General features: G+C 47.6%; 2 protein-coding genes across 3 annotated transcripts; one reads left to right on the forward strand and one right to left on the reverse strand.

Annotated features, from left to right (window-relative positions):
* The first annotated feature begins 38,349 nt into the window (after positions 1-38,349).
* On the forward strand, positions 38,350-49,469 carry Nelfcd (negative elongation factor complex member C/D). 2 transcript variants are annotated; one of them, NM_001271254.1, is made up of 15 exons: positions 38,350-38,470; positions 42,155-42,273; positions 42,478-42,587; positions 43,763-43,872; positions 44,506-44,613; positions 44,973-45,125; positions 45,294-45,424; positions 45,955-46,120; positions 46,580-46,714; positions 47,087-47,226; positions 47,875-47,989; positions 48,289-48,384; positions 48,464-48,604; positions 48,839-48,968; positions 49,057-49,469. In NM_001271254.1, exons 1-15 carry the CDS (start codon positions 38,384-38,386, stop codon positions 49,089-49,091), a joined length of 1,776 nt encoding a protein of 591 aa, NP_001258183.1. In that variant the 5' UTR covers positions 38,350-38,383; the 3' UTR covers positions 49,092-49,469. The 2 variants fall into 2 exon arrangements, 1 of the variants encoding a protein (NP_001258183.1); XR_015683407.1 differs by having other exon boundaries at positions 38,366-38,470; positions 47,675-47,989; positions 49,057-49,467.
* Ctsz (cathepsin Z) lies at positions 49,458-60,227 on the reverse strand. The gene is made up of 6 exons (NM_183330.2): positions 60,001-60,227; positions 59,444-59,607; positions 54,885-55,064; positions 50,995-51,145; positions 50,512-50,677; positions 49,458-49,924 (listed from the first exon to the last, which is right to left on the reverse strand). Exons 1-6 carry the CDS (start codon positions 60,147-60,149, stop codon positions 49,814-49,816), a joined length of 921 nt encoding a protein of 306 aa, NP_899159.1. The 5' UTR covers positions 60,150-60,227; the 3' UTR covers positions 49,458-49,813.
* Positions 60,228-64,029: the final 3,802 nt, after the last annotated feature.

A 64,029-nucleotide genomic window follows, 5' to 3' on the forward strand; every position in this document is an offset into this window, starting at 1 on the left:
GCACTCAAATGAGGTTAAAGCACCACAGTCTTAGAAAGGAAACAGACTCTCCCTCTCCCGGCAGCTATTGAATGCTGACAGCTATGAGTGGATGCTATACCCACCCCCTCCCCTCCCCTCCATGCTGGTATTTTGTCTGGCTTGAACTTGTGTGGGGCTCGTGCTGTCACGACTGTTGTGTGTTCCGATGTGCATCTGGACGATTTTTCTTGTGTTCACATCTTCCATGGTATCCTCAAGTCTTTAGAGGAAGGAATTTGATGTAGACCTCCTCCCATTCAGGAGCGAGAGGTCTCTTAATCTCTGCACTCCAAATAATTGTGGGTCTCTCTTATACCCACCTACTGCAAAAAAGAAACTTCTCTGATATTAGTTGAGAGCTGTACTTACCTATGGGTTTAACCCTACATTATCAGAAGTCAGTTTAATATCATGTTCCTTTAGCAGAGTAACAGCAGTTCATTCTCCATGAGAGCCATGACCCAGCCACAGGTTCTGGTCTCCAGTTACAGTGTCAGATACGGGTTTTATCTCAGGGAGCATGTCTTAAGTACAATCAGAAAGTGGTCGCGCCATGATGTTCATGTCTCTGTTGTACCAGTGGGCATGTCCTGCTGGGCCAGTCACTACTGTAGCTCACAGACAACCAAGCTGGGCAAGACTGATTACTTTTCTCCCCAGGCAATGTGGCCTAGCACCTTCCAACACTATGAGAGCTGCCAGTCTGGATGAGGCTTCCAGGTCAGTACCAGTCTCCATGTTCTGTGACTCGTGCACATGGTATCTTCAGCAATATCCTTACCTTCAAGTTCTGGGAGTAACCAAGAGCATTGGCAATAACCTATTTGGGGGTCTGTGAGGCCTCACTTGCCAACAATTTCGAAAGAGTAATTCATTTTGGGCATTGGACTTTTAACTTGATATTTTGTGCTGCCTACTAGGAGCATTGTTACCCCATTATAAGGTAATTCCATTTAAACTTGTGTGTGTGTGTGTGTGTGTGTGTGTGAATGCTTGTGCACATGTGTGTATGTGTGCTTGTGCATGTATATGCACGTGCACATATATGTTCGTGCAGGTGTGTATATGTGTGTGCTTGTGCGTGTGTGTGTGTTTGTGCATGTGTGTATATCTGCTTGTGCATGCATATATGTGCTTCTGCATGTGTATGTATATGCTTGTGCATGTATGTGTATTCTTTTGCATGTGTAAGCTTGTGCATGTGTGTGCATGTGTGTGTATGCTTGTGCATGTGTGTGTATTCTTGTATGTGTGTATGCTTGTGCATGTGTGTGCGTGTATGCATGTTTGCCTGTGTGCATGTGTGTGTATGCATGTGTGTTCTGGGAGGACACTTTCTAGACATCTCTTTCTTTTATGCTGGTTACCTTTCCTTGTATCCCTTCCTCTATTCTGCCCTTCTACCCTCTACTCTGTTAACCCTTCCTGGTCCATTATTCCCCTTTACGTTCCCCTTGAGAGCGTCCCCCACCCCCTTGCTAATTCCCTGACACACCTGCAGATTCAAAGCTACCATCCAAACAGATGAGAGAAACCAGGCAATGTCACCTCTGTAGTCTGCGCTGCCATTCTCAGAAAGGCTACTTCTGTCTCCGCTCACTTACCTCTGGGTTTCCTAATTTCCTAACAGCCGAATAATATTCCATTGTGTATATGTGTGAGGTCTTCCTTATCCACGGGGCACAATTCCCTTTAAACTAGATATGTGCGAACACACACGTTTCCTTGTGGGTTTTCAGACATCGATGTTATGTGTTCTTCCCTTCTCTCCCTCTAGGCTGCCCTTCCCAGTTAGAATCCTTCTCTGGAGACCAGTTCTACGTCCCCTCGCTTCTGTGGCTACCTCAGGTTGTCGGAGCTAGGAACTCACAAGTAAGAGAGAAAGTGCGTTTGGTTCGTCACACCTCGCTCGGTGCATTCTTCCACTCCTTTCATTCACTTGCGTGTTTCATGATTTCCCTTTTCTCCACATAGAGAATAGAATAGAATAGAACTGAGTAGAACTCCATCATCCAGCTACCAGGAAGTGAACATCTGGGCTGCTTCTGCTCCTTAGTCATTGTGACTGACGCAGCAATGAACGAATGATCACCAACAAACACACGTGAGCAAACACCTCTGTAGTGGGATGTGGAGTCCTTCTGGGTAGATGCCCAGGAGTTCTACAGATGGATCTTACAGTGGATCTTCTGCACCGTGATTCCCACAGCGGCTGCCCCAGTTTGCAGTCCCATCAGTTTGTGAGAGCTCTCCCCTCCCTGCATCTCACCGGCGTCAGTTGTCTGCCATTCTCCGGATCCGAGCATGTCTGGTTGGGAAGAGATGAGATCTCAAAGTGCCTTCGGTTCGCTTTTCGCAGATCGCTCAGGATCCTGAACACTTTTAAAGATATCTCTCAGCCACTTATGCAAGATGATGTCTCCCTAGGTAGCCCTGGCTGTCCTGAAACTCGATATGCAGAGCTAGGGTGGCCTTGAACTCATGAGGACCCTCCTGACTCTTCCTCCCCAGTGCCTCCATACTTGGCTCTTGGCTATTTTTATTTCTTCTTTTGAGAACTCTCTAGTTGGATCTATAGGACATTTTTTGAAATGGGCCATTTGTTTGAGCTCTTTATATATTCTGGCTATCAGTCTTTTATCAGGCTGGGATCCTCCCCCACTCTGTAGGCTTCCTCTTCAATTGTGTGTTTCCTTTCCTGAGCAGGAACTGTCTCGTTTTATGAGGTCCCATTTGTCAATTGTTGGTCTTCCTTCCTGGGCATACGCCATCCTAGTCCCAACGCCTTTCCTGCATCTGGATCTTACGGGTAACACACTTTCTTCTGCAGTTTCAGTGTTTAGGGTTTCACAGAACATCTTTGATCCATTTGGATCCTTCTGTGTGTGGACACCTAGCTTCCCGTGGTGATGCCCAGCTTCCTGTGGTGATGCCCAGCTTCCTGTGGTGATGCCCAACTTTCTGTGGATGATGCCCAGCTTTCTGTGGCAACACCCAGCTTTGCGTGGACACCCAGATTTCTGTGGACAGACACCCAGCTTTCCTAGCAGCGCTGTTGAAGGTGCTATGCAGTATTCTCTCCAGTGTGAATTTTTGACATCTTTGTCAAATATCAAATGGCTGCAGTTAAGTACTCTCATGTTTGGATGTTGGGGTCTTCTATTCCCCATCCACCATTGGTTTACCTGTCTGTTGTTGTGTCAGTAACATGGTATTTTTTTTTTATTACTGTAGCTCTGTCATGTGTCTTGAAATAGATTTTTTTTTTTTTTGCTTAGGTTTCGAGCTGGGTCTTTTATGCTTTGTGTACACTTGAGGGCTTTTAAAGACTCCTGTGAAGAATGCTATGAAGATCTGATTGAGATTGCACTGAATCCATACATTCTCTTTGACAGGATGGTCACTGTCACACTTGTACCCACCGGTGACCTGGGACTTCTTCCCGCCTTCTAGTGCCTCCTCATTAAAGTGTTTCCTGAAGAGGTCTTTAACCTCCTTGGTTAGGTTTATCTCTTCTTTTCTGGTTTGGCTGTTGTTCGAGGGTCTTAAAGGAAACATTTCCTGATCTCTTCCTTAATGTCCCTGTCACTGGTGTGTAGCGAGGCTGTATCCTGATACTATCCTGGACCTGTTACTTGTAGCCCTACTCTCTCTGTGGGACTTTTGTAATGAAGGCATGCTGGATTATATCAATAGCCTTTTCTACATCTGCCGAGATGATATGACTTTGTTTTTATGTTGTTTTATAGGATTATTACATTTATCAACTTAAGTAGGTTGAACCATCCCTGCATCTCTAGGAGAAAGCCAGCTTAATCATGGTGGATTTTATACACACACACACACACACACACACACACACACACACACACACACCAGAACACACACACACGCGCGCGCACACACACACACACACCAGAACACACCACACACACACACACCAGAACACACCACACACACCAGAACACACACACACACACACACCAGAACACACCACATACACACCAGAACACACACACACATGCACACACACACCAGAACACACACACACACACCAGAACACACCACACACACACACCAGAACACACACACACACACGCACACATACACACCAGAACACACCACACACACACACACCAGAACACACCACACACACACACACCAGAACACACACACACCAGAACACACACACACACCAGAACACACCATACACACACACCAGAACACACACACACACACACATACACACCAGAACACACCACACACACACACACACCAGAACACACACACACCAGAACACACACACACCAGAACACACACACACACACGCACACATACACACCAGAACACACCACACACACACACACACACCAGAACACACCACACACACACACACCAGAACACACCACACACACACACACCAGAACACACACACACCAGAACACACACACACACACACACACACACACACACGCAAAGTTTGCAAGTACTTTATTGCGAATTTTTCCATTTATCTTCATTGGTCTATAGTTCTTTTGTTGTTGTTGTGTCTTTACCTAACTTTGATAGTAGAGTAATACTAAACTTGTAGAAGGAGTTTGGGGGCGTTCCTTCTGTTTCTTATATTTTTCTCTTAATATAACTTGAGATTATTGATCGTAATTCTTTGAAAGTCTGATAGAATTCTGCTATGATAGATCTAGGTCTTTGTTCTTCTGATTTTGGAGGATTTTTAGGACAATTTAAACCTCCTCATTTGCTACGGATCTGTTTAAGTTGTTGATGTCATCTTGGTTTAGCATTGGCGGTTCAGCTGTATTAAAAAATTGATTCATTTATTTTAGATTTTGAAGTGTGTGGTTTTTTTTTTTTTTTTTTTTTTTTTTTCAGAGCTGGGGACCGAACCCAGGGCCTTGCGCTTCCTAGGCAAGCGCTCTACCACTGAGCTAAATCCCCAACCCCTTGAAGTGTGTTTTAAAGTATCCCCTTACACTATTCTGAATTTCTTTGGTGTTTGCTGTGATGTCTCCTGTTCATCATTAATTTTTATTAATCTGGGTCTCCTTTCTTTTGATTAAATCTGGTAAGGGTCTGTCGATCTCACATGACTTTTTAAAGAGCCACCTCAGAGAGTCACTGGTTCTATGTATCGTTTGTCCATTCTTCTCTCTGAAATAGATCACACAGTGGGATCACCACTACAGAAAAATTAAAACGGACACGTATTCTCTCTGACCACAAAGCACAAGTAATCTTGAAATCAGTAGCAAAAGAATTTTTAAAAATTACACAAATCCATGAATATTTAAAAGGCACCCTATTGGTTGATTAATGTGCCGGAAGAAAAAATAAAGGAAAGAAAACACTTTCTGTAAAAAAAAAAAAAATGGAAATACAAGATACAAAATTCCTGGGATATGTTGAACACAATCTTAAGCAGGAATTTTTGGGGCTGGAGAGATGGCTCAGTGGTTAAGAGCACTGGCTGCTCTTCCAGAGGTCCTGAGTTCAAATCCAAGCAACCATGTGGTGGCTCAGAACCATCTGTAATGAGATCTGGCGCCCTCTTCCAGTGTGTCTGAAGACAGCTACAATGTACTTATATAGAATAAATGCGTAAATCTTTTTTTAAAAAGACAGAAAATTTTGAAGGCTATGTTTTAAAAACACCAGAAAGAGCACAAACAAACCACTCAACAATCTAACTCGAGTGTTTGCTAAAAACAAAAACAACCCACACTCAAATCTGGTACAGCAGAAGAAATGATAAAAAAATGGAAGCAGGAATAAAGGAAGCCTAAATACAATTTACCTATTTGTGTTGTGGAATCACACGAAAAGTCTTATTTTCGGTGTGGACTAAAAAAAATAAAAGTGTATGCTCGTGTTGTAGACCCCGACGACAGGTGTTTTGTACAGGAGCATTGCAGGCCCACATAGCAAGTCTGTCTATCTGTATTGTAGATTTGTGGAACAGGTATATGCACTCTACAGTCTCAACCAACATATCTCTCTGCTAATGACAGTCGCACATGTCCGTGTGCTCCGTAGACTCAACCAACACGTCTGTCAGTGTTGCAGACCCATACGACACACCTTCATTGATGACCCGTACAGCATGTCTGTTTATGCTATAGATCCCATAACGTATCTGCTGGTGCTGCAGGCTCATAAACGCTGTCTATTGGTGCTGAAGAGCCACACAGTGTGTCTTTGTGTCACAGTGTCATACACTGTGTCTTATTGGTACTGTAGACTCACGTAATACAACTGTGCTGCTTACTACGCACGGCAGGTCTGTATTTTACTTTATTTTCTGGTTTCAAACTTTATTATAAAACACTTGTAAATAATGATAATAATAATAATGATGATAATGATAATACAACAACAACAACAACAACAACAACAACAATAATAATAGGAGTCTTCCCCCTTCCCAAAAGATATTAATTGTAATTAGCTTCTTGGGTAGGGGTGGGACTTCCTGTGTACTTCCCTTCTTTTCTGGGGTTTTGTCTGGTTTGAACTTATGCAGAACTTGTGCCCGCTGCCCCAACCTCTGTGAGTTCACACGTGCCTTAGTCCTGTTGTGTCTGGAGGACACTGATTCCTTGGAGTCATCCACCTCCTCTGGCTTTTCTGTTCTGGTTCCTCTTCTATGTCGTCCCTAAAGTGAAGGGAGGGATTTGATAAGTTCTTTTACTCGCTGCACGTTGCTCAGCAGTGGGTCTGTGGGTTAGCCCTGATCTCTGGCTGTAGTCATACGTCACTAGCAGTCACATTATTGCTTTGTCCATTTAGCAAAATAATAAGAGTCGGTTTCCTCAAGGGCCCGTGACCCATCTAGTCTCAGGTCCCTGGCCACTTTAGCAATGTCAGGTATGGGTTCCGCCTCGTAGAGTGGGCCTCAGTGGTCAGTTATCCCCAAAATATTTGTACTACCACTGTACCAGTATATGTTGCAGGAAAATCCGTTTTCTCCAATGAAATGACTCTGAGCATTTTTATCTACCCTACAGGGAAAGCCTCATGCCCAGGACTAGCTGGCAACACAAAATGTACTCCATGTTTTAAATAAGTTGTTTTGTTTTGGTCTGGCTAGTGTTTTTTTATTTTATTGGGATTTTGTTGTCTTGTTTGTTTGATTGATCTTTCTTTGTGTGCGTGTGTGTGTGTGTGTGTGTGTGTGTGTGTGTGTGTCAGAGAGAGAGAGAGAGAGAGAGAGAGAGAGAGAGAGAGAGAGAGAGGTTATGAAGTTGGCATGTAGGACCCTAGAGAGGATCTGGGAGGAGTTGGGGAAGGGCAGAGACTTTAATCAAAATATGCTTCTTGAAAACAAAAAGAATCAGTTTTAAGAAAATTGAAGGGAACCTTTTTATTTGCTTGTATTTTTTTTATTTAATTGTTTGTAATAGAGTCAGCAAAGCAGACTCCAACATGGCTGTGTGCATTGTAGACTCAGGTTTAGAGTCGTGTACCATGCATGCATGTCATACATGTTTACTTATGTTGCAGACTCTTACAGCACATCTCATTTTGAAGACTCATGTAACACATTTATTTGTATTGTAGGCATACACAACATGTCTGTTTGTATTTAGATACATATAATTTTTCAATTTGTATAATAGACCCATGTGACATATCTCTGTGCTGCAGACTCTGCAATTTATCTGCTAGTATTTTCAATACAAGCACACATGTTGTGTGTGTTTCCAATATAAACACACATGTTGTGTGTGTCTACAATACAAACACAAGTGTTGTGTGAGTCTACAATACAAACACAAGTGTTGTGTGAGTCTACAATACAAATGCATGTGTTGTGTGCATCTACAATACAATACTAACACAAGTCTGTTTGTACTGTGAACTCACATGTCATGTGTTCATATTACAGATACATACAACATGCTCTCCATGTGGATTCACATAATATGCCTCTGTTGCAAATTTCTAGAACATGATTATGTTGTAGAGCAACACAACATGTCTTATTTTTGCTAGCAACTCATAAAATATATCAGTTTTTATTGGATATTCGTAAAACATGTATTTGTAATATAGACACATAGAACATGTCTGTATGTGTCACAGTCCTAAAATTTGTCTGTTAGCATTGCAGATTCATACAACATTGAAAACTATGCAACAGATGTTATTTGTGGTACAGGCTCATTCAACACATCTGTGTGCATTTCCAACCCATATCTCATTTGTAGACTTGAACAACGAGTGTGTCTGTATTGGAGACTCATACAACATGAGTGTATTATAGACTCACACAACACGTGTGTCTGTATTGGAGACTCATACAATGTGTCTGTATCATACAGTCACATAGTGCAGCTTGCTTCTATTGTAGACACATACAACATGTCTCAATTGTACTGCAGACCCATACAACATGTCATTTGTAGTGCAGATTCAGACAGCGTGTGTACTTGTGTTTAGATTCACACAGCATGTTCTATTCATATCACAGAAACACAGGGGTTTGTATTACAGATGCATACATCTTATATGCATTCTAGACTAATACAACATGTTTATATGGAAGACCTAGAACATGTGTGCTTATATTGCCCACGCATACAACATTGGAGAGACATATAGCATGCTTATTTATGTTGTGCATATACATACAACATAGCTTCTCCTGTTGGAAAATCATGCAACATATTTTTATACTGCAGACACAAACAGCATATTTTTTAACAGGGTTTCTCTGTGTGTAGCCCTGGCTGGCTTGGAACTCATTCTGTAGGTCAGACTGGCCTCAAACTCACAGCGATCCTCCTGCCTCTGCCTCCTGAGTGCGGAGATTAAAGGTGTGTGTTACCACCGCCTAGGTGCAACCTGTCTTTTTATATGTAAAATCATGTAACACGTCATTTGGAATGTAGCTTTTCTGGTTGCCACGTGGGCTCATAAAACATGTATGTTTGTGTTATAGACTCAGGAAACATAGCTGTGTTGCCAATGCACACAGGTCAATGAGTACTGTATACTCATACAACATGTCTGTTTGTATTGAGGACTTAAACATCTACTGGTTTTGTATGCCATACAACATGTCTTAGTCGTCATGTTCCTTTCACTGTAAGTTGTGCGTACCACAACATAGGTTAACTTTGTAGCAACAATATTCTGCTCTCTCGGTGTCTCATTTTTAACCTACTTACCAACTGAGCAAACATTTGAGTTGTTTCTGATCCTTAGCTATCACACACGATGCTGTGATGAAGTTCACCGTCCGTGTGTTTGGCAGAAGAGAAATTTCTGGGTCATGGTAATGTGTAGAACATTTTGATTTTTTATAATTTTATTTTACTTTCTAATGTGTGTAGGTGTTTGCCTGCATGTGTGTTTGTGTACCACCTCCTGTGTGTGTGTGTTTGTGGAGCCTGAGGAGGGATTCTGAAACTGGAATTTGAGATTGCTATGAGCTGCCTGCCATGTGTGAGCTGGGAATTGAACCTGGTTCTTCTGAAAGAGCAGTCAGTGTTTCTAACTGCTGAGCCATCTCTCCAGTCCCTTGTTTAACTGTTTGCAGGACTGACAAGTGGCTGAATGGTTAGTTACTCCCTCCTGAGAAGCAGGAGGGTTCCAGCTCTTCTGCATTCTCTAAACATTTGCTGTCTCTTTTTGGTAGCCATTTGTGTGGATGAAGTGCTGTCTCATTGAAGTCTCCATTTGTATTTCCATGGTGACTGAGGATGTTAAACTTTTCATGTTTTCAAGTGCTGTTTGCTATGGGGTTCTCTCTCTCTCTCTCTCTCTCTCTCTCTCTCTCTCTCTCTCTCTCTGATATTGAAGAATATCTGTTCATCTCTTTGTCTTTCTGTAGAGATGAGGACCAAACAGAACCTTGCACATGCTAGGAAAGTACTTTGCCCACCACTAAGCAGCACACCTAGTCCCTGAGCTACTAGATTTTTCTTTTGTTTTGCTTTGCTTTTTAAACATAGCCCAGGCCAGCATCAAACTCCCCATGTAGCGGATCCTGAACTCCCAATTTTCCTGCCTCTGTCTCCCGAGTCCTGGGATTACAAGGATACACCATGCCTGGTTTATGTTGTGTGTTGCTTGGGGTTTTTTTTTTTTTTGTCAAGTTAACATACACCAGAGTCATCTGGGAAAGGGACCCCCAGTTCATCAGACTGGCCTGCAGGCAGGTCTGTAGAACACTTTCTTGATTAGTAATTGATGTGGGAGCATCCAGTCCTCTGCTGTGGGAGGCAGTGCTCACAGGCAGGTACCCGCAGGCCTGTGGTCTGCTGTCCTATACAAAAGCAGACTGAGGGGCTGATCCACCAGGAGCAAGGCAGCAAGCAGGGTTCCTCCACGACTTCTGCTTCAGTTCTGCCTCAGGTTCCTACCTTGAACTCCTCTCCTGGCTTCCCGAAATCATGGAGTGTAAAGTTGAAGGAAACAAACCCTTTCCTCCCCAAGGTGGTTTGGGTCAGCATTTTATCACAGCAGCAGAGGCACTAAGTAGGAGCTGGGGACTCAACCCAGGACTTTGCACAGGCTAAGCAAGCTACCGACCAATGAGCTATAGTCCCAGACTCTGGTTTTGTTTACTTTTGCTTTATTAGTGTATATTAGTTTTAAAAAATATATAGGTGTCATGATGACGTTTACATAAATGCATACCGTGTATTTTCATTATCTTCTCCCCTGTACCCCTTTCTGTCCTGCTCCCCTCTCCTGCTGGTACCTACCCCTATCATTCCTAAGACCCCCCTATTTGACTCTATGTCTCTCTTTAACACTTGTCTCCATGCAGAAGAAAACACATAGTATTTGTCTTTCTGACCTCGGCTTATCTGACTTAACACGCAATCTTTAGCTCCACCCGTTTCCCTGTAAATTTTGTTCTTTATGGCTAAATAACATCCTACTGTGCTCCCTGGTTGGCTGGCTGGTTAGCTGGTTGGCTGGCTGGTTAGCTGGTTGGTTGGTTGGTTGGTTAGCTGGTTGGTTAGTTGGTTAGCTGATTGGCTGACTGGTTAGCTGATTGGCTGGCTGGTTAGCTGGTTGGTTGGCTGGTTAGCTGGTTGGCTGGCTGGTTGCTGGTTGGCTGGCTGGTTAGTTGGTTGGCTGGATGGTTAGCTGGTTGGCTGACTGGTTAGCTGGTTAGCTCATTGGTTGGTTGGTTGGTTTTCTCAGTGGGGGAGGTTTTTATTTATGTTGTGAGCGTGTCTGAGTGTGTGTGTCTGTACACCATGTGCATGCGGGAGCCTGCAGAGGTCAAACAGTGTGGAGTTGCAGAGGTTGGACAGAATCTAGATCTTCTTCCAGAGCAGTAGGGGTTAACCACGAGGCCATCTAGCCAGGCCCAGGTTGTGACTTTTCTTGAAGCTAGCCATTTTGACCACGGTGAGAAGGGTCTCAGTGCAGTTTGATTTGTGTCTCCTTCATGGCTAAGGTTGTTGCATTTCTTTCTTGGCTAAGGTTATTGAAGACTTTTCAGGTCTTCGTTGGTCTTACGTATTTGGAGAACTGTCTGCTCCATTCAGTTTCCCCCTCTATTTGTTCTTTGGTGCTATTTTCTTGACCTTGAATATATTCTGAGCTACAGTCCCCGGTTGTACTGCGTGGTAGAGGCCTTCCCTGTGTGGCCGTCTCTTCCTCTGTGGAAGCGTTTAGTTTGAGTAGACCCCACTGGTCTGTCCTTGCTGTGATTCCCTGTGCTAGAAAAGTTTCCTATAGAAAGTTGTTTCCTATACCCATACCTTGGGGTGCCCTCCCTGGTCTCTTTTACTTGAGTCAAGTTTCAGGTATTGTATTCAGTTCTTTGATCAATTTTTATTTAGGTTTTGTGCAGGGTGAGAGATAGGAATCTAGTCTCGCTCCTTTCTGGATATCCAGTTTCCACAGCACCATATGTTGAAGAGTCTAGCTCTTCTCCAACACATTCCGCTTGGCGCCCTCGCCGAGAATCAGCTGGCTGCAGCTGTGTGGGCTTATTTCTTTTCACTCTGTTATTCCATCTAGCAATGTGTCTGTCTTCACGACAGTACCAAGCTGGTCTCGTTACTAAGGCTCTGTACTGTGATTTGATTGGGATATTATGATACTACTATGACACTCTTGATGTGTTATGATATTCCCAGGTTTGTTGCTGAGTTTGGGGTCTCTAGTCCTTCAATATGAATATTAGTGGTTTTCCCCCTTCTGTGAATAATGTTGGTGGGATTTTATTGGGGATTACATTGAACATGAAGATCACTTTTGATGACATAGTCACTTTAACAATATTAATTCCCAGGGCTGGAGAGATGGCTCAGTGGTTAAGAGCACTGACTGCTCTTCCAGAGGTCCTGAGTTCAATTCCCAGCAACCACATGGTGGCTTGCAACCGTCTGCAGTGGGATCCAATTACCTCTTCTGGTGTGTCTGAAGACAGCTACAGTGAACTCATACATAAAATAAATAAATAATTCTAAGAAAATTTTTAAAAAATATTAATTCCCACGAGTGTGGAGGGTTTCCCAGCTTCTAGAATTTTCTTCAGTGTCTCTTGTTAGTGTTTTATGGTTCTGTCTGTGGAGGTCTTCACGCCATCCTTGGTTGGGTTGAGTCCTATTTCTTGGAGCTGTTTTGGATGGGATTTCCTTCTCAGCATCCCCACAGTCAGCTCAGAAAAGCTGCTGGTGTGTGTGGGCTTGTACCTCGCTACTTTACGGAAAGTGCGAGGTATCATACCTACGCGTTTCCTGCCCTCTTTCATGTGCTTTAAGTGTAAAATGATAATGTCTGGAACAGGAACCCTTGGACTACTTCCTATGTTTGTCTCTCTTACGTGTCTCTCTCTCAGCCTACAGCTTTGGCAAAGGACTCAAACTGAACGGAGAACACATGAAAGACTGGGCAGCCCTGCCCATATCTGGTATAACATTAGACATGGCCCTTATCATATTGAATTATTGTTTTTTTTAATAGTTTCTTCAGGAGTTTATGTCATATGAAAGGTTGAATTCTGTGACCGTCTTCTCCCATATACGCTGTGATGATCATGAGGTGTGTGTGTGTGTGTGTGTGTGTGTGTGTGTGTGTGTGCGTGCGCGCACGCGTGCATGTTTGATTTGGTTTAGGCAACGTGCTCTTGATTTGTGTATGATGAGCTACACTTTGGAACAACAAACAACACAGCCTTTGCTTATGATATACACGACCTTTCTCCGGTGCTGCTGATTGAGAAATCCTGCATCTGCGTTCACAGCGGAAACTGATTTCTTAGTTTTCTTTGACTGTCCTTATCCAGTGTGGGTGACATATTGTAACGAGCTTCATAGAACGAGTTCTGTTGCACACACATCCCTTTCTCCTTCCTAACCAGTCGAGCGGTTTATAGTTAACGTTCTGGTAGAATTCTGTGGCTAATTTGTTCACGTGGCTTTATTTTCCAAGAGACTCCTCCCTACTGCTTTAACCTCATTGCTTATTATGCAGCTGTCTAGGTGAACACGTCCTCTTCATCCAACTGTAGGAATTTATATATTTCTTCTGTGTCGTCCCACTCGTTGGATTGTATAGGTTCTGAAGTATTCCCAGACCATCCTCTTCTTTAAGTCTCCATTAGCCTCACCGACATCTTTGTTATTTTGGTTCATCTAAAGCTTTGACATGCATCGATAAGCTATTTATCTCCGTTTTGTAAGAAAATATTTTACTTATTTTTATTTCATGGGTGTTTTGTCTGCATGCATGTATGTGCTCCATCGGTGTATCTAGTGCCTGCAGAGGCCAGAAGAGGATGCCAGATCCTCTGGAACTAGAGTTACAATTGGCTGTGAACCACTAGGTGGGTGCCGGAAGTCAGAGTTAGGCCCTCTGGGAGAGCAGCCAGTGATTTTAGCCACTGAGCCATCTCTCCAGCCCCAGCTCTCTCAACTTTTTTAAACTTATTTTTACTTTTTTACATATATTGTTGTTTTGATTGAATGCGTGTATTGCTGTTTTGATTGCATGTATGTGTGTATTGTTGTTTTGATTGCATGTATGTGTGTATTGTTTTGATTGCATGTATGTGTGTATTGTTTTGATTGCATGTATGTGTGTATTGTTTTGATTGCATGTATTTGTGTATTGTTTTGGTTGCATATATGTGTGTATTGTTTTGATTGCATGTATGTGTGTATTGTTTTGATTGCATGTATGTGTGTATTGTTTTGATTGCATGTATATGTGTATTGTTGTTTTGATTGCATGTATGTGTGTATTATTTTGATTGCATGTATGTGTGTATTGTTTTGATTGCATGTATATCTGTGCACTACATGCATCAGTGCCCACAGAGACCAGAAGAGGGTCCCAGATGCCCTGGAACCATGAGCTGCCATGCATGGGTTGGTAATTGTACTCAGGTGCTTTGGAAGCGCAGTCAGTGCTCTTAACCACTAAACCACACCCCCGGTTGATTCTGGTACTGCTTGCTCTCTTGGTTTTCCTTTATTGACTCTCATGGTTTGGTTTGCTAGATTGCTGAATGAAACATGATTAATTCTTTCATAATTCTCTTTCCTTTGCCTTTTATTTTCATAAAATTTATTTTGCCTTGAGCTCTTGCATTTTTGACAATCTGTTCACTTTCATTCTGTGTGGGGGTCCCTTTCATTCCCTTCTAGAAGGCTGGCTGTTTTCCATCACTTTCTCTTTGTCTTGGAAGATCTTCGTTCTCCATCCGTTGTCAAGGGTAACTGATGAATGTGGCCATTTTACCCGTCAGTTATTTAATCTCATGTCTTGAAACCCGTCTTTCCACACATTCTTTCGATTTTAGGGATTTTGGTGAGAGATCTGACATAATTCTGATGAATTTACTTTTGTAAATAATTTGACATTTTTCTCTTGTAGCTCTCAATAGTTTTTTTTTTAATTCTGTAGTATGAGAATTTGTAACTATTATGGGATATAGAGAAGTTTCCAACCTGCTTGGTCATGTGTGGAATTCTAAACACCTCTTAGACTTGGATGCCCCTCCCTCCTTTCCTTCCTTCTTTCCTTCCTTCCTTCCTTCCTTCCTTCCTTTCTTCCTTCCTTTCTTTTTCTCGATGATTTGGGCTTTTTTTTTTCTGCCAAAATCTACTGAATAGGTTTTCTCTGTCTTTAGTTTGTATCTTAGCTCTGTCTACCCATCATATTCGTGCCCACTCTTTGGCTCTCTCTCTTCCCATCTTGCTATGTATCGGGCTGACTTGGAGCATACCATGTAACCCTGGGTGGCATCCAATTAATGGTCCTTCTGCATCGACGTCTGATCACTGGGTTTCTATGATGCCGGGCAGGTTTGGTCTTTTGAGCATGCCTTAGGATTCTAGAAAGTTGTGGCCATGCTTGGATATTTTTGTCTTTGTTGTTTCCTGAATTTCAACCTTGTGTTCCGCTACCGGTGATGTCCTTCCATCTGCTTGCTCTACCCTATGACTGGTGCTATAGCCACCGGTTCCTTCCAACGTTGGCCTTATTTCTAGAATCTTCACAGCTTTGATGAATTTCTCATCCACGTTGCTGCCTTTCTCGTTCGGGTCTTGAACCGACTGCCTTATTCCATCTGCTTGCTTGAATCCGGTTTGAAGCCACTTTGTTTTAAAAGCTAAACTTACAAATTCTCTGCTGGATAGATATTTCAACCGTTTCAGTGTCTTGGGTTCCGTTGCTGAGGAGTCACGAGGTGCGCAGGAGTCAAGTGACCTTGCCTCGTCCTGTTCCGCGTGTTTATATGCTGGAATCCGTGCCCCAGTTTGTTTTGCTTCTCTGTTGGTTTAGCCCTCAGCTTCCCACCGGCGCATGGCTAGCACTTCCCACCCAGCGAGCCTGGGTCTGTGAATCTGAGTGCAAGTCACAATGCGTTTTTCTGGTTCCAAAATCATTCTGTGCGTGCTTGCAAACTTAGTCAGGGAAGGAGGCAGGGGCCTTTAAGGTCTGGAGGTCTGAAAATGCAGGGAGTTCGGGTCTTTCTGGCTAAGAACTTTGACAGTAAGAGCGGTGAAGGTGATTCTCCCATGAGCAGCAGGGAGCAGGCTCCAGCACGTGGGACTCATGTCTGTGTCTGCAGCTCTCCTCTGTAAAGCTTGACTTTCGTAGGTGCCTGTCCTTGCGCCTGCGGCCCTTCCCTTGCTTTTCCTTCCCTCTTCTCCCCGGAGGAATTCCCTTCTCTCTGTATTGTGCTTACCATGCTAGGCGAGGGTCCCTGATTCTTTTAACAATCTAACATTCGCCCCGTTCCCATCTTCCTCCCTGTGTCTGCCCGCCTCTCCCTTTCTGTGCCACCCAGGGCAGCCACGGAATTCTCTTTTTATTTCAGATACATGAAGATTTGAAAGGGCAGGGTGTCTCATCCACCGTCGTACCTTGGGGCTGTTTTTAAATTGAGTCATTTGTCTTTTTTTTTTTTTTTTTGGTTCTTCCCCCCCCCACCCCCCAGCTGGGGACCGAACCCAGGGCCTTGCGCTTCCTAGGCAAGCGCTGTACCACTGAGCTAAATCCCCAATCATTTGTCTTTTTACTGTTGAATTCTCGGAGTTCTTGCCCACCCTGCACAGCAGACATCGCCGTGCTCCCCAGGACTGTGATTAGTGGAGAGTCAGTGCCTCTTTTTGGTCTGAATTTCCACTCTCTGCGTTCTGTTCTCTGAAGCGCTGACGGTTTTTTTTTTGTTGTTGTTGTTGTTGTTGTTGTTGTTGTTGTTGTTGTTGTTTTTCCTTTTAATTAGGAAGTACAGTTTAATAACGTCTCTGTAGTCGATTTACTTTGTGTGTCTTGTCTAAGATGCTGATGGCTAATCTAATTCCACACTAATTTTTATCTACATTTTCTCTGGAAAATATTACTATTTTCACCCTTTCATAAGGGTCTCCAATCATTTTTCAGTTGATTATTATATATTGTTTAAGAAGAGGAATCAATTTATTTATTTTTTTTTCTGTTTGTAATAGGATCTTATATAGCCCCGTCTGTCCCCAAACTCTCTACATAGCCACGGATGCCTGAACTCCTGGCCTTCCTGAGGTATGAAGCCTGCACAACACGGCTGGTTCATGTGTGCTGGGGATTAAACCCAGAGACGCACACATGCTCCAGAAGCTGAGCCACCTCACCAGCCCCAAAATATTCGGGTCCTGCTGGTGTTTGTCAGTGAAGTCTTAGAACCTCTTTTTAGAGTCAGTTATTCATGAGAATCCATTCCAGTCTTGTAATCAGAAAATCTCCCAGTCTTGGCTTGAGGGCTGGGCTCTTCTGTTGAGTCATGTTCTCGAAAATTCAGAAGGCCATTGATAGCTCAGGCCTTCACTTCCTTCACATACAGAACAGAGCATCAAGGTGAGTCAGCTCAGAGTGTTGAGCTTCCTCAGGCCACTCCTGCAGAAGGTCGCACCTCAGGCATGTGCACCACCCTGGAGATTTGCTTTCAAAGCCCATGAAACTGCTTGCTCTAGTCTCTTCCTTCAAGCTTCTTGGTGAGTGACTTTGTTAGCACCCAGTACTGTTGGCCAGCTCAGATGGACGTTGTCACAGCCTCTCAGGGTTTCAACACACATGCCAGAGGAAAAAGTTTTCTATGAGAGGCTCCGGGTTCCCAGTCTGTCTGGAGGTGGGATGGTGACTGTGTCTGGGAGCCAGGTTCGAAAAGTTTCCTCTGCAGTTCTGCATCTCTCTGCTCCCTGTCACGTATGACTTCACCACGTCAAGGTTACTGCCGAGCTCAGGAAGGAGGAAGGGGGATCCAGCAGGCTACGGTGCTGCCATCTCATTGGTTTTAGTCAGTCCAGCCATTTCTTTTTGAGTGGACAGTCTCCAGATTGCTGCAAACTGCAGCTAATTTTCAGATTTCTAAAGATGCAGATTCCCTTTTAGCAGGGAACTTTGAAATCTTTTAATAGTCCTCCTACCTTTCCCAAACATCACTGCTTTAAAGTTTGTTTAAAAAAATTTTCATGAGATGAGATTTCATGTACCCCAGGCTAGCCTTGAACTCACTGTCTCAAAAAGGATGACCTTGAAACCCCCAATGCATTTGTCTCCACCTCCCAAGTTCTGGGATCATAGACTCATGCCACAATGTCTAGTTTTATACAACCTTAGGGTTCCAAACCAGGGTTTCACGAACAACAGACAAACACTACCAAGTAAACATTGCCTCGCCCAAACTCATTTCTTTTTTTTTTTTTTTTTCTTTTCTTTTTTTCAAAGCTGCGGACCGAACCCAGGGCTTTGCGTTTGCTAGGCAAGCGCTCTACCACTGAGCTAAATCCCCAACCCCCCAAACTCATTTCTCTCTCTCTCTCTCTCTGTGTGTGTGTGTGTGTGTGTGTGTGTGTGTGTGTGTGTGTGTGTGTAGTTGGTTCTCTCCTTCACCTTTATGTGGTTTGGGGACTAACCTTTGGTCATCAAACTTGTGCAGGAAAATGCCCTTACCCCTGGAACTATCTCACCGCTTCCCCCAAACTACTTTTTCCCCCTAAATTTAATGTGTGGTGCAGTTTGACATATGAGGTTTGAGGTGTGGGTGAGGTTTGACGTTCATCTTTGAAAGTGAGCCTTCCTGGTGACAGCCGCTGACAGTACTGGCCTCGGTTGTGGGGAGGACTTTAATTGAGCTTACTTGTCACGGAGGGGTACGGCGTGTCCACAGGGGTCCACTGCAGTCTTCTACTGAGGCCTGCCTTTAGCATGCCATCCCCTTACACATTAGTCCTTTGACATTGCAGATTGGGCTGATACCTCTGCTGCAAGATAACTAGGTTTCGTAGCATGGAAATCTCTTTCCTTGTCTATCGAGTTCTGAAAAACACTACTTACTGGTGATATTTTCCTAGGTACGGGCTCCACAGATGATCTTTACTGGGGATTTGCGTAGTGATGGAGAGCTTCCCCAACACATGTCCAATTATATTCATCATATATATGTATATATGTGTATATGTGTATATGTGTATATATGCATATGTGTATATGTATATATGTGTATATGTATATACATGTATATGTGTATGTGTATATGTATATATGTATATGTATTATGTATATACATGTATATGTGTATGTGTATATGTATATATGTATATGTATTATGTATATACATGTATATGTGTATGTGTGTATGTGTATATGTGTATATGTATATATGTGTGTATATATGCATATGTATATATGTATATGTGTATTTATGTATAAATGTATATGTGTATATATGTGTATAAATGTATATGTATATGTGTATGTATATATGCATATGTATATATGTGTATATATGTATATGTGTATATGTGTATGTATATATGTATATGTGTATATGTATATATTATATGTGTATATGTATATGTGTACATATATATATGATATTGGTTTGTTTTATTTTATGTATATGAATGTTTTGCCTGCACACATGTATGTGCACTATGTGAGTGTGTGCAGTGCTGGAAACTGAGGTCAGGCCTTCATAGAGGTCAGAAGAGGGTGTTGGATCCCCTAGAACTGGAGTTATGGGCGGCTAAGAGGCACACGTGAAGATGCTTCCAGTCAAACTTCAGTTCTCTGCAAAGCGAGCGCTTGTAACTGCTGAGCCTTTCCTCCAGGCCTTACTTAAATTTTTTAAAAATGTACTTAAACTTTGTTTATTTCTGTGTGTATGGATGGATGTGTGTGCATGTGCGTGTGTGCATGGGGCTGGCGTCAGGGGTCTTTCCTCAACTTGTCTACCTTTATGTTTTGAGTCAGAGTCTCTCACTGAACCTCACCAATTTGGTAGTATAGCTTGCTAAAGCGCTCTGGGTTCCCTCCTGCCTCTGCCCGCCCCCACCCCACAACAGGGGCTGCAGGTACATGCTGCCTGCTGGGCCCAGCTTTCTCTGTGGGTGCTGCGGATCTGAACACAGCCCCTCACACTTGCACCGCAGGCAATTTACCGACTGAGCAATCTGCCAAGCCTTGTGTTTAAACTTTCACTGATGTGGGACGAGTTCAAAAAGCTGAAAAAATGACTTGTCAGTCAAACAATATCAGTAAAGTCAAGGCGTCTTTGCCACAATATAGGTTCTGCTGATGAGCATGAATTTGCCTTTCTAATTTGCCTGGGGTTATTAAAAACGTTTTAAGTGTACAGTAAAATCTAATTTCCCAACATTTATCATAATAGCTAGCGAAAGAGGGAGCCTTCTTCTTTAGAGAAACTGAAATTCTCTCTCTGAGCTCAAAACATCTCAATAAAACTTCAGAACTTCAACAAGCCCTCGGAATCTGCACAATAAGACGGGTTGAGACGCTCTGCCTGATTTGGATAGAACACCGTGGTACTGAGTTAAGCCCACAAGAGCAAACCCGGGGCTAATAGTGCTGGCTCAGCACATTCGAATTGTTCAGATACTTTCCCAAAAATAACTACTGATAAATGACACAGGTTCCCTTAGGCTTAAGGTCCTTACATTTCTGAAGACGGCATGTGCTCTCTCACTAAGCCACCAGCTGTCACACATCCTTGGAGAGTCCACTTCCGACTAATTAATCTTTTTCTCCGTCCTCCTCCTCCTCGCCTCCTCTTCATTCTGAGTCAGGGTCTTCACTAAGTTGATCGTGTTTGCATGAAACTATCGACTCAGTGGACTCAAGAGCAGTTCTCTTTCTTTAGTTTTTCTGATGGCAGCATGCCAGGTCTTCAAGTGTATGCGTGGTGCTGGGAAATGAAACCCAGCAAATTCTTCACCAATGGAGCCCCAACCCCGGCCCCTCTTCAGCTTCTTTAAAAATACCCTCACCTGTTGTTGTCCCATGCAAACTATTCATGGAAGCAAATTCTTCAGCCTGTACTCTCCACTGTCAGCACGGACCTCCAAGAGAACAGCTGAACATCAAAGTAGGCCTCATCTTTAAAGGACTAGTCACCATTCTTGCGGCGTGCTGATACTTTCAAACAAGTTTTTTTTTTTTTTTCTGGATGCATTTATTTGGCTGCTGCAATCAGATATTTTTCCATGAACTCAAATATACCAACAGCCTTCTTTCTTGAGTGGCAAATAGATGCTCGCAAACTCATTCTCATAGGGGGGCTTTGTCGTTTGTGTGTGTGTCCGTATGATGTGCGTTGCCATGTGATGTGTGTGTGTGTGTGTGTGTGTGTGTGTGCAGGTTTGTGTGTGTGGTGTGCACATGTATATGTAGAGCACATGGCGTGCACATGTGTGTGGTATACACATGTGTGCCTGTTGTGTGTGTGCATGTGTGGTATGCATGTTTGTGTGCATGTGTGGTATATATGCTATGCATGCATATATGCATGTGACATGTGTGCATGTGCATGCATATGATATGCATATTGTGTGGTGTGTGCATGTGTATGTGTGTATATGCGTGGAGGGCGTGGGTGTGCATGTGGAAACCAGAGGTGGACATCAGGATCTTTCCTTCTGTCTCTTCTCTGCCTTCTTTCTTGAGATGTCTCACACACTGAATCTCGAGCTTGCTGTTCTGTGAGTCAGGCTGGCCTAAGAGTCCCCCCAGATCTGCCCGTCTTGCTTTACCCCAGTGCTGATGTTACAGGCATGTGCTGCCACACCCAGGTCTTCCTGGGTTCTGGGGATTTGAACCCAAGTCTTCATGCTTGAGCTGTTAGCTCTTTACTCATTGAGCTATCTCCCCAGTCCTCCTTTTGGTTTCTGTGAAGAAATCTCACCACGATGTGGTCTGCAGTGCTAATGTCTCCAATCTCCAATTGTTTAGCTATGCCTTCATTGCAGAAGAAGCACCACGAACCTCCATGGGACTCCATGTTGACACAAGCCACACCGGCCATGCTCTATGAGCACAACAAAGTCTACTTTGGTCTTTTCTTGCTGTGGCATGAAGGATACCTGCCAACTTTTGAAAACGCTGTTGGGTCCTTGTAACTGCAATAGTCACACTGGCTATTCCTACAAGCATAAGAGAAAATCAGCCAAAATACCAGCCCATGGACAGAGCATTATAAAGTCCCATCCCTATCAGATGAGCCACTGGCGATTTATTGCTGCTGGGGCAGTCGATTTTCTTCAGGAACGTGGGCCTGAGATGCTGCCTGTGCTCCACACCATCACACACAGCACCACGGTGATGGGAGGTGGCTCCACACCACGGGAACCCAGTGAGAAATTCAGTTCATGAGGGATGTGAAGGCTGGAGGAGAGAGCTGGGATAAGGGAAGAATTAAAAGTGGGAGTGACAGAGGAGATTGGATCCAAACACATTACATTCACATGTGTATATTTAAAAAAGAAGACATTTAATAGAAAACCCCTCTCTGACAGAAAGCAAGTAGACTTCAGATGACTGAAAACTGAACCCTCCCAGACTTAATCTCCCAAGTGAGTCTGTGTGGACTATGGCGGATCCATCCACCTTCTAGATTTCGCATTTAAGAGAAAGCTTACAGCATTTGTCTTTCTGACTCCAGCTTATTCCACTGGCATGGTGACCTTGAGTTCCACTCTTTTCCCTGCCACTGACACTGTCAGTTCTTCAGAGCCATGGCTGAAGGAGAAAGAGCTTGATGAGATGGCGCAGCTGAGGGCTAGAGACATGCTTTGGCGTGAGATCAAGAAAAGAATCCAAAGATGTCAGAAAGCAAGAAAGCCAAACCGGAGCTGCCCTGTGTCTCCCACTCATTCCACCACTCTACCTCAGTGCGTCTCCCAGCCAGCCTGGGGTTGTCTGTCCTTCTGCCTTGAGGACTAGATCGGCAGGAAGATGGTATGTTGTGAAGTGGGCTCTGACAGGGACACTGCAGACCACATCCCTGACCTCAGTGGAGATGTGCACAGTGGATAACTTGGCCAGGGAGGCCCTTGTCATGTGCCAGAAGCAAAGTAGACTTACTTATCGAGATTGGCAGCAAGGCACGCAAGCTTATTTGGTTTCACAAAATAGTACGATGCCCAGAGAGCTTTCACTATGGTTAATTAATTAAAGAGTTCCCAGGAATTAAAGCCATGGGTGGCCCATCTAGTCTCTGACCATAAAATAAAGTCCAGATCAACGGAAACGAGGCTTGGATTGAGAAAATCAAAACACAAGGAAGCCAGGACCTATTGTTTAATCTCCTGTGATGGCTTCCTTCAGTGTCTCTTCAGTGTCAGTGCGTGTCAGGAAGTCTTGAAATCCACCTGAAGATAAAGGGAAACACCAACATGTACGTGTGTGTGTCTGTCTGTCTGTCTATCTGTCTTTCTCTGTGTATTTCTGCATGCTCAGGAGCATGCATGTATGTGTATTTGCATGTGTGTGTGTGTGTGTGTGTGTGTGTGTGCTTGTCTGTCTGTGTGCTCAGAAGTGTGTATGTGCATGTGTGTGTATGTGTGTGCATCTGCATGTGCATGTATACATGTGTGCATGTGTGTGTGAGTTTATATGTGTCTGCATGTGGGTGTGCACGTGCATGTGTGTGTGCATGTATGTGTCTGTGTGTACCTGTCTGTGTGTTCAGGAGTGTGTATGTACATGTGTGTATGAGTGCACGCATGCATGTGCATGCATACATGTGTGCATGTGCGTGTAGTGCATGTGTGTGTGCATGTATGTGTCTGTATGTGTGTGTGTAGGTCAGAGGACAAACTTGAATTTCGGTCTTTACCTTCCATCTTGTTTGAGGCAGTGTCTCTCTTGCTTTTGGCTGCTAGCCTGCAAGCATCCAGGCATTCTCCTATATCCAGCTTGCATCTCAATGTAGGGGTGCTAGCACTGCATAGTTCTAGAGATCTGAGCTCAGGCCCTCATGCTCGTGTGATGAGCACTTTAACCACTGAGCCATCGGCCCAGCCCAGGCTGTAGTCCTTCTTCCTCATACTTCTCTAAAGAGAAACATGCTCTGGGAGATGGGCATGTTCTGGCCTTCGGTCTACCAACTCCTAGGCCCAAGTCACCACAGCTGTCAGAATCTGAGGAGTCCTAACGTCACCGCATTTCACCACTCAGAGTCCCCTGCAGCTCTGATATGAGTGGGCCATGGTTGCCACAGGCAAGCCCATTTCCAGGCTTCTTGTTCTCAGATGTAAACAGACAGCCTTTGTGTTGGGGACAGTCCCTTCACAGCTCTACTAAGATATGGAGTAGGTAGGACTATTGTAGTCACTGTTAAGAAGCCTGGAATTCCCCTGATCCCCTTTCCCACCAAATATAATACAGAAGAAATATGGCATCTGTGAGGATTGTGACCATCAGAGAGTTGGAAGGGTTAGCTTGGTGGCTGTGAGGACATCCCAGTGATTCTGCAGGCCAGCCCACAACACAGCACTGCTCCCTGGTCAGCCCACAACACAGCACTGCTCCCTGGTCAGCCCACAATGCAACACTATTCCCTGGTCAGTCTACAACACAGCACTGCTCCCTGGTCAGCTCACAACACAGCACTGTTCCCTGGTCAGCCCACAACACAGCAATGCTCCCTGGTCAGCCCACAACACAGCACTGTTCCCTGGTCAGCCCACAACACAGCAATGCTCCCTGGTCAGCCCACAACACAGCACTGCTCCCTGGTCAGTCTACAACACAGCACTGCTCCCTGGTCAGCCCACAACACAGCACTGCTCCCTGGTCAGCCCACAATGCAACACTGTTCCCTGGTCAGTCTACAACACAGCACTGCTCCCTGGTCAGTCTACAACACAGCACTGCTCCCTGGTCAGCCCACAATGCAACACTGTTCCCTGGTCAGTCTACAACACAGCACTGCTCCCTGGTCAGCTCACAACACAGCACTGCTCCCTGGTCAGCCCACAACACAGCACTGCTCCCTGGTCAGCCCACAACACAGCACTGCTCCCTGGTCAGTCTACAACACAGCACTGCTCCCTGGTCAGCCCACAATGCAACACTGTTCCCTGGTCAGTCTACAACACAGCACTGCTCCCTGGTCAGTCTACAACACAGCACTGCTTCCTGGTCAGCCCACAACACAGCACTGCTCCCTGTCAGCCTGCAACACCCCATTACACTCATGGCTCACCCCTTAATCTCCGACTCTACCCACACTTCAGCCATTACACAGGATGACAGGGGTTCAGCCATCGGCTGAGTACAGACTTTTCTCTAATCATGGATTCCATCCAGACTACTCTGCTCAACTTCCTGGAGAGAATTAGCAGTGTGCCTGGAAACTGGGAAGTGTGTATATCTGGGTGTGCAAGTGTGCACATGTGTGTGTATGTTGTGTGTGCATTTGTGTGACGACCAAAAGTCAACCTCAAGTGTCATCCTTCTGGAGCTACCTGCATTGCCTTTTTAAGGTCTCTCAGTGGTCTGGAATCAGGAATCCCTAGAGCTCCCCCTGTCTCCTCTTCCCCAGAGCTGAATGTATGCCATTGGACTGGACTTCTTATGAGGCTGCTCCAGCTTGAATGGCAAGTGTTTTCTGGCTGAGGCCTCTTCACATCTCTGGAGTGCTTCTTCAATTGGCATCTTCAATAGAGAGAGGATGCCCAAAGATGTGCTTCCGTTTTTGTTCCAGAGCTTGGCTGCAGATTCGGGAGGCAGAGTGTTCTAACATGACCAGGGTAGTAGGAGTTGCACTCTGCAGCTTGGGGTGGGATTACAGCTGGACGCAACTCCGTACTGTTTCCACTTGGGAAAGGAAGGTTGGAGCATTAGGGATACGTGTGGGCAAACCTTGGAAGTCCAGGGCTACCAGCCCAGAGAGTCTGGTGTCTTTGCAGCCTGCTCCTTCATTACCGTTAGAGAACTCTGACAGAGGAGAAGGTTGGCTGGAGCACCTCTTGTTCTCACCAGAGGGTGGGACTGACTGATAAGTTCCATCGACAGCAACATTTTAAATGGAAAGGCATAGGCAAAGGTGGGTTTCGTTTGTTCATTTTTATCAAATGCTCTGTACAACAGGAGTGGGGAGGGGGTTGCACACCTGTCATCCTAGGACTCCAGGATGAAATCAGGGAACCAGGAGGCCAAGGTCATCCTAGGCTGAATGGTGAGATTGAATTAGCCTGGGATTTACAAGGCCCGGGTCTCACAAACAAAGCAAAAACCACAAAAAGAGCAAAATCTGCCCTAATTTTTCAAACTCGTGGAAACAAAGCAAACAACAAAAAATGTAACAGCGGCACAGTCATATGCAATGCACAGTAGACGGGAGTTGAGAGATCAGAATGTCTTTGCAATGATATATTTTGTAAAGTATAAGTATCTACTTGGGAATTAACACATTTCTACCTAACCCACAAGTTGAAGAAAAGTCACATGGGAATTACAATTATTTTCAAATAATTAAAACGAATGTATAAGCTGTCTGTAGCTAAAGGGTTCTGTAGGCATAAACTTTTTGCAGCCTACTTTTAATAAGGGTTCAACTTTTCCTCCAGCCCACCACCCAACAGAGGTCATGGAAGAGAAAAGTTATTAGGATGTGGGGGAAGGGGACCTGTTCAGCAATAGTTCTTTGGGGGTGAACTTGATCTTCTTAGGCAGCAGTTCAGTCCCACAGCAAATACCAAATATGACTCAGTGGCTGCATACCAGGCCTCTAGGCAGACAGACACCAGACATGAACCTGCAACCTCGTAAGCAGTTCTTGGGTGAGTTTCTCTCGATGGCGGCATCATCAAAGTTGATCTCAACCGCGCTCTGTAAGGCAAACCAATACGTGAGTGTCTCTACCGAAGAATAACAAGACAGAGCAAACCAAACCAATGCTCAGTGCTCGTCTCCCACTGTCTGAGGGGTCCTATATATAGTCTATCATCAAACGCCCTTTCACCTGTGTCTGCTTCAGGAGAACAGTCTTTCACACGTTTGCTTTAGCAAGACATCCTTTCATCTGTGTGCCCCAGTGAAACATCACTTGACATAACTGACTTTCCAAAGAATCAGAAGTTTCCACTTCAGGGTTCCGTTCAAAGCTCAGGGCTGAAGAGACAGCTTAGTGGCTAAAGGCACTTGCTTGCCACCTTTATCCTGATGACCTGGGCTCGTTCCCTAGGACCCATTTCTTAAAGCTGTCTTTTGACCTCCACATGGATGTACTTGTGTTGTGACGTGTATCCTGCCCCTTCTGCTCCCTCCTCTCATAAGAAGTATAAAATTTTTACTTCTGAAAAGTTGAGAGTATTAAATTATGTTAGAAAGATATTCAGACAATGGCCCTAGCTCTAAACTTTTGAAGCTATGGAGACAGATGGCTCAGTGGTTAAGAGCATTGATTGCTCTTCCAGAGGTCCTGAGTTCAATTCCCAGCAACCACATGTTGGTTCACAACCACCTGTATTGAGATCTGATGGCATCTTCTGGTGTGTCTGAAGACAGCTACCCATACTCATAAAAATAAATAAATCTTAAACTCAAAGTTGTCAGAGAGAAGAAAATAACGAAGAGTAGAATTCAAGGAAATTGACAACAGAAAAAAAAAAACCACATGAAATCAATCAAACATACAACTTGTTCCTTGGAAAGACTGATAAAGTCTCTTGGCATGTTTATTGAGACCAACGAAAACAGGGCTGTAAGGAACATCAGTAATGAAGATTTTTGCACCTGAGATCCGGGATGTCAAAGGGCCATGGAATATTTGCAGCAATATCTGACCAATTAGACAAGGTAGGAGAGTTTATGGAAACCTATGAACTCCCCTAGATGTGCTAAGTAGTCCTATTCATGTATGTTGAAGGAACTCAATGTGTTAGTTTTTAAAGTCCCAGTAACAACAAAAACTCCCCTTGGGCTTTCTGACTACTATGGTGATTCTACTAAACACAGAGGGAACAGAGAACGCAAAATTTAAATGGGGGAATGGCTAAGTGGTTGAAGCCTGTGGCTCAAGCCTGATAACCCATGTTTGATCCATGCATGCAATGGTGGATGGAAAGAACTAATTTGAGGGTTCTCTTCTGACCTCTACATATGTCCTGTGGCTTGTGTATGCCTACACACACACACACACACACACACACACACACACACACACACACACGTGCACTTTAAATAAATAAATTTAATTTAAAAAACAATTTTTGAATTAAATTAGAAAAAGCACACAACTTACTGGAAGTTGGATTCAGAAAAAGCAATGCTTAGTGGAAGAAAATGGTCATATTAACTATGTATTAGGACATCACAAATTCTTCTTATAAGAATATTAGATAGAAAATCAATGCTCTTACAAATTCTTCCAGAAAAACCAAAGAGAACAAAGCGCCACGCGACTTATTTTATGAGGCCATTACACAAATGTCAGACCAAATGTAAACAGTAGGAGAAAGAATCTTTCAGATCATTATCCTTCATGAACACAAACACAAAACAGCTCGATGAAATAAATTAAATTAAATTAAAAAGTCATCAACCATTAAAAAGGATAAAATCTGGGGTAGGTGAGATGGGAGAGTAGGTGGAGGGGCTTGCTGCTAAGGCTGAGTGAATTCCCTATGTTTTTTCTCTAACTTCTACATATATATGCTGGTACACACACACACACACACACACACACACACACACACACACACACACTCTTAAATAAATGCAGACAATTTTAAAGTATTAAAATACCATATCAGGTGAGGGCAGTTATGTTAGGAATGCAAAACTGGTTTAATATTCAAGAATTCACCAGTGCAATCCAATTAACCAGAATTGGGGAAGGGAAAGGTGAGTATCTCAACAGAAAAAAGAAAGAAAGACAATTTAACAAAAGTAAACATAAATGCATTATAAATATTTCTTTGAAAGCTCTTTGCAAGTTAGGAATAGAAGGGGAACTCCGCAGGCCTTCAGGTTGGTTCCATCTCCAGCATGGGAAAAATAATGTGAAGACGGTGTCTTTATCCACTCTGCCGCTCAGCTTTGCTGCCTGTGTTAAGCAGGGTACTGGACACCACTTGAGAGAGAGGGCAAGAAATCCCGAAACACTATCACGACAAATGTTTGCATTTACAATGGTAAACAACACATTTGCCATCTAGATTGGTGATCAGTAAAATTCTTGAATGATAGATAACACGGCTGTTTACCTAAAAAGAACACCACGAGGCTTCCATTTATAAACTACTAGAACTGGTACACGCGTTTAGCAAGGTCACGTTATGCAAAGTAAGTTCCACTAGGTGGATTTCTGCTCAGTAACGTTGAGTAACCAGAGAATGAAAAATCTCAAGTCCCATTTCCAATGACTCTAGAAATAAGGAAATATACAGTCAAAAATCTAGAACTGAAAACCACCACACTCTGATGCACCCAGTACAATGAGACGTAAGTACTGGTGTTGTTCTTTTCTTCAAAGAGATCTAACTTCGCCTCTTTAAAAAGACAGGTTCCCGTTATATATCGCTGGTAGTCTGGAACTCACTCTGTAGACCAGGCTGTCCTCAGACTCACAGAGATCCACCTGCCTGTTTTCCAGTGGTGGGGTTAAAGGAGTAAACTGCCCTACACCTGGCACATGTCCCTTTTGGGATTACTTTCTTGGTATTTTAGCTAAGACAATTTTCCCTAACTCCTGTTCACAAAGATTCTGTCTGTGATCGTGGGAGAGGTTGTATTTGTGGGTTAGAATGTTCAAAACTGTTAAGATGTACATTCTCTCAAAGCTGATCTATAAATCTTACATAATCAACATCCTAGAAAAGATCAGGCAGAATCAAATAATCTGATTCTCAAACTGATGTGTCAACGCTGTGGATTTAGAAATGCCCAAATCGTTCTGAAGCAGAACACTTAGGGGACTCAACTCCTCGATCTCAAAAGTTACTTTCAAGCTCTAATGACCAGTCCTGTGAGGTACTGATGTAAGGATGGATGGATTGATGCGTGGAGGGTGGATTAGTGCATGGTGGGATGGATGGGTGGGTAGATGGATGGGCAGGTGGGTAGTTGATTGGTTGGTTGTTGGTAGGGTGGATGGATGAGCGGGTGGATGAGTGGATGTGTGGATGGATGGGTGGGTGGGTGGGTAGCTGAATGGGCAGATGGGTGGGTGGGTGGATGGATGGACAGGTGGGTGGGTGGGTGGCTGAATGGGCAGGTGGGTGGGTGGGTGGATGGATGGACAGGTGGGTGGGTGGGTGGCTGAATGGGCAGGTGGGTGGGTGGGTGGATGGATGGGCAGGTGGATGGGTGGGTGGGTGGCTGAATAGGTGCCTCAGTGAATAGATGGATGGAGGGTAGAGGGAGAAGATTACACAGATATTGCCGATTCATTTTTGACGCAGATGCAACGCAAATCCAATTGAGACATGATTACCTCTGTACAAATGATGCCAGGATAGTTAGACGTCTTATGAAGAACCATGAGACCTGAGCCACATCTTACGCCATATGAAAAACTAACTCAGATTGATCACAGAATCACAAGACCCAAAAGCCCCAGGAGCCGTAGGAGAAACTGTGTCTTTATAAGCTTTGAGACAGACATGACACAGAGCACTCGGCCTGTAAAGAAGGTCAGAGTTCATCATCTTGTCAGACTTCTTGAGTGTTGCAGTTAAACAAAGAGAAGAGGGTACCATGGGCTTCTAGAAAATGTTTGCAAAGCAGGTGTATGGTTACAAAAACAAACAAGCAAACAAAACGCCCTGCTTAGGGATATATTGTTTTTAAAACTCTTCCATAATAAGAAAAAAAATTCTCCCAAATACAATGAACACATTGTATCGAGTGCTGATGTCACAGGCCTGTACCGTCTCACTCAATGTATGACCTGGATGGACCCAACTTCATCCATCTTGCCTCACGCAATTTGATTTCAACAGAGGCTGGTGAATTCATATACATTAACAACCACTATGTCTCCCTCATGTGGGACCTGTTTATCGCTGGGATCTGTTGTTAAATCTTCATGTCCACCTTGTCAGGCGCTCGCACGGAGTCTCTCTTCACCATGACTGTATGTCTCTCTGTTGATGCCCTGTGTCTTTGAGTTTCCCAGGTTTGCATACTGTCAGATCTTCGCATTTGGGGTTGTCTGCTATGCTCACTTTTAGTAAGATTCCTGGTATGGTTGCACGTACACTACCGTGTATGTCTTCTACCGTGTATGTCTTTGTTTCCATTCCATGTGTCCCACTCATGCTAAATGTTTTCACGAACGAGTTTAATTAATTGGTGAGTTTTAGTTGTCACTTTAGCTTTCCCGTTCGTGACTCCTCTAGGAATTCCAACCCACACCTTGACTCAGTGTGCGCTCCTTCAGAACAATGCTAGCTTAGTCTCAGTGAGATAAAGGAAATTTCCCTTCACATAGTTCATTTCGTCCTGCACTTGATGCCAGAACTACATCTGCTGCTGTGTCCGTCCGACATTATAGTAGCCGTTTCTGGTATTCAACTTCTTGTTGTGACTCGAAGCTAGTGCCTGAAGAATTGCCTTGTCTCCCTGTAAGGCAGTACTAGATGTCTCCTCTCTGTCTTTGTTCATCTCAGACCTGTCTATCCGGCCTTCCGATTTGATATCCGCTGGGGCTGTGACTGGAAGAGGCACACCTTCACCCAGAGTGAGATCGGATGCCTCCACTGCTGTTAACCTCCACTGCTTCTGATGAGCACTGCTCTCTGATCATCCTTTCCCCTGTGCTCTAACGAGCAGGAGTCGACGCAGGCAGCAAGGCCTCCGAGCCACACGGTCCTGGGTTTAATTTGGGGGAGAAGGTGGTGCCACAACCCATGTATGGAGGTCAGAGTGAAACTTTGAGGGGTCTGCTCTTCTCTTCCGCACTTACATGGGACCCAGGGACCAAACACAGGCCACTAGGCCTGCTCGGCAAACACCTCTAGTGATTGAGCTATCCCATTGGCCCATCTCACATTTTCTTGCCTGACCTTTAGAGACTTTGATGGATGACTGCTTCTCAGTGTGTGAGATGCTCTGGTCCATCCCTAGAGATCTAAAATGCCAAGTTTTGAAAGGTTTTCCCCAATACTTATTGCTGCTGCCTTTGAGTGGTGGATTTTGTCAACCTGACTGACACTCTGCCATGCAGAGAAATGGCTTGTTTCTTCCCAGTGAAACAGGGGTCATTGAGATGAACTTAGCACATGGGGCCATAAACTCATTGGTAGGTGTTGTTTCTCTGTTTGCTGGACTGGGGCTGAATTTATGGGCTTACGTGTGCTAAGCAAATGCTCTATAATGGAGCTGAAGTCTCAGTGCCCAATTTATGACCTATTTAACATTTCTGTATCATTATTACTGTACTGTACATACATAATATATGTGTGTGTGGGTACGTACATGTCACAAAGCCTGCACGGAGGTCAGAGGGTATATCGGGGTTCTATAAAGTAACAGAACTTATATAATGAATCTCTCTCTTTCTCTCTCTCTCTCTCTCTCTCTCTCTCTCTCTCTAGATATAGATATAGATATAGATAGATATAGATATAGATATAGATATATAGATATAAATAAAAGGGATTTCTTTGAATTATTTTCAGGCTGTGGTCCAGGTAATCCAACAATGACTACCTATCAATGGAAGTTCCAAGAATCCAGTAGTTATCTAGCCCACCAGGCTGGATGTCTCTCAGCTGGTCTTCAATACACACCAAAATCTCAATCAAGTATGCTCAATGCCAGTGAAGGAATGGACTTGCTATCAAGAGCCTAGAGCAAGCAGGAAGAGAGAGAGAAAGAGAGAGAGAGAGAGAGAGAGAGAGAGAGAGAGAGAGAGAGAGAGAGAATGCTTCCTTTTTCGTGCCTTTCACATAGGCTGCCAGTGTGGTGGGGATTAAAGGTGGATTTTCCCACCTCAAAAGATCTGCATTAAAGATTTGTCTTTCTACCTCAAAGGTCCAGATTAAAATTGGTTCTTCCTTTGGCTGGATGTGGTGGTGCACACCTTTAATCTGAGTACTTGAGAGTACTTGAGAGGCAGGAGGATCTCTGTGAGTTCAAGGCCAGCCAGCTCTACAAAGCAAGTCCCGGACAGCCAGGGCTCTATTACAGAGAAACCCTGTCTCAAAAAAAAAAAAAAAAAAAAAAAACAACAACAACAAAAAACAAACAAAAAACGGGTCTTCCCACTTCAAATTATTTCATTGAGAAAAAAAAAATCCCTGGCAGGTGTGTCCAGTCATTTGAGCTCCATTCAATTCCAGATGTAGTCAGGTGACAACCAAGAAAAGCCATCATGGAAGACAACCCTTGGGAGTCAGTTCTCGCCTTCTGTAGTGGGTTCCTTGGACCTAACTTGGGTCATCAGGCTTGGCAGCAGGTCCTTTAACCACTGGACCATCTTACCAGCTCTCTGGTTGGTTTGTTTTGAGACAGTGTTCAGCAAATACAGTTTGTTCTGACCTTGAACTCACAGTAATCCTGACTCAGATTTCCAAATGCTGGGATTACAGGTGTGTGTCGCCTTGCCTGGCTTGTGTTTATATTTTAAACCAACACTACAGATCTCTCACGAGTGAATTAAGAAATTATCCCTAAATTTATCTGCTTAAAGCAACAAACGTTTTATAACATTATTTCTGTGAGCCAGGAATTTGCAAGCAGCCTAGCTGGATGGTTTGGATTAAGGGTTATGACACTGTAGACAAGATGTCAACCAAGTATGGACGAGGTGTACAGACTCATCTCATGCATACTTAGGAGTTGGAGGCTACACTTTCTGGAAGCTTCTCAGTCAGGCTTTGCACGATTGCAACTGGCCTCCTCTGAAGTGAACAGTTCAAGAGACAGGGGCCAAGATAGAGTTCACATATCTCCGGGTGTCCTAGGCCTCAAGCCTTCCAAGGCCTTTATAATACTTCAACAGAGGGAATGTCAAAGTCTAGCCCAGGCAAAGGTGGTTGAGATTAAACTCCACCTCTTGAAGAAAAGGGGTAAGGGTTCTCTTCATGGATCTTTGTTATAAATCACCATGCTGCTGTTAGGAGAGTGGATGCAGTAGAGCCCAGGTTCTTTTTAACTATATAACTGTAACTATAACTATAACTATAATATATGTGTGTGTGTGTGTGTGTGTGTTGTGTGTTTCTGAATACATAAATACACCTTGCTTGGTCTGTATGTTTTCACGGCTGACCATTTGTTACTTGGTAAACAGTTGGTGCACACTTCCTGGATAGACCAGTTCTCCCGTCTCTGTTCCTTAGTTGCCTGTAGTTCTTTGGGGGGTGGGGAGTGGGGTTGAGGCATCTTCTGTCCACTCTGCCATGTCTCTTGTTGTCCATGTCCAGTTCATGGTTGAACAGTCATTATCTGAGACTTTATGGGTATAGCTTCTGACATTACTAGGAGATGCAGTCTCACAGTAAACGTCCCGATCCTCCAACTCTTTCACTCTTGCTTGTCCCCCTTCTGATGGGCTCCCCAAGCCTTGGGTGTGGAGTTGTTTTGTAGATGTCTCTGTTGAGGCTGGGAACTCAACAGTCTGTATTAGATCATGCTCTGTCAATGGGTTCACATATCTGAATGTGGGCATTATGCAAAGTAAAGCAATGACGAAAGGTTTCTGAGTGTACAATGACTACTGAAAGCAAAAGAAAAATCTGATTTCTAATGAATCAGAGACATTCCCCACAGAACTCACCCATATGGTGGCCTGTCACATCACTCTGGCCTTGGTTCTGCACACACAGTGTGCACCCTGGGAGCCTTCACATGCTTTACTGCACTGACAAAAGCTACCTGTAAGAGTCCACTCCAGTTTAAGACTGTTGTGATATGAACTGTAAATGTTTTCACTATCTAGTTACAGAAATATAATGATCTAATTGAAGGAAACAAAGACAATGTTTTTCTCTGAACATTCCTCAGCATGGATCGGATTAGCATATCTGGGGTTGTGTTATGTTAGTGTTTGATTTTAAGGACTGACGCTGAAGCTGCTGACACGAGTCTCTCTCATGTATACACAGACATATGTATACATACACACATGTACACACACACAAATCTATACACACACACAGACATACACATACAGACACATACAAACATATTTACACAGAGAGAGACACACAAATCTACATACACACACAGATACATACATAGACACATATACACACAGATACCACACACAGATACACACACACACACTGAAACACATTCACACAGACATACACACTTAGACACACAAACATACACACATACACACAAACACACACTTTAGATAAATGATTTTCAAGGTGGGATTAGGACAGAATTTGCTTCAACTCCTGAAATGGCCCCGAACATAATTTTGCCTTTAAATACTATGCATTTATGTAAAGTGGTGTTCTTGGCATTGACAATTATGAAATCGAAATATCAATCAACTCTGGAAACACTTAAAGAACTCTACATCCTGCAGGATCAAATCTTTAGCTGAGATTTAATTTCCCATGCAGAGATTAATAATTACAGAGGTCTTGTTAGCATGCAAGTTTGTTTCCATCTTTAATGAATGCTGAAATTACGCGTATACCAAAGAATTATTTGTTTCTGAGGCAGAGCCTCCCATAATCCGGGCTGGCCTTGAGCTCACAGTACAGCCAAGGGTGACCTTGAGCCAGTTTATGTGCTGGGATTAGAATCCAAGCCTTCAGGAGTCGGGGTATATAACCAGTCTCCCAGCTACACTCCATTTCTGGGCCCTAATGAATTGTTTTAAGATAAATCTATGATGTACTATTGGCAACTGACTTGCATAACTACTTTAGGGACCGATGTACTCAGGTGAGAAGTGACAGTCAGGGACTGTGTCCCAGACCAGTTTGAGCCACAGTGGTCACTCAGGTGAGAGCTGGTATGGGCCTGAACTGAGGTGGTGGCAGAGAAGATGGGGACCTGTGGACAGATGTGGTGGCATGTTTTACCGACTGTACAGGAGTGGAAGGGAACAGAAGTGAGAGATGACTTGCATGTGGCCATCTGAAAGGGCAAAATCTCAGATGAACTGAGCTTGGAATTCTTGTGGAGATGCTGCAGTGCCCTTAGGATCCCTAACAATGAAGCCAAGAGGCAGTTTGCTGGTTAAATGAGGAAGCCCAGGAGCTGACGATGCAAATGAGGGTTCACAGCACACAGTGGTTTGGAAGATAAGGGGTGGGCAAGATTCCTTAGCAGAAGGAAGTAAGAGAGATCCATGTTCAAGTCTCAGGGCCCAAGACTGACAGACCAAGGCACTGGGAACACAAGTGAGAAAGCCCAGGGAGGTGGTGCTGCAGACACCCTCCCCGGCTCCTCTCCCTTGACTTTAGCTTTTTACTGTAAACGTAAACAAACTTTAAATAAAATGTGCTCGGTGCGGGAGGGGGTGAGGGGACAAGCTGTGGGGGTTGTTTCTCTCCTTCCACCATCTGGAGTCCAAGCATCAAAACCAAGTCCCCAGGCTGGGGGCAAGTGCTTTACCTGCTGAGTCCATGTCGTGTCCCCGTCCCCGCCACCCCCCTCGTCAACATGACCTCATCCTTCAGCTTCAAGACTTAAGTCTCAACATTGCCCGGGAAAGCTTCCTAACGAGTGACCCTGCTTTAGCTTCTGCCCTCCTTCCCATCTAAGACAGATTCTATTTTCTCCCTTCTCTTTCCTAGTGATTGACAGGTGGGGTGCCCGATCAGGTAGGTCTTAGCCCAGGCTACCTGGGAGGCACTCACCGAACATTTTTTTAATGGATCACCTGAGACCAACTTCTCACTCCCACAGACCTCCTCCACCAGAACTATTAGCCAAGGGAACAAATAACTTTTAGAGGATTAACCTCGGGTAACGAAGGCTAATGAAATCGCACTAGACGTGCCTTTCCAGGAGCACAGGCTAGAGATCAATTATTCTAGCGACGGTGACGCAGGCCGGACGCAACGCTTCTGTTAGGCTTGTCAACCGGTTTCATAATAAGCATCTATTGGTTATGGGAGAGGTGAGTTAGACAATCCCTGCGTCTGTGGGTGCTGCTAGCTATTCATACACGAATCTGCCTGCTTTCCACCCAGACAGTATATTCCTTTCGTCTACGAGCCATTGTTGGAGTTTAACAGACATTCGTTATTTCCAACATTTTCAGAAAACAAATAAAAATGAGCCTGAAATGAACCCAAAGCAGGGCCCTCCTGAACTGAAAACACCTTTGTCCATTGAGTGGAGATATGTAAAATAGCCCCCTCCACCATCCGCAAAGAAGTCTTTCGGAGTTGTCTCCAGTGCAGCAGGCTCCAGCCTGAACATATCCCTGTCCCCGGCAGAAACCTTCCTCCTGCTGGGCCACCTGTGAGTGTACAGACTGGAAGTCTAGGTAGCTTCTTACCAGACCATGCCCTGCCTGTTCCCCTCTCCCCTCCTGCCCTGCAGCTCCGGTCTCCTTACGCCCCTCCCCCTCGGGTGTAGCAAACGGCTAGACATTCCAGATATATCAAGCAAACAAAAATCCAGATGAACTTTTATAATAACTAAGACCCGCTAACTCCCCACCAACTCTGTAATGCTTCAATACTCCATTGGACTAAATCCTTGCAAGGGGTTGTCAACTCTGGTGGCTCCGGCGTCAACTAAAATGCAAGGTGCCACCAGCTCCTGTGGTGGACTTTCTTTGCCAGGTTGTTTGAAATGGTAAGACAGCCCCTGAGCACCTTGGGAAAGTTTCTTCTGTTATTACAGAGTATTTGCTTCGGTTGCCTAGCATCATTGCGCTGTGGCAAGGATTCGTGGAGCTCCAGGTGTTATCAATGATCCAGGCACTTAGGAGTTATTCAACAAACACTTGTCGAGTGATGGTAGGGAGGAGTAAAATGGCATCTCAGCGCCTGTTATCAGTGCCTGATGACTGTACTTCGTGGCTCTTTTCTCTAGCCTCTCCTCATTGTCTGCATCCAGAGGCCACCGTACTAACCTCAGTGGTGATTTGGGGTCACCTGCTAGGTAGCCTCTCCAGTTATTTTCAGCTTAGGTGTTCAGTGGGTCCTCTTTCCAGGGCCCAGACATGGCTTTAGTAGGGCCTCCTCCACTGGAAGTACGTTTTATATCTCGCTGTGCACTGCATCGAGTAATTTTTGCCCACGGTGAAAAAAATCAGGACATTTCTGAGAGCCTGACTGAGACTCAATGGATGCCTAGCTCGGCTGGTAGCTGCACCGGAGAGGCAAAGCTAAGCTCACTGAAAGTTTCGAAGTCTTTATAGCAACTTGAAGCCAGCTTGCACTTCCGAGTGAGACCCTGTCTTAAAAAGGAAAATAAAAAGCTGTCCTGGAAGTTTTCTACTTAGATGTAAAGCTCTGAGACGTACAGTCTTGCTCTTGAGAAATCCTACAAGGTGTTCCCCCTCCACCGAGAAGGCCAAAGCATGGGCCACGCCCCCGTGTAACCACGCCCCTTGCCAACTCCGCCTCTCCAGCCTTGCCTGAGGCCCAGAACCGCGCGTGCGCCCTTTCATTTGTTGTGTCCGCGCACGCGCAGTGAAGTCGCGGCAAATATGGCGGGTCCAGCGCCGGGTACGATTATGGGAGAAGACTACTTCGGGAATGCGTCTGAGTGGGGTGAAGAGGCGGACGGCGGCCAGGTGAGAAGGCAGTAGGCGTTCCGCCAGGAAGCCGGGTCTCTGCCCTGTCCTCGCGGCTCCTGCGCCGGCCAGAACCGGGTACAGGGGGGCGTCAACCCTTGACTCCCTGACCTCCGACCCCGGACCCTAGCAAGGCGGGCCTTGGAGCCGCACTGAGGGGCTTCTGGCGGGTCCTGCCCCATTAGAGACCTCAGTTTTCCATGCAGTCCGATTTACAGTGACACCTGGGGCTGACCTCTCTGCCAGGTAGGAGCCATGGTACCTCCTGGCCGGAGGGGCAGAACAGACTCCAAGGAAGAAGAGGGACACAGTGACACAGTGAACAAACTCTAACTCCAAACTCCAGCAGCATCCCGAGGGAGGGAAAACACTCTCTGGGGCTGGACAATCCAAACTCTCTTTTCACTTTTGGATGATTTCATCCATCCTTAGAATACAGGACTTAAGATCTTGTAGCCCTGACTGTCCAGGGTTTGGGTGAGAGATGGGGAACTGGCACCATTCAGTGTCCCAAAAAACATCAGGGTTAGGAAATCAGAGACCCATCCAGGTGTATGATTGACTTAAGCCTCCCATGCTCTTCTGGACAGTGTGCGGGGACCCCGGACTGTTTGCCTTTTCTACAGGAAGCAAGATGAACTTTGAATGAATATAGGATGCAGTGGGGTATACCAGTGGAGTGGTCTGTGGTGGTGCAGTGAGGGCCGTGGAGGAAAAGTGAGAGGTTTCCGGAACTGAGGGAAGTCCTCTGTGGTTGGCTGGCTGATTGGTTGGTTGGTTGCTGGACCGGGAGCTGTCAGTCATCAGCGCAGCCTCCCTGGAGCCTGTAGATTTGCTGACCAGTACAACTTAAGACCCTGGGGGTTGGGGATTTAGCTCAGTGGTAGAGCGCTTGCCTACCAAGCGCAAGGCCCTGGGTTCGGTCCCCAGCTCCGAAAAAAAAAAAAAAAGAAAAGAAAAGACTCTGGGCGTCCTACATCACTTGGAAACTCAGTGGCAGATATATGGAGTTGGATTTAGCGAACTTGGATGTCGGGCTAAGTGCTTTTGTGTAATAGCTCATTCTAGGCCCTAGAGCAGCAGTTCTCGGCCGGTGGGCCATGACCCCTCTGGGGGTCAACTGGTAGCAAATCGGATATCCTGCATATTTACTTTACAATTCATAACAGTAGCAAAATGCAGTTGTGAAGTAGAGACGAAAGTAATATTATGGGTGGGGTTCCCCACAACATGAAGAACTGTGTTGAGGGGTTGCAGCATTAGGAAGGTTGAGAACCTCTGCTCTAGAGTTCCCATTGAGTGTTAATTAGTAAGTCAGGCAAAAAGACTCAGTACCTTGCCCAGGGCCATAATGGAGGAAGGAAGGAAGACTCAAAATGACATCTGTCGTGTCTGTCCTGCCACACAAACACCAGGCCCTAAGTTCAGAAACTGGCGGCAGCCCTTGTCTGTAACCCAGCACTGGGAAATCCCTGGAGCTCCCTCGACAGCCAGTGGGACCTCGTCAGTGAGAACTTCAAAAATGGGGGTGTGGAGAGAGATACCCAACCTCGACCTCTAACATCTACACACAGACAGTGTACACACAGGAACACCTCAGGAGACCACATGGGCACGAGACAGTACACTGCAGATTAGCTTGGTGGTTGTTGTCTGTGTTTATGTTTTGTGACTGTGGAGGGTTAGGCGTGGCCTGGACTAGAGTCCACTGAATTTCAGTCTGAATGGCTGTGGTTTGACCTGTTGACCCTAACGCGATCTCCCCAATGAGAGTGATGAGCTATCGGAGTGTGAAACCTGCGACTTAGGTGTCCTGAGTAACCGAGTGTGGTTCAGCAGTTGGGAATGTGGTAGTGTGAAAATACTGGACACCCCTGCACACACACACTTTCTTCATCTCTGTTCTCTGACTGTACTTGAAGGGGGCGAAAGTCCAGAGGGATGGAGGATGGAGCCTTGAGCTGGGTCCACCTTCCCTGGTGTGGGGACAGGAAGAGGTGTAGGGAGCGTACAGTGCCGATAAGTCCGGATGATGGAAGCTGAGAGCAGTTGACTTATAGACACGTAAATGAGTTGGCCGCAGGTTGTACACGGAGCTGAGACTGCACAGGTAAGCAGGGCAGAGTTACTCTAGAGCTTGGGATTCTTTTCCTCGCTGAGGGAAACAGGAAACTAAGCAGCTAGGTCAGATTTGTGACTTAATGAGGGTAGCATAGATGTGAAAGGTGATTTCGTGGGGCGACAGATTGAGGCGTGTGGAGGTGTTGCTGCGGGAAGCATACAAGAAAGAAGAGGAGAGAACCTGGACCCTCATAAGGGAGATGGAATGCGGGGGATGGGGCCTGCCTCCAGCAGGAAGTAGGAGGAAGGTGAGAGGACACATCCAAGGTTTCTGGGTGGCTCATGGATGATTAGAGGAGTCCTTTATTGAAGTAGCTGTTTCCAGACAAAGACAGGGTCAGTTGAACTTGCAGAGTTTAGAGTCCTGCTAGAATATGGAGTGGAAAGAAGAGTGTTGCCTGCTTGAATCTGATGTGGTCAAGACAGGTCCAGCCAGGTGAAGCTGTAGACAGGGGAGTAGCTTCCTGGCCTGGTATGTCAGAGAAATATTGTTGGTGGGCAACAGGGTCGAAACCTAGTGATGCAGACACGTGAGCGACTCCCAGGGTGAAGGGCAGCCTCTGTGAGCACCCTTTACAGGTTCAGTCTCAGAGAATAAACCCCCGTCAGTCGTCAGAGTGAAGTTGGTGGACTCTGCTCCTAGCACATTGCTTTCAGAGAGTGCGGACCACTGGGACAGAGTGCTTGTAGAGACACACTGTGTATGGCTTAGGTTGTGTGGGGCAGTTTCACAGCTATCGACAGATAATAATACACGAGAGTGGATATAATCCTGTTTCGATAAAGTTTTATTTACAAGAACAGGAAGAGGATTGCGTTTGGCTCTTTTGCTGGTTCCTGGCCTGGCTCTTACCTCATTACGTCAGTTGCCTGAAGGTTGGCCTCCTACTCTGTGAATTCCTTCCATGGACACGCCGGTGTCTTGTATTTTTTTAGGTTCCCAGACTCAGTGCTGTCACTGTTACAGAGCATCTGCTCGCTGTTATGACGACAGCTTTGCAGAGAGACAGACCTGGGGTCACTCAGTCCACCATACCATGTCAGCAGGTCAGACAGCCTGCATGGGTGGTGTCCCACTGGAAGTAGGTCTGATCCAGCCCAGCCTGTTGATTGGAGGGGTGGTGATTTTGACTTTCTAAGTGTAACTTGGTGGGTCTTACTGTGAGAATCACTCTGTCAGTCTTTGTTGGAGAGCACTGGGTAGTGCATGCAGAGCAGCAATGGTGGCTGGCCGTTGAGCTGAATGTCAGGTGTCATTCCTGGGCCTCCCATGTCCAGCTCATAGACTACACTGCTGACTGGAGTGGAGTTATGAATGCCTTTGTTTAAAGAGGATGCCACACATGGTGTACTCGACTCACCACTGTGGGCTGGCCAGACAGCCTGCTCGGTGTGGCTCCCGACCCCTTTGAAGCCACCACCTGTCCAGCTCACATCGTGAGGGTGTTACAGGGTCAGATGAAATCCTACGTGGATATTTTGAAAATGGCCCTTGAAATCTCTAAAGCCACATTGCAGGGCATTTAGATATTAAGGGAGCCTCTCGGCCTCTTGCCTTGCCAGCATCAGGAAGAAGATTCTGGAGAAGGAGAGGATGATGCCGAGGTGCAGCAGGAATGTCTGCATAAGTTTTCCACCCGGGACTACATCATGGAGCCCTCCATCTTCAACACTCTGAAGAGGTGTGTGGGAGCAGTGTGCACACTCGGGGACTCGGGACTCAGGGAGAGTTTTGTAGTGTGAAGAATGTGGTCTTGGCAGGGAAGACGGCTAGAGTCCTTGGCCCCTTAGAAGAATCCAGAACCCCACTGCCTGTCCCGCCCACCTGACTACCCCAGGTCCTCTGTGTCCACTCGGTGTAAACGCCGACCTTTCATTCTTCCCAGGTATTTCCAAGCAGGAGGGTCCCCAGAAAATGTCATCCAGCTCTTATCTGAGAACTATACGGCGGTGGCCCAGACTGTGAACCTGCTGGCTGAGTGGCTCATTCAGACAGGTGCTTGGGGGCGTGGGGTGGGGTGGGTAGATCCTGTCCTAGTCACTTATACATCTTGTTTCCTTTTTCATTTGCAAGCGTGTGTGTGTGTGTGTGTGTGTGTGTGTGTGTGTGTGTATACATGGGCATGTGTGTGGATGCACACCTATATGTATACACATGGGTGTGCATGTGCATGCATGTATATGGGGGTCCAAAGTTGAGTTTGGGGTCTTCTTGGATTGCTTTATTACCTTACTCATTAATGTGGAGCTCAGTCAACCCCAGGGCTTTTGGAGATGGCCAGTCTCATTAGCCAGCTTGCTGAGGATCTCCTGTCTGTCCTGCTGAGTGCTGGAGTTACAAGTTGACCACTATGCCCACCTGGTATTTTTGCATGGGTTCTAGACATCCAAATTCTGGTCCCCATGTTTGTACGAGAAGCACTTTAACCACTGAACCATCTGGCCAGTTTCTGCTCATGTCCTTCAAAGGACCTTTGGGTCCTTACAGTGCTGATAGATTAGCCTTCGAAACATTCCTGGCTTCCAAGGTTCAAAGGCAGAAGGACTGAGTTCCCTCCTTTGTGTGCTCAGCTCTGAGTTGTGATTCAGTTGCTGGGTTTGCAGGTAGCCTGCAAACTGATTCTCACCGAGCAGCTTCCCCAGCCATAGAGTTACAGGGTTCCACGGAGTGTGCTTAGTGTCCCCTTTCGAGAGGTCTGTTACAGCCAGCACTAAATGATGGATAATTTAGGACTGGCTCTGATGATGGCTTTTAGCTAATGTGATCAGAACAGAGCCTTACTGTAAATCCACTGAATTGGGTACACTGACGTCATTCAAGCACTGTCCGGAAACCAGCTGCCTCACGGCTGTCAGGGTGACTGGATCCTAGTGTGTGTGGCTCTTGCTACACCTGCTCTCTCCACAGGGCCAGAGTGTACTTTGAGCTCCTCACCTGGGCCTCTGTCTTAAATGAGTGGGAGTCTGAAGATGTCTCTCTCGGCTGACATCCCGTGTGTGTCTTCCTTTTGGGGTGTTACCACTGAATAGACCTAGAAACTATTTCTACAGGGTCCAGAATCTTCGCCACCACTGCTGTGGTGGTAGAGCTCTGTGACACTGGTAGACTGGCCATGCTGATTTGGGAGCAGGGAGGGGTGCGGCTTTAGGCAAAGCCTTGTTTTCTCCCAGGTGTTGAGCCAGTGCAGGTACAGGAGACTGTGGAAAACCACCTCAAGAGTTTGCTGATCAAGCACTTTGACCCTCGGAAAGCAGATTCTATCTTCACTGAAGAAGGGGAGGTGAGGATGCTGTCCTCGTGCGAGCATTCCATGGCCTTTGCCAGCTTCCTCCCTGCACCCTGGGGAGTGAGGTGCTTGCATGGGAGGTTCCAATGCTGAGGCCAAGAGTGCCTATTGCCTCCCCCAACTCCTGCGTGCAGGTCTGGTTTGAAGGCTGCTGGGGGCTCCTCCGAGACGCAAGCACTGATACCCATTAGACACACAGGGAACATGGGGCAGATCTTGTCCAGAGTCTATAAATCCATCAGTTACACGGGGAGCCAAGAAACACATGTTCATGGGTGCTGAACGTGGTGATGGGCAGAACCGCCCGTGCTATTCCTTTTCTCTCTCCTGCCAAGGGCAAAGGGCTGGGTAAGCAGGAGTTAACTGTGCATGATGTGGCTCCCAGGGATACGTGCTTCCACAGGACTTTTCACGTGTCTCCTAGGAAGCATGCTCTGTACCCTCTCCGGTTAGGCACATCTTCCTAAAGTTGTGAACAGGCATCCAGGAAGTCAACCATTCAGCTAAACTGTGTGTCCAAGGCGAACCCTGCGTCTCCCGGAGCTGGGGCCGCCCATTGGAACGATTGCTTGTGCAGCACAGACTCCCGAGTCTGAGGTCTTTGGCCTTGGCCTTTGTCTTTGGCAGACCCCGGCTTGGCTTGAGCAGATGATCGCACACACCACATGGAGAGATCTGTTTTATAAGTTGGCTGAGGCCCATCCTGACTGTTTGATGCTCAACTTCACTGTGAAGGTAGGGAGAGCCCTAGAGTCCAGAAAAGGCGAGCAGTGGTCAGCTCTGCAGTCTTCTCGGGAGTTCGCACTGACGGGGAGGAGCAGAGACTGTCTGTGCTTAGGGCGGCACTGACTGCTTCAGTGTGGGACATTGTAGAGCTTCGATTGCACATGTACGCTGACAGGGCTCAGACCTGACCTGGCTGCCTTTTTTCAGACACCGAGGCCCAGGAGACACCTGAGCCTGGGCGGGCAAGCCCTTGATGGTGGCACAGCATGAAGCATAGGAAAAGTTGGGGGTCAAGAGCAGTTCTGGCTTGGCTGGCCACCACTCTGACAGGTGGGGGTGCTGAGCCTTGGCTTTGGGTTGCGTGGCAGCTCATCTCTGATGCAGGCTACCAAGGTGAGATCACCAGCGTGTCCACGGCCTGCCAGCAGCTGGAAGTGTTCTCCAGAGTGCTGCGGACCTCTCTAGCCACAATCTTGGACGGAGGAGAAGAAAACCTGGAGAAAAATCTCCCTGAGTTTGCAGTAAGTCCGTCTGAATCTCAGCCTGCAGGGGCCTGGCTGAGGTCAGGCTTCTGAGTGTGACTCGTCCTCACTCCGTAAAGATTCTCCAGGTCAGAAAGCCCTGGCCAGAAACTCCTTTATCTGTACTTACCGCTCTGACCTGAGCGTTGTCTCCATGCAATTTTCTAGAAGATGGTGTGCCATGGGGAACACACGTACCTGTTTGCCCAAGCCATGATGTCCGTACTGGCCCAGGAGGAACAGGGTGGCTCTGCAGTGCGCAGGGTCGCTCAAGAAGTCCAGCGCTTCGCCCAGGAGAAGTGAGACATCTGCTTGCCCTGCTCCTGCCTCCCTTTCCTCAGAGAGACCCTAGTCCTAGGTCCACAGCCCAGCCTCCAGCTCCATCCGCTCTAGGTCATTTTTACCCTGTGGAGCTGAACTCAGTGTAGCTTCTATAGAAGTTCCTGGGCCTTGTTGGCCTTGGTGGTGGCCATTTTGCTAAGGACACGATTGCTCTGGTAGTCTGGGCATGTGCACTTGTGCACACATGTGATAGGATGAATTGACAACAAAATAGGCCAGCCCGGGCCTTCAGGAGCCCAAGGCTCTTCAGTGTCTGCTGCCGAGTCTCCCTGCTGACATATGCAGGGTGTGTGAATCCTTCATGGAGGCTGTAGCTATATCAGGGTCTTTTGTAGCTCACCATGACTGTTGTTCCCAGGGGTTAGTTTGTCCAAGGAGTGAATACCAACTGTGGGAAAGCACAGGGGTCCTACCAGCTCAGTCTGGGATGTTCAAAAGTAAAAGAAAAGAGAAAGCTGTTAGTGATGGTGTGTGGTCTTCCAACCAGAGGTCATGATGCCAGCCAGATCACACTGGCCTTGGGCACAGCTGCCTCCTACCCCCGTGCCTGCCAAGCCCTTGGAGCCATGCTGTCCAGGGGAGCCCTGAATCCTGCAGACATCACGGTCTTGTTCAAGATGTTCACCAGCATGGACCCTCCTCCTGTGGAGCTCGTAAGCTGCCTGCGCTCCAGTGAGGCCAGTGCCCCACGCCAGGTGTCGGGGCAGATGCGGCGGGGGGGGGGGGGGGTGTCTCCAACTTCCCTTCATTCTCTTAAGGCCGTGCATGATGATCTTTGTTGAAATAGTTTGTTCTGATGTTGTTAGACACAGGTCTCACCCTCTGGCCCAGGCTGGTCTCAAACAGAACCAGCTGTCCTGCCCTAGCCTCTTCTGAGTGCCGAGGTTACAAGTATGGCCACACCTGGCACAAGCCCTCCTCCTAACCTTTCTGGCACTACTGCAATTGAAGCCGGGGCCTGTCACATTCTAGGCAAACTGTTCACCACCCAGGTTCATCCTGTGCCGTTAGACTGTCAGTTTCTGTTCAGCCTTCCCGCAGTCAGAGCCCTATGGTTGGGAGACCCAAGGCCTCCCTTCTTCCAGCCCACTCCCAAGTGTACCTCTCCTTAGATCCGGGTGCCAGCCTTCCTGGACCTGTTTATGCAGTCGCTCTTCAAGCCAGGGGCCAAGATCAACCAGGACCACAAGCACAAGTACATTCACATCCTGGCTTACGCTGCTAGTGTGGTTGAGACCTGGAAGAAGGTACCGTCTGGCTGAGAGCCCACAAGCTCTCAGACCAATGGCCTCCCCAGCTCTGGAGCTGTGTGGGGATCTGGGCAACAGATAATCTTGAGCCTACCTAGTATGGGAATGTCTTTACTATTGTGCACGAGGTAGTGAGAGCCCAGTCCTGCAGGAGTTGTGTGGCATCTCTTACACTGGGGCTTCCCTGGACCACCCAATCAGCAGCCTCTGGTTGGTTTCTGTGGGCTATGCAACTGTGTAGTCTGACAGTTGAGTGGAATTTTGACTGTGGAGACCCAGAAAGGGACTTGGGGAGAAAAGAGGCCAGGCTGAGATACCCCACAGCAAGGCCACACTCCCATCACCCCTCACCAGCTTGTATGCTTTCAGAACAAGCGGGTTAGCATTGGCAAAGATGAGCTCAAGTCCACGTCAAAGGCTGTAGAGACCGTCCACAATCTGTGCTGCAATGAGAACAAAGGGGCCTCCGAGCTGGTGGCTGAGCTGAGCACACTTTATCAGTGCATTAGGTGAGTGACACCTGCTCCCCCACCCAGTCCCTGGAGTGCCAAGGCCTCCCCATGGTTAGAGCATGCACTCTCGTGCTGAGGGAGGAGGAGAAGCTTGGGTCTCATCTTAAGCACACATGGGGAACTTAAGCAGCTGCTGCAGCAGGAGGGCTTCATTGGCCAGAAACCTGCCCAGCAGCCCTTCACAGAGGGGACTAAAGAAAGGACATCCAGGACCAGAGAAGCTGGGTTCATCTGTACTCACACTGTTAAGCCAACACTGCCTGGACAGCAATGATGTGTGACTAAGTACGTGTGTCCCGGGGACTGTACCCTCTTAGGCGCTTGCCTCTTTCCCATTTCCTGGGGCCTAAGGAAGGGTCCGAAAGAAAGGTAAGCTGGAGCCCCGGCTTCCAGGCAACACACTCTGCATGATGGTTTCCTTTCTGACTACTGTGGTGTTTTGAAGGAGCTGAGAATCAGATCCCTTCTGAGAGGACCTCATCAAACCACTTGTATCCGGAGCCGCTACCTCAGCAGAATGAAGGCGGAGCCACTGCCCCCAAGCACTGCTTTTCTTGGTTCCCTGCTGTTTACTGCTCTTGGCATATCTCAGCCTCAGTTTCCCCACTCTTTGTCAGAGGAAACCTTGTACTTGTCTGCCTGTAGGTTTCCAGTGGTAGCAATGGGCGTGCTGAAGTGGGTAGATTGGACTGTGTCTGAGCCAAGGTACTTCCAGCTACAGACTGACCACACTCCGGTTCACCTGGCCTTGTTGGATGAGGTAAGAAGTCGGAAGGAGCACTTGTGAGATGCCCAGTGACAGCCTGTGTCACTGAGGTCACTGGGTGCTTACCCCAGAGCTGGTAGTTTATGTCTTACCAGCTTTTCCTTTTAAGGACCTAGTTTTACCAGGTGTTAGGGAAGGAAGGAGGGCCTTGAGGCTGACAGTGGTGTCCCCATCGGCAGTGAGCCACTTTGGGTGGGCGTGACAATCCTGTGTGTCCCCCTGCTCCACTCCTAATCCCAGAGAGCTGGCGGGCGGGCGCAGCCCCTCAGTGACGCTCTCCCCGATATTCACAGATCAGCACCTGCCACCAGCTCCTGCACCCCCAGGTCCTGCAGCTGCTCGTCAAGCTTTTCGAGACCGAGCACTCCCAGCTAGACGTGATGGAGCAGGTGAGCCGCACCCCAGTTTCCCCATGCTGTTCCTGGAGAGTTGCAGCTCTGACCTGCCCCTGTCCCTGTTCATCCACAGCTCGAGTTAAAAAAGACGCTGCTGGACAGGATGGTGCACCTGCTGAGCCGTGGCTACGTCCTCCCTGTGGTCAGCTACATCCGCAAGTGTCTGGAGAAGCTGGACACGGACATCTCACTCATCCGCTACTTTGTCACTGAGGTCAGCAGTGAGCGCACCATGGGGTCATGTGTCACTCTCCACTAGCCCAGCCTTATGTTTGTGGTAATTGTGTGCATCTCAGCTGTGAGAGCCGTGTTCTCAGCCTTAAGAGATGGAGGCTGGGGTGTCTCCAGGAAAGCCCTGGGGCAGGCAGGGCCTCTCTCACCTCCCTGCCTGTTATGGAGTGCCGTGCCCCACACCAGCAGGTGTAGTAACCCAAGGTCTCCCCACTAGGTTCTGGACGTCATCGCCCCTCCATACACCTCAGACTTTGTGCAACTTTTCCTCCCCATCTTGGAAAACGACAGCATTGCAGGCACCATCAAGGCAGAGGGCGAGCATGACCCCGTGACGGAGTTCATTGGTAAGGCCTTGAAGCTCCCTCTGCCATGACGGTCCGTCCCCCTTACTCCTCACCTGTTCTAATGCAGTGGCCATGTATTTCCGTGCAGCTCACTGCAAGTCTAACTTCATCGTGGTGAACTGAGAGCATCCATTACTGAAGCCAAACCTTAGCCAAACCCTCCGTACCCAGCTCGGGAGGACAAGGACTGGTCCAGAAAGCCGCTCTGTGAAGAGGCTCACCCAGCCTCTTGCAAGCAGGGCCTGCTGGGAAGGAGCAGGCAGCTCAAAGGTAGCTGCTATAGTGACAGCCCCTCTGTATTGCAGTGTGGCTCACATGCCGGGTAGGTGTGTGCCACCTCTGGAGAGGAGCCCAGTGAGCCGCTGGGTGGTGGGTGTCCAGCAGCTGGGTCACTTCCATGAAGGGTTTCTGTACCTTCCCTTCCTATGACCCAGATGGTTGATCATTTTATTGTTTATGCTACTCTCATGTAAATAAAGTACACAGTGTGGTGACGCCAGATACTTTACTCATCTCAGGCAGTCTGGACTAGTTCCCCTCCCGTGGACTCCAGGGTAACACCAGAACTGTCCTAGACCATAGCTGTCCTCTCTGGCGGCTGGAGGTAGGCCTGCAGGGCACGGTGGAGGAGGAAGCAGGTCTGTGGGTGGAGGGAAGCAGGTCTGAAGGTGGAGGGTTCCAGTGTAGTTGTGGCTCATCCTTTCCTATCACCTCTCGGGGTGCAGCCCACACTCTGGTCCTCGTGTCCACATGAGGGCCACTGTTTCTAGCTGAATGGACATATCCAGTGTCGATAATCACCCCTCCTCATCATGGTTCACAGTGTTGCTTCCAGGGACATCTACCTAGACAATGGGGTCCCCAAATGTGCAGGCCTCCTCAATGGCGAGGTTGTAGCTGGAACCTGTCCCTCCCTTATAGGTGCTGGTCACAATTCTCATCCAGCCTCGCTCACCCTGTAAAGAGCAAGACTTCAGCATTAGTGTCTCAGGACACGGTCCTCACATCCTAGAGCCCCGCCCTCAGCCACCATCCTCAGTTATTGCTTAACCGGAGCTGCTCTACAGGCAGCTCAACAATGCAGGAAGATGCGACTGTCTCCTTGTTAGTGCAAACACGGCTGGCATTTTATCATGTCTTTTGCCCTATTTCAGGGTATTCCTCTGTCTGGAACAATTAATAGTTAATACTGTGCCCTAAAAGCTAAAATTGGCACTTTTCCTCTCCTAGACTTTTGACCCAGCTCAAAAGTATTCTTGAAAATCATGGCAGGAGCAAGGATGAGCTGGTCCTCACCATTGACTACTCCACCCCAGCCTTGCCTGCTTCTCAGAGCACTGGGGCTTGGGGAGGAGCCACTGGCACCTCAGGGGCATCTGACACCCAGCGATGCACAGGACGGCACCAGTCCTGCGCAGCTCTGAGGTTAGACCCCAGAGGTGGCTTGTGACCTGGTGACAAAGCTGCAGCCAGCCCTCCATGACACTGACATTGAGGAGGGTGTAGACCCTGGTCTAACCTTAAGAAAGGGAAACTGTCTTACCCAGGGCTCGCCCCATGAATTGCGGACAATCCAATACTCGATGCCATCATTGCTGACACCCCAGCCGGCTACAGAGATGATGTGGTTGATAATGGCCTGGTTCTGGTACTCAGTATAGATGCCTCCAGTGTAGTTAGACATCCTCTCGGTTGCCATTATCCCGCAGCTGTGAAAAGCCATCAGTTGTCAGTGTAATGGTGCATTGGTGACTCAGGCTATCGTAGTCCGAATCGTGCTTCAGTGGTCCCACCAGGCATCCACATCCAGCACAGCCAGGGGCTCCTAGCTTACATGGAAGGTCCTGGGGGCAGACTGGCTAATGCTCCTGTTAACTTCTGAGAAAGCCGACGCCTGTAAAGGCAGAGAAGACTGTGGTGCTCGAGCTAGGGGGTCACACTGGCCAGGTAGGGAGGGGAACAAGGTACATGCATGTGCACAGACCTAGCTGCAGTTCACCACTGCCTGAGGAGACCTCTCCTTTACCTGATGGGACCATTGGCGTAGATCTCTGCCATCATCTTCTCCCTCCCGGACAGGGAGCCATAGTCACCCACTCTCCAGAGGGTATAATTCTGGATGGTGTGGCACTCTTTGAATTCAGTGCAGGTCCCACACTGGTTAAACTTGTCACATTCTAGAACATAAGAAGTCAGCATGACACCATCTCCTCATTAACCACTAACGAAGCCCGCCCCATCCTCTCCACTTTTCTAATTTAGCCTGCCATTCATTAGCTGATGGCTGAAGCCTTCGAGCTCTCAGGTGCTGTTTAATTATGTGCTTCTCCCTCTCAGCTGCAGAGGAGAGCAGCCCCCTCCCACCCCCCAGGCCTCGGCAGAACAGAAAGAACAAGCAGATTAGCACATAGCAGGACCCTCCGAGTTGCCCTTCTCTTCCCTCACAGCACGTTGGACTTCAGTGAATGCAATCAGATTATTAAAATTAACCAGGCAATCACACTGAGGGCTAGTGGCTGAACAGGCCAGAATACATCTTCCCTCCTTACTTGACTTAAGAAGCCTCAGAATTTGGTTTACAGGAACAGCTGAAACAACCCCAAGGATTAAGAGCGTTGCTAGAGGTGGTATGCCCAGCCTCAACTTACACTACAGAGCAATGGTGATCAGAACTAGTGCTTACACAATGACAGACGGGTGGGCAGAACTGCTGGACCCTTAGTTCATGACAAAGCAGGCAAAAAGATACATCGGGAAAAAGCCCAGTCAACCAACAGTGCTGGGAAAACTACATATGCACCTATGAAAGTTAGATGTGTGCCTTTTATCCTGTATAAAAATCAATTCAAGTGGGATCAAAGGCCTCAACTTAAAACCTGAAACGCAAACTTCTAGATAAAATTATATGGAATCCCCCTTAAGATACAGCAGTTAGCTGGAACTTTCTGAGTAGAACATCAGTACATGGGGATTAGCCCCAAATAACAGCCGAGACCACCCGAAAACGTGCTTCTGCACAGCAAAGTAAAAACCTGCAGAGCACATGACCCGCAGAATAGGAGAAAATCTCTACCAGCTACACTTCGAGCATGCAGAATCTACTAAGCTCTTCAGACATTAAATAGCAAGGAAGTAAAACCGCCAATCAACGAATGGCCACATGCATCCAATAAACAGTTTTCCAAAGAAGAAACAAATGGCCAATAGTACATTTGAGAATAGGTCTGGGAATGGTGGCAGACATCTTTTATCCCGCACTTGGGAGACAGAGGTAGAAGGACCTCTGAGTTTGGGGCCTGGTCTACATAGTGAGACCCTGTCTCAAGAAGAAAAAAACATGTTCAATATCCCTAGTCATGGAGCCATCAGGGAAATGCAAATTGAAACTACTTTGAGAAACTACCTCATCCTTGTCACAATGACTGTCATCAAGAAATCCGACTGCAAATGTTGGAGAGGATATTTTAGAGAAAAGGAGTCCTTATTCACTGCTGGTGGGGATGCAAATTGATACAGCCATTATGGAAATCAGTTTGGAGATTCCTCAAAAAAATTAAAAATAAAACTACCATATGACCCAGCCGTTCCACCCCTGGGTGTAGACCCTGAGAACCCCATATGACTCAGCCGTTCCACCTCTACACGCATACCCTGACCCCATACCCCTCCGGGGAGTTCTTTGCATGTCTAGGTTTACTGCTGCTCTATTCACTGCTGCAAAGAGTGGAGGGAAACTAGCCATCCATCCACAGGTGAATGGATAACCAAGACCGAGTATGTGTAAAACGATACTATGCCCAAGGAAAAGAAGATCGCAGAATTTGCAGCAATAATGAATGGACTTGGCTTGTATAATGTTAAACAAAGTGACCCAAACCCAGAAAGCCCTGTTCACCTTTGTATGGAGAGCCTATCCCATGATGCATGCAAGAAAACAAATGCCCATGTGCGCACAGTGTAACATTTGGAGAGAACAGGAAGGATAATAAAGGGCAAAAATGCTCAGCCGTGACATCACATAGCTAGGACACTTTGTGTAAGCCCTTTGTTCTGTCACGGAGGAGTAACATATTCTTAGTGGGGCCATCGCGGCATTGGGAGACCTGAATTGTAAATTATGTTTAGTATTGAACACTCCTGCAGGACATAGCTCTTTTAAAAATCACTAAACTTTCATTTGTTAAACAAGAATTACGGCTGCCGGGGTTGGGGATTTAGCTCAGTGGTAGAGCGCTTGCCTAGCAAGCACAAGACCCTGGGTTCGGTCCCCAGCTCCGAAAAAAAAAAGGAATTACGGCTGTCCAAATAACAATGTGAAGTTTGCAAAAAGTATGTTGGGAGTAATCCTAATTTTGGAACTTCTCAGAATTCCTGGGAATTCTAAGATAAAACAGTGATTTATTAGACCCAAAACTCAAAGCGTGACATTCTGGGAATTTGTAAACCTGCTTATTATACTGTATGTTATAATTCTACAATGTATCACTGTTGCTGAATAAATGTACTTTGGTTTAAAAAAAATGAAGGAAGAAAGAATTAGGTTTTCAGGCTGGGGAAGTCAGTCAGGCAGTAAAGTGCTCTTGCAAGACCCGAGTTCAGATCCTCAGCTCACGGAAACTCAGCATAATGCCACGCGTCTGTCCTCCCAGCCCTGGGTGGCAAAGTCTAGTGGGTCTCTGAAGTCTGCTTGCCAGCCAGGCTAGCAAAACAGATACACTCCGGGCTCAGAGAGAGAACATGGTGGAAAGAGACACTGAGGCTGGTCTCTGTTGTGACTGTGCATCTGTGTAGAGCCTTCCCTGGGTCAGTAAACTCCTTGAGGATTAAATAACTCATTCAGTCCCTCAGACACCAGTCCCACTGTGAGTTTCACCAGGAACGTGGTGGCTCTGGGAAGAGGAGACTGATCAATGGTTCTGATGACCCTAACCACCGGTGAGGGTCAAAGGGACCTAGCCTCAGCTGGACGACACTGGTTTGGGAACGAAGGACAAGGGTCCACATAGCAGTGCATTGCCTTCCCTCGACCCTACCCTGCGTGCGTCCTCCTGGTGGGGTCTCTAGTCCCTGCTGGGTTTACCAATCCAGAACAAAGGACACACCTAATTAGATCAGAGAATTCTCTCTGTAAGGCCTGTGAGGTAGGCAGGAGGCACCAGCCAAAGGGGTGTTGCTTAGTGGCCAAATGGCCTCTCAGTGTCTTCTGAGTCCCTCAGAGCATCCAGCACTAGCCACGAAGGAGGTATAAGGATTGAAGCTTAAAGTCACCAAGGACCGGTTTTGTCTGGGTTTTTTTCCCCTTTGGTTTCCAAGGAAATCAGTCCAAAAGGAATGTGCCAACCCTGGGTTTCTGGGGCAGGCTGCTCTGCCCATTACGGATCTGTTGAGGACTAATGAGGCAGGAACCAGGTAGGGGCTACATTTCAGCTGGACTGGATAACTTGTAGCTCAGAAAGCAGCCACACCACCTGCTCTGTGCTCCAAATTCTAAGGATGCTTCCACCAGCTGCCTACCGATACCCCGTCCCCCATAAAAGACCCATAAGACCCTCCAGACGCTAGGTGTGAGCACGCACGCCACATCCAATCATGGGAAACTCTGCTTATTTCTAAGACAAGATTGAGCCCAGGGCCTCACGTATGGTAGCCAGCACTCTACCACTGCGCTAAATCTCCAGTCGGGACTTGTTTTCTTGGTAGTATTCCAGGCTGAACTAAACAAGGACCATCAGGTAAGCCCGGAGCCAGCACCAGAAACCGTCTAGCTCTTCTTGGGGGCTGCAGTCTCCATCCCAACCCACTGCAGCATCCCCGCCATGTAGTGGGACAGATACAGGGTAGAGAGGTGGGCTCTCAGCCACCCTTCCTTGGAATTAGACAGGTACACAGCAACGCAGGGACATAGGCAGGGCCTACCTTGGTCCTTGGCCTGGTAGTTGTTGCAGGTCTCATCGGGGATGCCATGCTTGTGGGCATACTCCCACACCGGAAGGTCATTGCCCCCCTCACAAGAACCAGCATTGCCGCAGTCGATGACATTCTGCACCGACAACAGGGTGGAGGGCCATGCACCTTTTCTCTTGATGTTGATGCGATCTGTAACAGGCAAAACCCTGGTCAGCACCCAAGTTCCCCCAGCACCACGATCCCCCAGCAAATGCTGCAGGGCTCTGCCCCAGGGTCCTTCTAGTTGTGGGGGCCTCAGCTCAGCTGTGGCTTCAAAGACCTTCTCTGGTTTTCCTCGGGCACCATGATGTCTGCATGTCTTTCTGCAAGTGCCATGAGGCAAGGGCAGATCTAGAAGTCCAAGAAACTTGTAAGGTTTCACTATAGGATGGCAATGAAACCGCTTGTGTGAGGAAGCTAGAGACCAGACACCATACTGAGAAGGGCAGTCTAGGGGAGCCGGATGAGTTTCAGTGAGGGGCCAGACAGCAGCACTCAGTGCTCAGGTGCTGGGCTCACACACTGAGAGACAGCTAGAATCATCACCACATCCACCAGGGGATGGCCAACCTGCATCATGAGAAGCCATCTTGCTTCTTCACGCCCAAGCTCTACACACGATAGAAAGCAGCCGTGCACCCCAGGCCATTTCTCCTACAGCTTCACCCACTCCTCCCCTAAAGCAAAAGCTTACCTTTGTTTTCCCTCCATCGAATGGCTTTCAGCTCTGAGCCATCTCCCGTACTTTACCACTGTGTTCCTGCTCCACAAGGCCACCATCTAACCAGTCCAGAACCTTCTACAACTGCCCCTTGCATGCCCTACTTGTACTCTATCACCTCGGAGGGCTTGTCACCAGACAGTGCAAAAGCAGACCTTGTCTTGACACCATTTAGACCTGTTTCTGTGCCTAGAATGTCTTTCTGTGCCAGTGGCAAGCAGGCTCCCAGCTGCCCAAGGCAAGATGGACCCTCCCTCCTCTCTCCCCCGAGCTTGGTTCCCTCTAGCCTTTCCCTTCTGCATCCCCAGAAGCAGCTCACCTCTCAATGAGGGGCACCCTCAAGCACAGACCCCTTTCCCAGAGTCCAATGGCTCCACGTCTTCCCTCTCAGCACTGGGAGAGGGGGATCCACCATTGCCTGCATGCCTCTCTTTGGCCTTTCAAGCTACCCTTGTCAGAGTTCTTATCCCATCCATCTATCCAAACCCCTTCTCCATCCTCATCCCACGGCCTCTTCCAGAGAGCGGACAGCAGAGGGGCCACCCCAGCCTTCTGCAAGCACCTGGGATGTCTCTTCTGCACTTGGCCCCAGCGGTGCGTTTCTCAAGACCTCTCCTCAGGTCTCTTCCTCTGGTGACCTCAGCTAAGACCCTGCTGTCGGGGCTGTCTGGATAATCTCAGGCCTGGCACCTTCTAGACTTGACTTAATGTCTAGTTTCAACCTGACCAATCAACTGGCACCAGACCTCACAGGCTTCTTGTGATTGCCCTTCCACACAACTGCACTCTGCCTCCATGGCCTCAGCACCAGTATCCTATCTCCATTCACACCTTCTGCAAGCTGACAGTACACACAGTAGGAATGGCCAGCAGGAGCGGACCAAGCTCCTTTGTGTGGCATGGAGGCAAGGCAGTGGACAAGCAGGACAATACTGCAAGGAGATGTTTAGGGGAACATCTGGGGGCTACGCTATCACGTACACAGCCTGGGAGATGTTCACCCGCGGTGGTTTGAATGGGAATGGCTCCCACAGTCTCACATATTTGACTGCTTGGTCTCTAGTTGGTGGACTGTTTGGGGAAGAATTAGGTGTGGCCTTGATGGAGGAGGTGTGTCACTGGGGTTGGGCTTTGAGGTTTAAAAAAACCCACACCTCTCTACCTCATGGCCGCGTGGATCAGATTTAAGTTCTCAGTTACTGCTCCAGCGGCAGGCCTGCTGCCACACTTCCCACCATGATGGTCACGCTCTGAAACTGTAAGCAAGGCCCCAGTTACACGCTGTCTTTTGTAAGTTGCCTTGGTCATGGTGTCTCATTGAGGCAATAAAATAACCAAGACGCCATCCAAGGAGAGACTCAGGAGGATGTCAGGAGAGGTGAGGAGTAACTTGCGTATGAAAGTGACTGTCCCTGGCCTGCTGACGTGAGGACAGGAAGGGGGAGGTGCCAGACTGTGCAGGCTCTAGAAAAAGGAGAAGGACCTGTCTTTGGTCTTAGAGGAATTCTGAGATGGTATCAAATACAGAAATAAGATGGGACTCAGGTCTAGCAGGCAGACTGTAGGAATCTCTAGTCCAAGACCGGACAGGAGCCAGGGTGTCGGAAAAGACACCACGTATTCCCATCACTAGGGACTAGTGAACACCTAAAGGACCTGTGACCAGTTTGCAGGAGGAACATAAGGTGGGTCTGATAACCTCTACACTTTTGCCTGAGTATCCTCAGGGGCAGGATGGGCTTGGTGAATAAGACAGTAAGATGATGGGAATGTCAGGCTGAAGGCTGCAGGGATGGATGCCAGAGGGTAGACAGGACAGGAGAGTTAGGAAGAGTCACAGCTGAGAACACAGAACTCAGCAGTGTGGGGGCTGGGGAAGCAAAGGACCTAGGAGGGAGACGGGGCCGGGTGTGGTATGGTGAGGGACTCGCTTCACCCCATCATTAGGATGTTAGGAGGCCAAGACGGCCTGACTCGTGAGGCTCAAAAAACAAAAACAAAAACAAACAAACAATAACAACAACAACAAAAGGGGGGGGCAATTTGGAAGTGAGGCAGGCCAAGGACAGAGAAGAGCAAGTGGGCGGGGACGGGGGTTGGCAACTGGACAGTGAGAGATGAGTGGGGCCAAGGGTCTCTTGGTCACCTACCGGAAGTGACTGATCAAGGACAGGCCGCTTGGATGCCTAACCACTTCAACCATTTGCAGATGCAATAAAACTCTTCATTAAAGAACCCACACATCCTTTAACCCAGAGATGGGGAAGGCAAACTGGTCCCCTGCTCTGTTCCTGTCATGTGACCAGGGCCTTATGGAAGTCCCCTCTGGTGTCTGCCCATCGAAAGAGGAAGCAAGGCCTCGACTGCTACTGACGAAGATGTCTGAGACTTAAGAAGAAAGAATGAAGCAGTCATTTTCCCCCAAGGACACTGGCTTCTAGTGATGGGGAAGATCCAAACTCAGTAGGGCCTAGAGCCCACCCAAGAGGTGGAGGTCCCAGAGCCTGCAGCCCTCTCTCCCGCTCCTGTGATGTTCCACACCCTCCTCACTGCACGGTTGCATGAATCTTTTCCACTCCCTGTCACCCCACCCTATGCTCTGCCGAGAAGAGCCTTCCCCTTCCCCTCCCTACACCAGTCCCGGCCACACCATTCCTAAGTGCGCTGGACTTTGCTCTAATCTCTGCTATGGCTGCCTACCCCCTACCCTCTGTCTGCCTGATAAGCACCTTGTCAGCCCACCTTCCCTCTTCCTCTTTCTGAAAGGTCAGCAGTACGCCCCAGCCCTGGGAGGGTGACTGTGCAAGGGGCCACAGCTACACCTGCCTGAACCTGGCTAGTTCTGGGGTACAGACTGCCCTCACACAGGAACTCCTCACCCTAAAAAGAGAGTCCAGGCTGATGGGCTCAACTGTCATTCACCTCACAGTGCAGTCTTTCCGACCTGACCAAGGCTTCCTAGGCTGGGGACTGAGAGCCAACTGGTGGGCTAGAAGCCTACATGAGCCCTGCAGGCAAGAGCACTTCCATTTCACTAATGAGATTTCATTTTGCTAACCCTCAAGCGAGGCTCCACCTACAGCAGACCTTGCAAGAAAAAAGATACCTAATCAAGAGAGGACACTGCCAGAGTCCCACTCTCAGGCACGAGACTCCCTTCCCCCTTGGTTTTCAGGCACCACCACTGCAGAAGGCAAAGCTGAATGAACATATTACAGGTAGACTGGCGCTCCCTAGCCCCCACTTTCTCTCCAAGGAAGGGCACAGCAGCCCTCTGGATAGTGTGGATCTCGGCAGGCCTCTCTCTTCCTACTGAGCCTTCTACTTGCCCCTCAGCTACCAGGCTAAGGTTCAAAGAAGAGAGCTGGGGGGCCATTTCAAAACTGGGGAAGACGTTTACCCCAAATACCAACTGCTACTGAGAAGCAGTTTCACTTCCATGCCCCACAAACCAACTGTGAGCTCAGTGATTTTGCAACATGGGTTCCATGGTTTTCAATGGCTGAAGTCAGAAGCTGCGAGGAAGGGAAGGTTCCTGGAAGTCACTTGTCATCAGATTCCAGTCCGACCCTGTCCCAGGGAGTCCCTAGTAGGCCCACAGGAGAAGACTCCAGAATGACACAGCCACCTCACTCTGGCTGAGGGGAGAACCAAGTCTGAATCCAGGTACGGGGTCATGGACCCCTATAGCCTGAGCTATGGCTACCATGGCTCACCTAGAGGCATCGTGGATGGTGAAATGCAGCCATCCACTTGGCCAAGGTACCGGCCCTGCCCTAGGCTTGGCATGGAGCTTCAGGCTACCCACCTGCCAAGGCACTGGTGCTGCCGTGGGCCCAGCAAGAACCACAGTACTGTGGGATATGCTGATTCCTCGTGACGCTGGCATAGTTGACACCGTTCACATTCCTCCAGTCCCAGTTCTTGGGGAGATCCGCTGGGGACAGGTACTCATGTGGCCGAGGATAGGTCCTGGGAAGAGGTCAGGGCAATGGAAACCAACCCTGGAACGCATGGGGCCTCCCCTCCCCCACCAGGCCCACAAATCCATTTCCCAAAATGTGGAAGTTTCAGAGCTTGACCCAGAAGAGCCACCAGCAGAGCCCAGGACTATTGAAAGCTGACTGTGACAGAGCGTCTCCGAAATACCCTAGTGCTCACCAGCAAAGTCCAGAGAGGCGAGAACTACCCAAACCAGCAAACCCCACAGCCCCCTGGATGTGAAAGTTATCCTAAAAGGTAGGGATGGGATTTGTGCTTCCTAGGCCTAACGACCCACAAAGAGGCAAGGTCCCAAGTGTCAGGGGGCGCGCGCCTGGCCTAGAAGATGACCCCTTTCCTCCCTAGGCACAGCCCGGTGCCCACCTGCGCCCCAGCAGAGCCAGGTGGTCCCTGTGAAGGGGTCGGTAGCAGGTCTGGCCCGGGCGGAAGTAGAGGCTGGCCCGTGCCGCACCGGCCAGCAGCAACATCAGCAGCACCAGCCGCAGCTGCTGCACCGATCCCGACGACGCCATGCTCCTGCTCCGGGGGCCAACTTGGATCCTGGATCACGCACAGCACCTTCAACCTCTTGACCCGATCCGCAGGCCCACGCGCTCGGGACGCCCCGCCCGGTCCTTTAGGAGGCGCCCAAGTTGGACACACCCCGAGGGCGGGGCCTTCCTCGCTGCTCCTGCCCCAGCCCCGCCCGGCCCGGCAGCCCCCAGGAGAGAATCTGCCTCCCTAGGGATCAGCCGGAACAGCAGAACCTGGGGTCACACAACCAGACCCCAGATCTGACAGTTCCACCAGCTACTGTGATAACACGGACTGATAGCACAACTTAAGTTTACTACCCAGAGACCCAGGCATCCTGGGACAGGGTAGAGCTCAACTGGCTTCCATGGCCCATTCAGGCCAGATTCTTTTGTCTGCTCTGGAGTGATGAGGCAGCGTCCCATTGGGTTAGGCCTCCTCTAGGAGCGCACAGAGATATCCTGAGGCTGGAAGAATGTGTGGGTCATGCCCAGCATTGAACTCTAGCCTGTCTTTCCGAACCCCATTCCCCCAAAAGACCCAGGCTTTCTCTGAAGAGACGGCTCTCCTTCACAGAGAAGGGTCCTCCTATGATTATTCCTAAAGGAAAATTTCACTTGGCACAGATGTCGTGAGTCCCTGGGGTTCTAGAAATGGTCTCTGTTAACCAGACTCTTCTGAGATGGGGAACTGAGAAAGAAGCAGGACCTGGCCAGTCTAGGTTTCGTAATGGAAGAATTTCCCCTTCCTCATGTGCCTGGTAAGTTATAGTTAGCAGCCTTGGGCCACAAAGCTATCTCTTCTTTGGTAAGAAAACTTCCCTAGTGTTTTGTCTGAGGCTCTCTCCAGGTGGTGGGTGTGGGATTCCCGATGCACAATGGTTAGCTGGGCTACCACTGTTCCTCGGTTCCTCACCATTCCTTGGTTCCTCTGCCTGTGCATAGGAGCAGTCGGAAACCACAATGGCTGCCATGCTGCCTGCCTTTCCAGATCACCCAAAATTCCAACAGGACTCAAAGCCTGCTAGTTACCTCCTGTCAGAGAGCAGAGCAAGACCTCAGAAGCAAACTTGGGGCTAACCCTTAACAGCGCAAGAGTTTTGGTCCCTGTTGCTATAAAGTGGTCGCTGAGGCAAATGAAAACTGGGCACCTGTCTGTTGAGATCGTTCATCTTGGGTAGTCATGGCAACCCCTCTCTTCTGCTGGGTGGTAAGTAGGATGGTAGGAATGAAGGCCACCCAAGCTCCAGGCAGAGACCCTCCAGTCTGAGCTCCCTAAGCTAATTCTCCCCAGAAGTGACCATGCATTCACCTTAGAGCCCTTCCATCCACTCTGGGGGAGGGAAATGCCATCTCCCACATGGGTTCCTCTCTCACAGGAGGGGGAAAATAGGCCTGGGCGATTCTAGGACGTCATACAGGCAGTCTTCACTCTGGTGAAGAAAACAACAGAGCTCTAGCGATGTTTGTCGGATGAGTGTGTACTCAGCTTGCTCACGGTCCCAAGTTCAACCCCTGGCACAGATATTGAGTAAATGAATGAGCGGGTTTTTTTTTTTTAATTAAAAAAGGATGCATTTTTAAATAATGTGTCTATGTGTGTCTATGCGTCATATGTGCCTATGAGTCCAGGTGTCCTTGGAGGCCAGAAGAGCAGGACCAGACCATGGAGTTGGGGTTACAAGATGTTGCGAGTCAACAGATGTGGGTGCTGAGAACCCAACTCTGGCCTTCTGGAAGGGCAGTCTGTGTTCTCAAACTTTTGAACTAATTAATTAGTTAAAATGAATGGATGGAAGGAAGGAAGGAAGGAAGAGCTGAAAACCCTTTGTGAGCGACAGAAGTTGTCTCCACCCTCCGCAAGCCAGCCAGGGTCTTCTTAGGGTGCAAAGTCCACCCGCACATTCCAAGGCCTTACAGTCCGTCTGGAGTCAGCAGGCAGGCCAGCCGCCGACTGAGTGCGCATGCGTCATGATGGTTTACAGGCATCACGATGCTGTGTGAACACACCCTCAGCTTACCAGCTCTTCATCTCCCCGTGCGGTGTGGGCAGCCCTGGGGGCACTGTGAGCACTCTTTGGCACCGTCACAGCAAACACTTGGGGAAGCCATTTAGATATGACGGGCCTGCCATGAGGACATGTGACCACCCACCTCCCCCAGTCATGTAGGTCCATAAGCTTAGGAGGGAAGCCTCACTTTTCCTGGGCCCAGAAAATTGCATAGCGGGTGTGATGATGACCTTAGTGTCACCTGCCTGGCCTGCAGGAAGCTATGGAGGCAAATAGTCACCCATAGTCTTGCTCTGTAAGCACTGTCACAAGGAAGCATTTATCTGACGAATCTCGCTAAATGCAGCTTAAAGGGGTGGGGGAAGGGGCTGCAATATTACAGGCTAGTGAGGTATACGTTGTCCAAGATGGGGGTGAGTTGAACCTCATTGGAGTTCCCCTAATGGAACTTGGGAGGCGATGAGAAGAGAGGTTGGTTAGAGAGAAGGAAAGGGAGCCCGTGATTTGCAAGCCAAGAAGGAAATGGGACCGTGACTCACTCTCGGTGTGTTATTTCAGCCCCTTGTGATGGCAGCGCAGCCGAGCTGCCAAGGGCTCTTCACCTTGAAGCTTAGCTTGAGGGATATTTAACCACCCTGTTTTAAAGACCGCACTGGCTACACTGCTTTCTAATTTTCTAGGACCATGCTAAAGGGGATCCCTTCCCATAGGTAGTTTTTGTTGTTTTTTTTTTTTTTTTTTTTTTTTTTTGGATGTGTGCGAGTGCGCATGCACGCATGCGCGTGTCCTGTTGCAGGGGCAGCCACCAAGCAAATTCCATTATTTACTGCTCATTCTTGAAGGGCCTTATTCCTAAGGACTTCTCTGAAGGGCACATGGGTCAAGGGAGACAGTTGCTAGGACCTGGAGGTATATGACATGTGGTCTACCTCTGCCCCCATCCCATGCATGCAGGAGGCTGTCACTCTCTCTCTCTCTCTCTCTCTCTCTCTCTCTCTCTCTCTCTCTCTCTCTGCAGACTCACTGGCCTGGCATCATGGAAGCACAGTCTAAAAGGTGTGTTCCCTTTTGACATCACTTCAGGTGTCAGGGAGGTCATTTTGGGCACAGTGACTCACCTCCGACTCTGGATAGGAAAGGATCTGGGCAGGGCCCGTACCTTACTGCCTTGGAGGCCCTGCTCACACACGTGTGGCTTCTAGCAGCTGTTTTATGAGCAGTCGTGTGTCTCTGCCACCCAGGCTTGGGGCAGTCAAGCAGACGCGCATGAGCTGGTTTGCTTCCCGGAAACTACTGTACAGTTCTCTGCCCGAGTAACTGGCGGTGTGCCCTGGGTTGTTCTCGGGATAACTTGAATCATCCCACTTTGGCCTGTTGCCGGAGTAGGTAACCTGGTCCTGCTTCGATCCTTCATCCTCTCCTGACTGGGAAGAGGTAGATACTATTACCCCACTTCACACGTGGGAAGACGGCGCTTCCAGAGAAGCCGGAACTTTTAACGTGCGGCTCCCGGGTGCAGATCTAAATGTGAGTTGTTTTTTTTTTTTTTTTAATATTCCATAAAGTCTCCTGGCAAACACATGATCCAAGGCCATAGACACAAAAGACTATTCATTTCTAAAAATAAGGTTGATTTTTTTCCCCTCGTCCTAATAAAGAACAACATGCATATTTTTGATTTAGGCCAGGGTCAGCCCACCTCCCTAACCCAGTGGGAGGGTGGGCTAGAGTTCTGCATGGTGGAGCGGCCTCAGGATCTTTTCTCTCTTCTTCCTTTGTGTGGTGCTGTCTGGCTCCTACCCTGGCGAGCTACACACATTTCCTATTATTGCACATTCCTGAGCGGGGCCACATCCTGGAGACAGCGT

The sequence above is a fragment of the Rattus norvegicus genome, chromosome 3 (genome assembly GCF_021556685.1).
Source record: "Rattus norvegicus strain SHRSP/BbbUtx chromosome 3, alternate assembly SHRSP_T2T, whole genome shotgun sequence".
Classification (NCBI taxonomy): domain Eukaryota; kingdom Metazoa; phylum Chordata; class Mammalia; order Rodentia; family Muridae; genus Rattus; species Rattus norvegicus.

Bases quoted from the DNA above. Each gene is read 5' to 3' on its own strand.
- Nelfcd (NM_001271254.1), top strand. From the start codon at position 38,384: ATGGCGGGTCCAGCGCCGGGTACGATTATGGGAGAAGACTACTTCGGG. The intron at 42,588-43,762 runs GTGCTTGGGGGC...GTTTTCTCCCAG, and splicing joins TGAGTGGCTCATTCAGACAG to GTGTTGAGCCAGTGCAGGTA. The intron at 43,873-44,505 runs GTGAGGATGCTG...TGTCTTTGGCAG, and splicing joins TCTTCACTGAAGAAGGGGAG to ACCCCGGCTTGGCTTGAGCA.
- Ctsz (NM_183330.2), bottom strand. From the start codon at position 60,149: ATGGCGTCGTCGGGATCGGTGCAGCAGCTGCGGCTGGTGCTGCTGATG. The intron at 59,608-60,000 runs GTGGGCACCGGG...ACCTCTTCCCAG, and splicing joins CTGGCTCTGCTGGGGCGCAG to GACCTATCCTCGGCCACATG. The intron at 50,678-50,994 runs GTAAAGGAGAGG...GGCTTTTCACAG, and splicing joins TACGCCAATGGTCCCATCAG to CTGCGGGATAATGGCAACCG.